Source organism: Haemorhous mexicanus, chromosome 5 (assembly GCF_027477595.1).
Source record: "Haemorhous mexicanus isolate bHaeMex1 chromosome 5, bHaeMex1.pri, whole genome shotgun sequence".
Lineage (NCBI taxonomy): Eukaryota > Metazoa > Chordata > Aves > Passeriformes > Fringillidae > Haemorhous > Haemorhous mexicanus.
The window spans coordinates 71,658,038-71,728,831 of record NC_082345.1 but is presented as its reverse complement, the minus strand read 5'-3'; the positions used below and the strand labels follow the sequence as shown (position 1 = coordinate 71,728,831).

The window sequence follows — 70,794 nt, the reverse complement described above, 5'->3', positions numbered from 1 at the left end:
GACACTGAGCTCCTCGTTCCCTGTTCCTAGGGAGCCAACACATGACAGCCAGCTGGGCATCAGAGCTCTTGTGCCAAACCAGCAGCAGCTTGGGGGTTCCATGGCTGATTTTTGCTTTCACCTCCATCAGAGCAGGAGCTGAGAATCACAGCATCCCAGAGGTTTTCGTCCATGGAGTCAAGCTTGAAGCCTTCCTCCTCCTCTTCCTCAGCAGGCTGCACCAGGAAGGCACCAAGCCAAGGCTCATGGGTGCTTCTAGCATCAGCCCAGTGCAGCTCCTGCAGCCCCCTCTCCTAAAAGTCACCAGAAGGAGGAAACAAGACATGAGACAAGCAGAAGAAAACAAACAAAAGAGGAGCAAATTACTGACTTCTCGGGGAAGATGGTGCTGAAGATACTGTAATTATAATCCTTTCCAACAGCTGAGAGGAGCTGGGGTGTTTCATGGCCTGGCTTCCAAACCGGGACAGGTTTTGCAGCTGTAGGCTTAGGAAGCCTGGCTGAGCAGCTCTCCCCCTGCTGGGGATCTGTCACTGGCCTTGGCAGGTTGGAGCATCCCTGGGGACACCTTTGGGACACCACTGGGGAGCATCGTGGGCAGACCCCATGGCTCCTCCAATGACTCAGAGCCCCCTCTTCACCTCTCAATAACAATTCTGTCTTTTGTAAGAGGGCTGGCAGTGACCCACCTTGCAATTAGCAGGTGGTTTGGGGAGAAGTGCTAATAAGCACCCTGGGCAGGCAAACCTGGGAGGGAGGTGGGTGCTGCCTTGACTCAGCATCCTCCTGGGGTGGGAGGAGAAGGATGCTTGGGATCTGCTCCATGGGATTTTGCGACACAGCCTGGCTCTCCCTCCATTTCCAAAGATTCTTGGTGCATCCCATCCTGGATGAGCTGGTGAAGAGCCTCAGAGGACAGGTCACCACTTATCTCAGACTGGTGCCACCCAGTGCCACCCTCTCCTTGTAAATTTTTGTATTCTCTCTGCCCTCCTGCTTCCTTAAATACCTTATTACCAACATCTTTTTCATTCCCTGCTTTTCTGGTGGGTACCTCCTTGCTGGGATATTGCAAAAGCCATAGCAGGCCACCCTCAGTTCAGAAACAAATGGTTGCCACCCCAAAAAAAACCCCAGGTTTTCACTCCTGTAGCCTTTAACCCCTCCATCCCCCCTCACAGGTCAGTGCCTTGGGTTGGAATTTGTGCTACAGTAGCTCCAATCAGGACCTGGGGTATTATTTATCGCATTTAGTACCTGCCATCAGTCATGAAAACTTAACAAAGACCCTATTTGGTTTATCTATAGGCAGCTAAACAAACGTATCTTGCTCTCCTGTTATCTTCTTGTTAACAAAACACTATCAGGATGTTCTAAACATCAGCATTTACTGTGCAAGAGTCCTTTATCTGGCATGATATATAGAGAGCCCATCAATTAGTGCAGGGGGCTTGGAAATACCTGCCACGCTTCGCTCAAAAGTCCCAGCACCATCCCAGGGCTGCTTCACAAGTGAATATCCTTGTGCAATTCCTGGCCTCAAGCATCCCTGAATGAGATAGGAGAGCTCATTTTGAGCAGAAATCATGATAAATATTTTGGTTTTCACTCCTGTTTTTGATATCAAAGCACATATGCAGGAGACTTCCCATGAAAGGAGTGATGCAGCAGCAACCAAGGTGCTGGATGGGGCAGGGGTTGGGGAAAAGGATCTAACAGGTAACAGGCTTTTATTCAGAATGGCTGGATATGGTTTGGAAATTCAGGATGGGAATAGGATGAAGAGGAGAGCAGAGGGTGAAATGTTTCAAGCTACTGAGAAAACACAGAGTAGATGTATTTGTCCAGCCTGATTCCACCTTCACCCATCTTCACCTCCATTTCAGGCTTTGGCGTTCATTTGCCAAGTGCAGGGCCAGACCTTCCTGCCCAGCATCTTTGGAAGACTTAATTCTTTAGAGTAAAAACAGGAGTGAAAAGTGCCATGAGACAGTGCATCCTTCTGAGAGGAGGTATTTTTAAAAATAATTCAAAACACCTTGTCTGCAGGACCAATCCCACTCGGATCCCCCCACTAGTGGAACAATTCTCACTCTGGCTCCACATCAGCTCACAAAGGTGGAAGTCACAGGCCTTGGACACCAACACCCATGGATCAGGACAGCTGCTTTCTTCAAACTCCTGTGCTAAATCAGCCCCTCAGCTGAGGAGCCACTTCCCACCATAAACCAATCTCCCATGTGCCAGCTGGACCAGCAGTGTTCCATCCCCCCTCTGCAGTGGTAGTACCTCAGTGGGAAAGTGATTCTCCAGATAAATGGCAGATTGAGAGGTTTAACCCCAACTCCTGTTTGTCTCTGACTACTTGAATGTCTTGCAAAACAGACACTTTGTAAGCAAGCATGGGGCTGGTTTGGAAACCACTGTGGCTGCCTCCAAGTGATGGTTACTCACAGAAGGTGTTTGCCTTTAGATGCATCTCCAAGCACAGGACTTATTTCACACACTTGCAGAGGTTGGGCTCTTGCGGACTTCCCATTCATTTAAGCATCTCCATGTATCCAGGAAAGCAAACTGAATGTTTAAAGGTTGTCAATTTATAATTTTTTTTTAAATTTCCAAACTGAAAATAAAGGGAGGAGCAGTGAAATAGCCAGGGCTGGGCTTTGAGGAGGTGGCATGGAGCATTTAAATGAAATAGGTGTAAAAACCAGTGAAGCCAGTGATGGGAGTCAGAGAGGGCAGATGGGATCAGGGCTTTGGGGCAGGTCAGTGCAATTAGGAGTGTGTTTGCACCAAGCTGAGCAGCACTCTGTAGGAGGGAGGCCAGAGAGGTGCAGCAATACAGAGAGATAAGAGCCCAGAGCAGAGCTGGAGCTGTCTGGACAGGGAAGAGTAGGAGGCACCATAGAAATTTCCTGGGAGCTTATCACCGTGGGCCATCTTCTCCTCCTCTTTCACATCCGCAGCAGCCCTGGTGCCGCGGGACCGTCCGAGCAGCCGCCCAGCCCAGGCTGGAGACCCACCAGAGCAGGGGGTGGGGCTGGGGAAACACACACTCCAGGCATCTGTAACGTGACTGAGGTTGTCTCCAATGCTAAATCCATGAATCCACCACGAGGCATTTGTGCCTCCATCCGTGGCTCTCCCGGTGGGAAAGGGCTGCTGGCTAAAAGCCGGCCCCAAGCGTCGCATCGCGTTCGGTCTCCAGGGGAGAGGGATGGGGCTGAAATAAAATCCAGCAGCCTGGCCCCATATGGGCAAAGCCTCACTGGTGAGGAGGGACACCTCAGGTTAGCAGGGGGCCTTTACAGCAGCACTTTTACTCTGCTCTCATAGAGCCAGAGCTGGCTTTTAATACCCTGGGACCAGCTCCACAAGACAGACCCCCTTCAACTCATGCTCCTGGTAAGGAGCCAGGCAAAAATTAAATTAAAAGAGGTGGTCATTGCTGATGGTTATTCGGCTTTGGGAGGTGCTTGGTTGTGCAGGGCAAAGCTCTGTGTGGGTTTTACATTCAAATATTCACCTCACACCACTCTCATATCATTGCTGTCGGCTGTTTTTCCTCCAACTGCTATTAAAGTTGCTATTTGATAGGAGAATAAAAGACAAATAGGAATCATTGGTTCAAAACCTCACCATCTAAGCATGATCTTTCTAGACCAGGAACTCTAAGCCCCTGATCTGTGTGATATAGACTTTGGGTACAATAATATCTGCTGCAGTTATTATTACCTATATTACAAAGATCTCAAAAAAAAAAAAAAAAAGTGAGAGATATTGTACATATGCTGGCTAGTTTCTGTGTTAGGGGGAGGGAAAAAAAAAAGAATAAAAGTTTAATAAACGTGTGCTGTGTTGTGGATGACTTTGTGGCGACCTTTGTTGCAAATGGCCTATGCATGCGGAATAATGGTCTCCGTGCAGAGAGGGAAATGGCTTAGTGCTATCATCGTTGCCTCGGTAACCATCAGAGTCTCCATCTAGCAGAGAGAAATGAGTTATGAAAAGGCTTGAGTGAAGAAGGGATTAACACATGATCCCAGGGACAGCATGTCAATCAAAATCAGCGGAGAAATTACACTGCTCTATTTGAGAATGTCTCCGGAAACGCAGCCTCGGTGGGTGGATGTGTGTGGATGGATGCAGGCGTGGTGGAGGCACCCATGGCCCTCAGCCTCCTATGGAATACATATATAAATGTATATATAAGCCACAATATATCTGAGATCATTGGTGTGCACGTGCACACCCCCCCCTGCACACACATTCCCTGTACATTTGTCTCCAAACACACACATGAGGCACCTCTCTGTTGGGACACACTTTTGTGATGACCACCCTTGCTGGGTTCCACACTGCCCCAAGCAGCCAAGTCAATGAAACCCACAACAATTTTTTTTCTTTTTCTTTTGATAATCCAAAAACTATATTTGATCCTGACATTTTCTCATCCTCTCTCCTGTCCTTGCCAGGCTTCATTGAAATGTCCACCATAGCATCCCTTGTTCTTGTAGGGGACTGAACCCCCTGAAGTCTTTCTTGTACCTCCAAAAGGGAGAGCTGAAGGAAAAGAGTTTCCCCTATAATGGATAGAAAATGCAACATCCAGGGCAATATAAAGACTCCAGCTTTATCCTGAGAGCCCCAGTGGCTTCACCTGAATTTCTTCCTCCAGTGCCACACTCCTGAGCTCTCCAACATGTCTGTGAAGGTCACGAGAATGAAACCCTCTTGGTTTTAGCTAAACTCTGTGCTGGTTCCAAGGGCTGGTGCTGCTCAGCCCTGTGTGGCTGTGCACACATTTCCGTGGTGATTGTTTGCCTTGGTTCAGCTGATGAGCTTTACATTACCTGGGACCAGAGTGAGTTTTTTGCTAATGTCAGGGGCAAAATGTGATTGCTGGGAAGGGAGGACTTGTGTGGCCTCCAAGCTGAGGAGTGTGGCTGGCAAAGGCCTTGAGTATTTGTTCTGTTCATTGGCCACTTCAGTAATAGAAAAGTTTTTCTTCCAGGAAATTCTTCCTCTGTTGTTGTTTTTTTTTGGATTTTGTTTTGTTTTGTTTTGGTTTGGTTTGTTTTGGTTTGGTTTGGTTTGGTTTTTTGGGGGTTTTTTGAGTAGATTATTATTGCAGGCGAAGTAGAATTTCGCTTTGGTTTCTTCACTGCTTGCTGGGCCCTTGTGCTGGGCAGTGCAAGAGAACACAGGTGAGGGATTTGCCCCCTGAATACATTGCTGGGCCACCCAGCTCTTGAGAGCTCCAGGTTTTCCCTGTGCTTATCACCCAGCACGTCCCTCTCACACCTGGCCCCACACATTGGTCCTGCATCCCTGCACAGCTCATCCCACAGCCACAGCTCATCCCACACTCCACAGCTACAGCCTTGGTCACTTTATCACTTTATCACATCCCTCTGTGTTCCATCCATGCATGGATTCTTCTCCTGCCTCATCCTGCCACTCCATCACCACAGGAAAATACTCCTGTGGTCTCTCTTTTTCCTAGCTCCCTGATGGTGTTGTCCTACTTGGGCATTGTCCTACCATGCCCAGCATCACCCCCAGGACCACAAACCCCACCCAGGCTCACCCTTTGCCCCCCTGGCACATCTTCTCAGCTGCACCTGTGGGGTTTTCCCCCAGCACAAACTCAGTGTGACCCCCCCAACAACACACTACAGAACCCCCCCATGTTTCCCACCCCCTGTGGCTGCACCCACTCCTCTGGGGTGCACCCACCCACACCCTGCAACTTCCCACAGAAATCACCCAGGAAAGCAAAGCCCAAACGTGGATGCCATCAACACTCATCCATCACCCAAATGCTCCCAAATATTCCCAAATGATGGACAGGGACACCCCACAGCAGCCAGGGCCACCACTAAACCCTCCACCCAGGCTTTCCACAGCCCTCCACCACGCTGGAACCCCTGACCCTGCCTTTTTGGGGGGCTCTCTAAGCCGCCACCCTCTTCCTTCCCCCTCCTTGCTTTCACTTCTCTCGGGTTTATTTCCCCTCCGCTCCCGCTCCTTCCCCCCCTCCCTTCCCTCCCCCCTGCCACGTCCCCAGCCTCCCACACAAGTTTAAAGCCATCAGCCCAGCCAACGGTTAACCAAATCGCCTTGACCTCTCTGCTATTTGATATTCGCCTCCTTGACACTCATTTAGGAGCGCGCAGCGGTAAAGCAGACATTGGACAAGTCCAGCCTGAAACCAAAGCCCTATGAAAGGAGGAGAGAGATCAGAAGAACCTGATAGCTAGGAACTTGTTCTCTCCAAAGGCTTTCTGGACATTTTAGCCTGGATCAGGGGTCCGTGGAGCGCCAGTTCGTCGCCAAGCAGGGTGTAAACGTTAAATGTTAGCTATTTGTTCCAGAGATTGGCATGAAGATCGAGCCTTTCTGCCTCCTCTCCCCCCGACCCCCCTCCCGCAGTCTCTCCAGCCCGTCCAGAGTCTCACAGACACTCATTCATTAGCGGTTTAATAACCCTCCCGACGTGATAACATCCTTTACTCCCGGCTCTGCCAGCGGAGGTGACCCTGAGGGTGGGCTGCTCACTCAAGGTGCTCCTGGGGGCGAGGGTCGGGGGGTGCCGGCTACTCCCGACCCAGGCGTTGGGTGAGGAAAAGCATCTTCCCCATACATCCCCCCCGCCACGCCAAAAAAAAAAAAAAAAAAAAAAAAAAGCTCAACTTTGGTGCTCGCGTCCCCAAAAGTCGGCAGGGCGCCACCCCCGGGTCCCCGAGCCTGGAGGGGGACTCGCACACGCTGCCACCCCCAGCCCGACACCCCGTGTCCCCAGCCCGGCTCCGCCGCCGGAGCCCCCGGCGCCCTTCTCGGGTGATGCGGAGATGCTGGAGATGCTGGCGGTACCTCACCTGATGGAGCCCTGTGTTATTTGAAATGGCTCTAATTTCACCATTTATCTCATTTGGCCCGTAACTGCGGATTCAGGCATCTGAAACAACCTTTGGAAACTCTGATTAGTTCAGCTTCGTTCAGTGCCTTTTCCTCCCTCTCCTTTCTCCCCATTTTTTCCCCCTTCTCACTCCCTTTCTGCGCGACTTTCATGCGCTGCAGATAAGATATAAAATGCTCTATCGGGATCCTGTAATATTAAAGATCAAAAGTGGCATCAATTGAAGACCAAACGCGCGGAAAACAAAGGGGAAGGCTGGGAGATGTTCATCAGCTAATTACAACTGCAAATATTATGCAAATTTATCTTGGCACAGAAATGGAGAAAGCGAGTTTAAGTGCGGAGATAATGCTGGAATATTGAATGTTCAGCTAAGGGTGGGACGCGGTCCAATAAATTCATCTGAGGGAGAACCGGTATTATATATATGTGTATTCCTATCAAATCATCTACACTCTAGATTAGGGGGGGGAATATCAAAAATTGCGGTTATAATTGATACTTGAAATTCCTTGACAAATATTGCACAGAATATACGGAGGAGGAAGAGGAAGGAAGCCGAGATTAGCGTTTGGATGGGATTTGTGAAACACCGCGTGTGACACGATGAATTCTACAGCGGGGAGGGGGCGGCGTGGGGTCCCCCCCACTCCAGACCCCAGGTGGGAACCTTTCCCTTTAGGCAAAGGGGGAAAACAAGTTATTTTTCAACCTCCTTTTAGAAGCGGCTCTCACTTCCTGGAAAAAAGGACCGTGCTAGACCTGGTTAATGATTAAACACCGTCCCTGTGCCATGAGAGCCAGGAAGGGATGAGAAGGAGCAAGGGAAACTTAAACCAAGGCAGAACAGAGCTGCCAGCACCTGTGCCCAGAAATTTTTGCATCAGGGGTGGCTGCACACAAAGGGGAAAAAAAAAAAAAAAAAGAAAAAAACCCACCTAAAGCAAAAAACAATCGAGACGCAGCAAAGTGACCACGAAGAGGATTTTAGGCACCATTTTCTCAGAGGCGGGGATGCTCTAGCACGGGTGGGGAGCATCCCCCAGCCCCTCGCAGGGTTTTGAGGGGGTTATCCCAAACCCCCTCATCGGGTTTGACCCTGGCGGTGATTTTTGCTGAGATCAAGTTTTGGGCTGAGTTGTTAGTGTTGTGGGAATCCCTCCCTCCTCCCCTCATCCTTCGGAATGGAGCAAAGGGGGTTTATTCGCCACAGAAAATGTTTGAAATGCAGCTTTTCCCTGCGCAGGTGAGGAGGCAGAGCCCGGCTGCTGCTTCCCTTCAAGGATTCAAACGAATACATTCAAATCCAGCAAAATATCAGCAGATCTTCCCCTCCTCAGGCACACGAATATCAATAATTTCAGGTGACTGTTTCCCCCCACCCCGCCCTCCATCCCCTGTTTCATTTCTGCAGCCAGAAACACAGCGCAGCGTTCATTTGCATACAAAGCAACGCGCGGAGTTTCTCCAGTTTATGAGAAATGTCTTAAAAAAAAAAAAAAAAATAGGAAAAGGAGGCAGAGACACAAGAAGAGAGAGGGGAGAGACTCCTCGCAGAAATCTTATCGATTTTTTGCTATGCGTGTATTTATTTGGCAACGGGGCGGGGAGGAAAAAAAAGAACATTATTGGCAGCACTCCCTTTCAAAATAAAAAAAAAAAGGTGGGGGGGAAGAGAGATGCAAATTGTATTTTTTCTTCACCCGGCTCTGTGCTTTATTCAATGTTTATGATGCATTATCTCCCCCTTAAATAAAAAACAAATCATGTAAAATTAGGATCTCGGAACCACCGAGAGGAGAAGCTCTGGTCGATTTTCTTAATTTCAGTCTGAAAGTGACACACTAATTAAAGCTCCTCATCATCCTCTTCCAACTTCTTTTTATTATCATTATCAGATTTACCTTATATTTTCCCAATTAAAAAAGAAAAAAAAATCATTTTCGCTGCCCCCAGGATGAAACTAAAGTAAAATAAGGACCCACGAATTTTTTTCCCCCAACGTTGCCCATCGCTTTCCGCCATCAGATTCATTGTGATGTATTAGATGCAATAAATTATCCCATGTAACAAAACATTGGGAGCTGAAAGGGTGATAATCTGGAAAGCAGAGATAAGGATTCATTATTCCGAATCATTATGAATCCAACGTTGCCTCTGACTTCTTTCTTAATCAGCTCCTCTGATCCTGGATATGTGAGCAGCACAGATAAGGAAAGAGTCATTTATAATTCTGTACCTCGTCTAATATTTAAAAAAAAAAAAGTCAGAGGCAAGAAAACGCTATAAAACACAAGCAAGAGGCGGGCTCCGAATGAAATATCACTTCGATGTTGTTAGAGCCGCAGTAAGATTTAATTAAAATTCTCCTCTTCCACGTGCTTCATATATTTTTATAAATATATTTTGCACCTTGGTTGTAACGGATAGGAATTTACAATCGCGGCTGTTTGTTGGGTCTGGCTTTGACTTTATTCCCTACTCCCTGATCTGGGTGAATGGAAGATGTGGACGAAGGGGGAAAGAGGGTGGGGAGCGGGCGATTATTTTAATTTCCGAGGGTCCCCCCCGTCCCCTCTGTCCCTCCCCAGCGCTCCCACAAAGTCATCGGGTCGATGGCACCGATGTAGGCGGCCGCGTTTAATGGAAATCGTTTTAAAGCGAATATACTCGGCGCACACAAAGCGCAGGATCAATGCCAAAGCGCCTGATTTGGGGAGATCAAGACCGAGGGGACTTTCTTCCCCTCCCTGGAAACGCAGATTGCAACAGTGATATTAAAAAATAACCTCCCCGAGACTCTGTTTTCGCAGCCGGAGAAGGGGCAATTATTGATTATTGGCAACTTTTCCGCGGGGTGGGGGCAGAGCGGGTGGGTTTTCTTTCCAGAACACGAGAGGCAGTTTAATTATAGCAAATAAAACATCCCCAACCTCCTCTCTGCAGCCGGCAGAGCGGTTATCCCTAACAATAACGTATGGATTTTATTTAGGGAGGGTTCCACTGCAAATCTTGGCTCAGGCGGAGCCAAAATCGATTTTGTGTGTGTGTGTGTGTATAGGTATTTATTTCGGTATATACCCGTCTAAATGTGTGCCAGGAGGAGAGCAAGAGGTGGGGTCAAGCACATGCAGAGGGAGAATCACAGGCTCCCCTAGCAAGTTGAAAAACAAAAGGAAAAAAATTATTCCATGTATTTATAGAAGGAATATATATATATATTTAGATATATATATATATAAACATATATATATGCACACGCACACGATATCAATATTCCACATAGATATATTGCATATATACATACATACACATGGAAAAATGTCTGTGCATTTTTTTCCCCGTGTATTTATTTATTTAAATGACCTCCGGGTGTCTGACTATTGCTTTGAATGTACATTCGGACCTCAACTGCAGGCATCGAGGCGGGTCTGTGATATTTATGATAAACCCCGGGTGCCATTTAAAGCCTCATTAGTTATGTTTAACCTCTGAATCACCGGCCATCGTGGCTGGAAATGAACTTGGCGGTGCGGGGTGGGTGCGGGAGGGGGGGATGAGTGTGGATGCGCCTGCGCCTGTGCCCAAATTCCCTCTGTCCCCTCCCGTCCCCCAGCAAGCCCCAGCCGGAGGAACAGAGACAATAGTGCGGGGTCTCCATCTCCGCGGTCCTCCCAGGCGGTTTTTGCAGGAGAATCCTTGATTTTTCGTTTCCCCACCTCGCCCCCCCACCCAGTTCCACGGTGTGCTCAGACAGCCCGGATCCAGCTCCCTCCCCCCGCTTTTTGATTTTTTTATTTTTCTGGGCAGTTTTGGAGGGATCCGGCATCATCTTCCCGGCTGATCTCGTCTCCCTCCCGCAGCGCTGTTTTGGGGAGCAGAAGATTCCGCAGGGATTTTCCCAGCCCTCCGATGAGGAAAACACCCCCTGAGTGATTTCAGCTGTATTTTCCTTTATTTTTTTCTTATCCCACACCCCGCAAGGATTTATGCCCGGCTCGTCCACACGGCTCAGTCCAAACCACACAAGCCTCGTGGCTTAAAAATCCTCTTTTTCGAAGCCTTTCCTTAGGAAAAGGCACATTTCTTGTCGATGGTAGATGAGCTCAGCCCTCCTCCCCCCGCCGTTGGGGTACCCGAGCTGTTTCCATCGGTGTTTGGCGCTGGGAAGGTTCCCTTCGTGCCTCTAATGAGCTTTAAGTTATTACCTTAATTGAATGTGTTTTCTAAAGATAGAATTGGGAGGCGATCGCGTTACCTTTCACCTCGCAGAGAGTCACTCTAGAAGCAGCGATAGCGAACTCCCAACGTCAGCAGAAAAACCCAACAATATCCCTCCAGGACCAGGAGGGTGTGTAGATATATATATATTTATTTTTTTCCCCCTAGGTGACCAGTTCTCGCCCCACTTTCCGCAGCGCCGGGATGTGCCCGGGGGTCTCCGCCGGGTACCGGGGAGCGGGGCCGGGCAGGGAGGCTCTGCATCCCCCCAGCGCCGCCGGGACCCCCACTCCTGGGGCCTGGGACTTGCCGCACGCACCTGGTTTAGCCCTGGAAATAAAGCTTTACCCCAGGTTTATTCCCCAGGAAGCATCTTCACCCCCAGGGTGGATGTGCAGCTGGGGTTGTTCTTCCCCCTCCCCACTTCTCTCGCTCGGAGGTGCTGTCCATCCCAGTGGGTGAGAGGGGCCATTCTCGGTCTTGTTTTCCTTGGATAAGCCCCCTCCCGCCTTCCCCAGGCTGGTTCTGCGTGTCTTGTCTGGTTTTGGTGGTAGGACACCCACCCACCCACTCCGAAATGAGCACCAAGCCCTAGCGAATAAAAATATCATCACCGACATCTGGGGAAGTTTTCTTGTAAGCGAATCGAGGATCGAGGCCAACGGGGGGAACACTGAGGCTGCAGCAGTAACTTTGGGGCAGTCACATGAGTGGGGGGTTAAATGTGGAAAGTCGGAGCCCCCCGTCGGTTCCTGCATCGCTGAAAGATCTGGGGCATCCCCCGGAGCCTGCGGCGTGGCCACAGCCCGGCTCCCCGGCTTCTGCTGCCCCTACAGCACTTTGGGGGGGGGGAGGATTCATCTTCCCTCCACCCCCAGCCCTCCAAAACCCCCAGATGTTCCCGGGGAAAGGAGGCTGAGGAGCTGGCAGGGGGCTGCAGATCCCCCCGGGCCGTCCCTCTGGCTCCGCATCGGCCCCGGGTTCAGCCCGTGCTGAGGGGACAGAGAGGGGGCACCCAGGACCCCCAGGGCTGGGGCTGACCCCTAGGAGCTCCCTGTAAAGGTGCTGCGCTCCTGCCCTCGGCCGGGAGCCTTCCTCATCCCGAGGAGGATGAGAGAGGGGGAACAGCCCTCGTCCTACCCCATTCTCGAAGCGCCAGGGGATGCGTGTCCATTATTTTTTTTTTTTTTTTCTGTCTGTATGGTGGAGCCTTACACAGATACATATTCAAAATAAAATTAAAAAAAAAAAAAAGACAGGAGAATGGGGTAATTAAAATCCCCCCTGGAGGAGAAGGGGGTACGGAGGAGAAGAACCAGCCCCTTGTCGCTAATGTCACCACTTTTCCTCGAAAGCTTTCGATGCAGCGGAGCGAGCCCCGGCGTTATTTGTATGATCATACGCTTAATTACATTTTCCCCCTCTGTTCCCGGCGTTCCCGGCTCCCGGCGCTGACAGCAGCTCCCGGGACGGGTTACATCACGCTCACACCGCTGTACCTGGCTCGTCCCCCTGGCCCTGCCCCTGTCCCCCCCACCCCCGCCTCCCCGCCCCATGGATGGGTGTGTAAAGGAATGGCCCATCATATTCCTCTCACTCCTGCTCTGCCCTTTCCCAACCCGGAAGAGCTCTGATCTTCAGCCCAGCCCGGAGGAGGAGGAGGAGGGCAAGGGTGGGCGTTCGGAGGATGCGGCTCCCCCAGGTTTTCCCCCTCGGTGAGAGCTTGCGACATGCCAGCAGCGGCTCCGCTCCTCCCGCACTCCTGCTCTGAGCGCTCCAGCGGAACCGGACAAAACCAAAAGCATCTGCCCAGGTCAGTGAACACCGATTCGTGTGCCCCTCCGTTCCACCCTCCTCCTTTCCCCCCCCCTTTTTAATTATTTTTCTTTTTTATTTTCTTTTTTTCTTTTTTATTTTTTAAATTCATCCTCCTTTTGCTCCTTCTCCACGTGGAGGGCATTAGGACGGGGAGCTCTGCTCCGAGGATTTAAAACTCAGCCCCGACCCCCCTTTATTGGTAGGGGTGGATGGAGGGGAGAGCCGAGTTTTCTCGGTGACCTTGGGGAGAGCCCCCCTGCCCCGTGAGGGAGGGAATTTTGGGAAGCTGGGGAGAAGAAGAGGTTTTTTTACCTGTGGGTCTTGGGGGCGAAGGAGTGAGGTTGGGCTGGCAGGGGCTGGGAGATGGGACACGGCATTGGCATAGCTGGAATGAGAAATAATAATCTCAGGACGGGAATGGATTTATATTTGAGGCATATGCGGGGCCTTCCTGTGCCTGGCTTTGTACCTATGTGTATATAAATTATATATATATATTTGTGTATATTTATATTGTATATCCGGACCCACATGCTCTGTGTATCACTCTGTGCACAGCGATTTTCATGCAGGCAGGCGTGTGTCGATGGCTGCGGTTTTGTGCTCTTCTCACAAATAATTCCCATCCGATTTGATTCTGTTAGGTTGATATGTGCTGTATAATATAAAATATACCCTGCATATGTAGTACTCCGTCTTCAGGCTAAAAATATCTGTATATCATGCATAACAAGAATGCTTCTAACAGAACCTAGTTAGGGCGATTTTAAGCAGGTATTTCTCATTTTTTACCTTAGAAACGCAAAGCAGAGCTAACCTAGAGGTGCGTGGCTGAAGCAGGCTGGGGTGAGGAGGGAGATGGCTCCGCTCCGGGGCCGGACGCGCTCCTTCCCCGCGGCTCCTGGTCCCGGGCCGGGCCGGGCTGGGCCGTCGTTGGCTCCGGCAGGACTGGGGGCCGAAGGGCGAGAGGAGAGTTTCCTCTCTCTCCCGGTATCCCTGCATTAAGTCTCTCTCCTCCTTCCCCGCCTTGTAGGAGAATTTTTCACCCTCCAAACCGCGCGGAGGATGTTTCTGGAGGGAGCAGAGGGAATGGCTTGTGCTGTCAAAAAATCCCCATTGTCTGTCATCGGGCGTTTTGAAAGCAAAAAGGGGAGAAAATTTATATCTATCTATCTATCTATCTATCTATCTATCTATCTATCTATCTATCTATCTATCTATCTATCTATCTATCTATCTATCCATCCATCCATCCATCCATCCATCCATCCATCCATCCATCCATCCATCCATCCACCCCAGCTCCTCTTACCTTCACGTGTCCGTACACAGGCAGCGGGCTCCGGGTGACGGATTTTAATGAAAGCGGATAATTAATAACCACCGGCCCTGCTTGTTTTCTCCATTATTTATGGGCCGCAGGTGCGGAGCGGGGGAGCCGGGACCTGTCGGTGCCGCGGGCGGGGGCTGCTCAGGCGGACACCGGTCCCACCTCCCCGTCTGCACCGGGATGCGGGACAGACACCCCCGGACAGACAGGAGGGACAGAGAGGGTCCCGGCAACCCGAGAGCCCCGGGAAAGGAGAAACAGGCTCTCGGAAAGGAAGGAAGGGAGAGGGAAGGTTTACCCCCACCCCGCCGCGGCATTTTGCTCCCGGCTGGGGCGAAGCGCTTCCTTCTCCCGGGGACGTGAATTTCTTTTTACAGAGCCGAGGGAAGCGTTTTCATTTCGCTGGGGAAAATAAGACGAGGAGGTTTTTCCCGGCGGGGGCATGTAGGGAGCGGGATGGGGAGGAGGGGGAGCACCCGAGGGGGGGCTGCTCTCGCCCCCCGGGATGCGGAGGGCATCGCCTTGCGCTCGGACGGGGGCGGGACAGCATCTCGGCGTGCCTGCCTGTGCTCCTCAGGGGGGTTTGGGGTGCCGTAGCCCTGTGTTTAAGGCCAAAAGAAACCGTGTGCGTTCTGGCACCCTCGGTGCTATTTGAATTTTGGAGGTTCTGACGGGAAACGCGAGCCCCACATTGACGGAGTGGGCTGTCACCGTGCGGGGTCACAGCGCTGGGGTCTGTGGGCACGAGGGGTTTATTTTGGGGGTGCAGGGGGTGCAAGGACTGCTCTAAACTGACAGCAGCCGGGTGCCCGCCGGAGTAAATCGCTCCTGGTTTAATCCGAGGATTTGCCCCTGCGTCTCACCGAGGAACTGGTGTTAATTCTGCCGCCTCCTCTCACGCCTGCCGCCGGGAGATTTGTGGGGTTTTTTTTCTTTATCTAAGTCCCGGGGTAATTTGTGCTTTCGAGTAAAAAAAAAAAAAAAAATAGGGAAGAAAAAAAATAGACAAGAGGAATCCTTAAAAACGTCGGCAGCTTCACTTTCTCCGTGGGCTGCGAGGAAAACTGCTCTTGTCGGGTTTAAAGCCTGGAAGATGCTTCAATCTATCGCTCAAAACGATCCTGGGAGATTAAGTAAAATCGAGAAACCCGGCTCCTCTACTCCCTCATTTTTCTTTATTTTAAAATTTTTTTTCCTCTATTGAGCGCTTCTTTAACCTCGCCGTAATTTGGAGTGGCCATTCAGGCAATTTGCTGGCTTTTTATTCTCTTATTTTTTGATTTGTGGGCTCGAAGCCTTCCGGGAGCGCTGCCCAGCTTCCTGCAGCGATAGCAGGGGACCCGCTCCAGGGTGGGGAGAGGGGTAAAAGGGGAGAATGGGGTAAAATGGGGAGGTGCAATAAAAGGGAGAAGGAGACCCCCTTGCCAAAGCGCTCTTTTGCTGTCTGAGAGAGGAAAAGCTGGGGGGGAAGGGAGGAAAGGGACTTACCGGGCTGAGCTCGAAGCGGGGCTGTCTCTGGTAGGGGAGGAAGGAGGGGAGGCAGCAGGGTCCTGCCGGCCGGAGCAGGACGCGGCACGGGCAGCGGGGGTGACACGAGTCCCCCTCCCCTTGTCCCCTTTGCCCGGCTCCTCTCCGCGCACTTTGGGGAATGTGCCAGGGGGAGAGGTCGCCCCTGGGACTTGCGGAGCCGGTTTTTGATCTTTCTCAGACCTTTTTTTTTTTCCTTTATTTTTTTTTTTTTTTTTACTCCTGCAGTGTCCCGGGGCAGTCGCCCTTCTCTCAGCTTCAAAGAAGGGGGGGAGGAGGGAAAGAAAAGTCCCAGTTTCTCTCCTCCCAATTTTAATTCTTCGAATTTCTTTTCTACGGCAGAGCAGGGTTTTCCCCCGTCTCTTCCCAGCCCTCCATCAAATAGCATCATTTACCCTGATAAAAAAAAAAAAAAAAAAGTGTGTGCGTCTGTGGTGGGTGGTGGTGCACGAAGGGAGAAAAAATTGGACCCGGTGTAATCAGCCGATGATTTGTTCTCTCCTTGAATTTGCATGGCTCGGCACTTCTTTGTGTGCGTGTTTATGTTTCCTCCCGATCTTCACGAAGGGTAGATAACTGAATTATTAGAAAAGAACGGAAATACGTATGTATATTAAAAAAAAAAAAAAGATAGAAAGAGCGAGAGAGATAAAAAAAAAAAAAAAAAGTAAAACCACCCATGTGGCTGGTTTCGAAGTGGAAGCGAAGACTCCTGTGGGATGGGAAAGGGGAGAGGCAGAAATGCCAGTCTCTCTTTCTCTTTGGCTACTATTATTATTTTTATTATCACTATTGACAATAATTTGCTGCTCCTAGCTGGACGGACGCTGCTTACCGTTTAAATGATAAAGAGGAGATGGCCCTGGGGAAGTGGATCGTAATTCCTGCCTAATTCAAGAAGGGAGGGGAAAAAAAAAAAAAAAAAAGGCGGAAAACAAAATATTCCCTCTTCTCTGCGCCTTTGTTTAACCCGAGATTATCTCAGCAGCCTGACCAGGGCCCGGTAGCCCGGTACCCTCCCGGCGGGGCCGTCCCGGGGACTGGCAGGCTCCGTGCCCCGGGAGGGGCTGCCCCAGCCGGGGAGGTGGCAGCGAGCTCACAACCCCGGGTCTCTCTCCCCCGGCAACTTGCTGTACACAGGCAAAAAGAAAAAAAAAAAAGAAAAAAAAAAATTAATAATAATCTTCGGAGCTCTGCCCTGGGCCGTGTCCTCTCCATAACCCCCCGATTCCTCGCTCCCGGCTGTTTGTACAGCTTTACCTGTACTATTCTGGTACCCTGGAAAGAAAAAAAAAGAAGAAAAAAAAAAGCCCAGCCCGACAAACGTAACTTAATCCCCTTTCAGTCAATTGTCGTTTAGAGGGGGCTAAAGGAGAGGGGGGAGCAGGGGACGCTGCCTGCCCCGCCCCGAGGTGCCAGGGGCGGCCCTGGGCACCGGCGAGGCCGGAGCAGCGGCTGGCCCCGGGTCCGGCTCCAGAACAGCCTCGCCTGTGCCTACTTCAGCAAGAGGACCCGAGGGAGATTTATAAAAAACAAAACAAACAAACAAACAAAAACCCCAAAAGGGTGGCAGCTTTAGTGCCCTTTCATCGGTCATTTTTAGGGGAGCGGGCTAGGCTGGGGGGCCCGCCCCAACCCAACAAGTTTGGGGTTTTGTTGTTGTTGATTTTATCTGGCCTTTTTTGTTTTTTGCGTTTTGTTTTGTTTTGGTTTTTTTTTTTTTTTCTGAATTTCCCTCTTTTTGGGTGTCTAGGTGACAAATAGTGTCCAAAGCGTTTCCTCGTGACCTTTTAGAGGCAGAGTTATCCCCATTCCTCCCACCCCTCCCCTAGCACGGAGGGATGCCGGAGCCCCGCTCCCCCCAGCCCCCTCCCCCCCGGCAGAATTAACCCCCGAGCCCCCGACCCTTATCTGGCGGCTGGTGGCGAGCTTGGGGCTAATTGCTCCAACAATGGGCTCCTATTAACGCCGAGCTGTCACTGCAAACCCTGCTGGGGGCTGCCGGGGGGGGCGAGGTGATGGATCTGCAGCCACAGCCTGGGAAAAGGACGGTCAAGGCCAGCGCTCCTCTCAACCCCCCCCCGGGATCACAGGATAATCCGAGGAGACGGGGAAAGATGATGGGTTTGCTCTTTTTATTTTTTTGAATATTCTCTTTTTTATTATTTTTACTTTTTCTGGTAGGGGGTGTTTTTCGCACTCCCCACCACAACTTCCTCCCTCCTGGGAGGGGGAAAGGAAGCTCGAGTCTATGGAGGACGGGTGAAAATAAAGGGGCAGCCCAAGCAAACTGGATTGAAATTGGGTGTCCTCCTCCCGCAGCCGGGCTGGGGGACAGGGTCCCGCCGTGCCACCCCTGTCGTGGCAGGACAGAGCCCTCAGGGCTGTCCCCGCTTCTTTTCCCTCCTGCCACTGATGGGACTTGGCTTAGCTGTTGATTTATTATTTTATTTTATTTTTTTTACTTTATTAATTTCATTTTGCATTAATAATTCCCTGCCCTCCAAACAGCTGAAGGAAAGCGGTTTCCTCACTACCTCCGGACAGGGCTAAAGGCACGTTTTAAAGTGGTTTAGCAATTTTGTGACCTTTGGATGGAAATTCCCCTCCTGCGATCCCACCGCTGTAGGTCTCAGGGCAGTAAGTGCCGGAGGGAGCGGGGGTGGGAGTCTCAGCTCACCTGCCCGAAGATCTCAGCTCGCATTAGGTCCCCCCCAATATAAAAGACAAAAAGTGACTTTTCCAAAGCGTCGGAAAGCCCTCTGGCCCTCAGGATGTGCTTGGGGTGCGAGGAAATTTGGGGAGCGGGGATGAAGAGGCAATTCCCGGGAGACACTTCCCGCTAAAATGCTCAGAGTTGGGGAGGGGGTGGCGGGAAGAGGAAAATTTGTTCTCCTGAACGCTGCTCCCCTCTTCACCGTCCTCCTCCTCTCCAAGGAATCCCCCACTCCCGGAGGAGGAGGGGTGGGCAGGAGACCACCCTGGTGCTGGGGGGCCCCGGCCCGCACACTCCGGAATCCCGGAAAGTGCGTCAGGACAGACAGACAGACAGACAGACAGACAGACAGACCGACCGCGCCGTTCTCCCCTCCGCTTCCTCCTTCTAGTGCTCCCCAATTCCTGGAGTACGGAAAGGAGGGGAAATAAAATCCCTGCAGGCAAAGCGACTCCTGTGATGGGACAGAGGAAACACGAGCTTTCCCGAGCGGGTTAAATCCCCCGGCTCGGGGAGGGCCATGAGCATCCCCCGCTCTCCCCCTTCCCCCTGGTGGGCTGCAGGGAGCGCTTCCCACTGCCCCGGGCTCCGCGCTCGGCCCGGGCGGCGTCGGCGGGGCTGGAGAGCCCGGGGGAGCACCGAGCCTGTCCCCAGGCACTTCGGGGTGGGGGCGACCTGCCACCCCTTCCCGGCTCGTCCATGCTAACGCGCGGCTGGTTCGCGGCTCTTATACCAGCCCTGGCCGGTTTCTTTAAAAAAAAAAAAAAAAAAAAAAATTTATATATATATGTATATATATATATATATATATGTGCATGCCACATCTTTCACGTGTGAAACCTCTGTCCCCACGCCCAACGGCGATGGGCTGCACCGGGGGCTGAAACTCGGGCTTAAAACGGGCGTCTTCGAGGATCCGATCCATCCATCCATCCATCCATCCATCCATCCATCCATCCATCCATCCATCCATCCATCCGTCCATCCCTCCGACGAGCGGCTTGGCTCCGCTGGCCGTCGAGGAGCGGAACCGGCTCCCGGCCGCAGGTTGAGTCCAGCCCGGCCCCGCTGACCGGAGGCGGCCCCGGAGCTGCGGAGCCTCGGGATTTAACGGGACCACCGGTGTAAAAACTCCGGGGAGCCGCTTTCTCCCGCACCGGGGCTGACGCGCTCTGCCCGGCGTGCGGAGCACGCAGTGAGTGACTCGTTCTAGTGCTTTTAAAAAAATTTAATATTATCCTTTTTTTTTCCCTCTCCCATCATTCTATCCTATCCTCTTTCTTTCTTTCTTTCTTTCTTTCTTTCTTTCTTTCTTTCTTTCTTTCTTTCTTTCTTTCTTTCTTTCTTTCTTTCTTTCTTTCTTTCTTTCTTTCTTTCTTTCTTTCTTTCTTTCGTTCTTTCGTTCTTTCGTTCTTTCTTTCGTTCTCTCTTTCTCTCTTTCCTCTCATTCTCTTATTCTCTTTCTCTTCCCTTCCTCCCTTTTTCCCCCCTCTTTCCTTTCTCTCCACACCTTTTGTCTCTCTCTCTCTCCCCACCCTCTGTCCCTGGTTCTCCCTTTCCCCCTGCGCTGTCCCTGTCCCCGCTGTCCCGCTGTCCCCCCGTCCCTCGGTCTGTCCCGGTCCCGGTCCGTTCCCGCCGGGATGACCCCGGGGTGCCGCTAGGGGATGCCCTGGCTCAACGCAGCGCCCGCCACTGCCGCCGGCCCGCGGACCCGCAGCCAATCAGAGCAGCCGGGGGCCGGCGGGGCGCGGGCTCGCAGCCAATCAGCGCAGCCAGAGGCCGGCGCCCCAGTTCCTGCTGGCCGCCCATTGGTCGAGCCGCTGGGGGGGCGGGGCCGGGCGCGGCGCCCGGGGGTCCCGTCGGTGCCGGCCCCTCCTGCCCGCCCGGGTCCCCAGAGGGGCAAGAAGGGGGGAAAAACCCCCTAAAACCCCCTAAACCCCCCGAGATCAAGTGTAAAAACTTGGCCGCTGCCGTGCGCTTGTATCCTTCAATACAACAATAATTAAATCCCTTCTGAGCCGCGCCCCTGGAGGAGGAAGCTTTATTCCAGCGGGAAGCCCACCGGTCCCGCACCTGCCCGCACATCCCTGCTCCCGGGGGGCTCCCAGCCCTCTGGCATCCCCCGGGATGTCCGCCCGAGAAGCCAACCCGTCCCCTCCACGCATCATTTCTCCGGGCTGGCCGCTCTCAGAGTTCCTAGGACAGCGGGAAAACTTAATTTCCCCCTTAAAAAAAAAAAAAAAAAAGTAGAAAAATTTCAAAAATAAATTAAAAGAAAAAAGGGTGTGTGGAGGGGACGTGGAGAGAAGTTTGTTGCCGGGGGGTTCCCGCGGGGGCAGCGCGGGGGCGGCCGGAGCGCCCGGCCGGTCCCCTCCTCAGGCTCCGCCTCCCCCGGGCTTATGACACTGGAACCTCCTTAAGTTGCGTCTCGCCACAGCTGTCTGTAAGCACTGAGCCGGCTGGCGCCATCCTGCTCCTTTCAGAAAGAATGCCTTCCCTGTAAAAAAAAAAAAAAAAAAAAAAAGAAAAAGATAAAAAAAAAAAGGGAGAGGGAGAGAGAGAGGAGGAAAAAAGTAGGGAAAAACATAGTGCGAGGGAGCACAATCTGATCTGATCAAGCACTTTCAGCTTCATCCCTCCTGGGTCACATACTGCTTCTCCACCAAGGTTTGTGCGGAATTTCTTGAGCAACTTGTCGCTTTTTGAATTTTTCTTTTTACTCCCTCTCCCCACCCTCCTTTTCTCCGCGCTCCTTCCTTTTTCCCCCACTCTCTTCTCCCATGGCTTTACCCCTTCCCTCCCTTCTCTTTTCCCCCCGTTCCCCCCTTTCTCGGTGGCATAATAATTAATGAGCAATCAAAGTGACTCTGGGCTGCGCAGCAGCGAATGGCACAAGTTCTCACCGGCTTAAGCCACTGGAGCTTCTCATGTGCAAATGGAACAAATAAAAAAATAAACAAACAACCGCGACGACAAAAAAAAAAAAAAAAAAAAAACCAAAGAAAAAAGAAAAGCCAAAAAAAAAAAAACCCCAAACCCAAGGAAAAGTAAGAGCTGGGCGGTAGGAACGCGGTGGGAGCTGCTGGGCTCCGCTCCGAGCCGGGAGAGAGCGAAAGAGAAAGAGGCGCTGGGAGAGGTGGGTCCAGGGCAGAGCAGGCGCTTCCCAGGGATGGCTGCCGAGGGATGGGATGGGTTTGCTCCTGCCTAAAAAGTCAGGTGCTAAAGTTCAGAACTTCTCAAGTACGTTTCTCTCCCTGCCTCTCCCTCTCGCTCTCTCTCTCTCTGCTCCTTCCCTTTCCTCTTTCTCGTTACAGGTGATCAAAGAAGAGAAACATCTGCAACAGAGCGGAAGAAACGAGGGGATCTCGCTTCGTAGAGAAATTTTTCCCCCGAGATTTTTTTTTTGTTTTCCTTTTTTTCTCCCTTTTATTTTATTATTCCCCCTTTTTTTTTTTTTTTTTTTTGGAATCGATCGTTTATCACCATACCCCCAACTCTCCCTCCGCTTTAAACCAAACCTAACCAGAAACATCCCCAAACCCGCCGAGCACTTTTTCCCCGCCCTGCACAACTCCGGCAGCGTCTCCCGCTCCGATCTCAAGAAGCCCTCCGCGCCTTGCTGAGGAGGAGGAGGAGGAGGAGGAAGAGCAGCGGCAGAAGATGGAGGTCTCCACGGACCAGCCGCGGTGGGTGAGCCACCACCACCCGGCCGTGCTCAATGGGCAGCACCCGGACTCGCATCACCCCTCGCTTGGCCATACCTACATGGACCCCACGCAGTATCCTCTCGCCGAGGAAGTGGATGTACTTTTTAATATCGACGGACAAGGCAACCCCGTCCCGCCGTATTACGGCAACTCCGTGAGAGCCACGGTGCAGCGGTACCCCACGGCCCACCACGGTGAGTGTCCGTCTGTCCCCCGCTCCCACGGCCGCCCCCGGTCGGTCCTGCCCCGGGGCCGGGGGCTCCCGCTGCCCCGAGCCCCCCGCTGGTGTCGGGCAGACCCTGTCCTGCCGGCGGGGAAGCTACGTCACGGGTGGATTTTGGGGTTGGCTTATTGGAAATAAATAAAAATTCAGGCTTCCTTCCTTTCTTTCTTTCTTTCACTTTCTTTTTTTTTTTTAATTTATTTTCTTTCTTTCTTTCTTTCTTTCTTTCTTTCTTTCTTTCTTTCTTTCTTTCTTTCTTTCCTTCTTTCCTTCTTTCCTTCTTTCTTTCCTTCTTTCCTTCTTTCTTTCCTTCTTTCTTTCCTTCTTTCCTTCTTTCTTTCTTTCTTTCTTTTTCTTTCTTTCATTCTTTCCTCCCTTCTTTCCTTCTTTCTCTCTCTCTCTCTTTCTTTCTCTGTTTTATCCTCTCTTTTTATCTCACGTCCCTCTTCCCTCTCTCTCTCCTTTCCCTCTTGCTCGCCTTCCTTCTATTTCTTTCTTTTTCATCTTCCTCTTGATTTCTTCCTCTTGCCCCCTTCTCTTCCGCTTTGGTTTGTCCCCCCTCTCTTTAATTAGACTAACAGTTAGTGTTTTCATACTGTGTTTAGTTTTTGCACGATTAAGCTGCTCTGGGGAAGCAAAGCAAGCTGGAGAGCAGGGGTGTGAAAATGACCCCGCTGTCCTCACGCTTGGGCTGTTTAATTCGCACTTGGTGAGCTTGTTAGGCTTGGGACAAAAGTTTTGCTCACATACCCGGGGCAGCACCATGGAGTGGGTTTAAAATAAGAAAGAAACTAAAAAATAAAAGATATAGCCCGTGGTGTAATTAGGTATCAGACCTGGTGTGTTGTCCTGAGGGTCCTGCAGGAAGGTAATGATCTGCAATGTGAATCTTGTTCCTGGGTCACAGCTCTCAGAAAGGAGGTGAAATACCTGGGGCCGGTGGGGCCCAGGTCCACGGAGGGATGAGTACTTTGGAGCCATCTTTTATGAAGAAGTGGAGAGGTTCAGTATTTATAGCTGGAGTTTACCTGGATGGCTTAAAAAATAAGGAAAGAAATACTAAAAGGAAAAAAAGGAGGGAATGGAACAGAGGGTGGTTTGTGAAGCCGGACAGTGATGTCTGTCATGGCAAAATCTGAATCCCCGAGGTTTGCAGTGGAAATAACCCCAAAATCATGGAGAAAATGGGATGAGCGGAGTGGAGATGGAGCCGAGCGGGTTCAGGAGGCTGCTCCCAGCCCTCAGCAACTTGTTGAGTGTGAGCCTGCATTAGGCTCCGCTCAGTAACTGCATTGTTCTGCTATTAGTCCCTTTAAAACAATTAGTTTTAAGGATCAGCAGCCTTTGTCCTTTCTTTTCTTCCCTTTTCATTTCTTTTTTTTTCCCAATATATCAGCAGAAAGTGGAAATGCGGTCTCTCTGATCTAGCCTGAATATTATTTACTATGCTACTTCCTGGAGAAGATAATGAATCTTGACCCTTTCTATTCGTATAACCCACCTTCCCTTCCTTTTGAGCAGCGACTTTCAGTATTGTTCACGAGTGCCTGGTATGGTGAAAACCAGTTTGGAGCTTTTCTAGACACACGGGAGCTCCCCATGCAAACACATGTGTCCACCCTGTAACTATCTGTGGCTCTGTACATCCGTGTTTGCATCTCTCCTTCTGTATGTTCAGCAGCCTCTATACACATATCGCAATGCCTACAGAGGTTGAGGATCTCTGGGTGTCAGAGACTTCCCAGGGCTTTATCATCAGACACAAACTTGCTCCCTTCCAATTGAATAACTGTGTTTTCCATCTTACAGCCATTCGCTCAAGTTGCTGTGGATTTGGATAGATTCAATTCTTAGGATGGATTTTTCTATTTGTTTAGCAAGGGCCGAAAGTAATTTAAAATATTAGGTACAAGCCCTTAGGAACACTTAAAACCAAAGGGGAAAAGATTTGACTGCAGAAATCTAGTGGATTTTTTTTTTTTCCACACAAAGTCCAGGTCTGTATTTTAAAAGACAAGTGTAATGTTCCTTGTCACAAAAAGGGTATGGAGCGTTTCTTTTGAGGCAGCTGGTACCCTCTGCATGTGCCATATCATCACGAAAAAGCCCTCTAACATTTCTGTGCTGTCTCGTGGAAGAAGAAAAGACAAACGGAGTGGTTTGCAAAGTTTATCAGCCCTGTTGCAAAGGTCGTTATCATGTCTGTGGGCATTTTCTGGTCTTCTTCGTTTGACCAGAGAATTCACAGGATTTATATTTCACTGCTCTGATCGGAAAATCATTTTCCAGCTAAGGAAAAAAAAATATTTCTGCAGTCGGGACTTGGCAATTTCAAGCAGGATCTTTGCTTCAAAGTCTTCGTGGGATTGCCTGGAAAACGGAGAGAGTGAAGCAGAGCTCTCCAAATCCCGTGTCACAGGGCTAGCGCCCTGCTTGGAGGGTCCCGACCCCAAAACCCGTTCCTCAATAGGACCGGAGCTGCTACTCCGTGCTCTTGTAGCTTTTAAAATTTAATTTTTAATGAGGAACCGGGTTTCTCGTCAGATGTAATTTTCCTTGCTCCCCTCGCATGCTGAGCTCTTTGGGAAGGACGAGGGGTGGTGGTGGGGGAAGCACGTCCCGGGACCCCCACGGGGAGCTTTGCCAGGGTGGCAGAGGGATGTGACCGACGTGTCTCCGTGTTTTCTCCGAGCAGGGAGCCAGGTGTGCCGCCCCCCGCTGCTGCACGGCTCGCTGCCCTGGCTGGACGGGAGCAAGGCGCTGAGCAGCCACCACAGCGCTTCCCCCTGGAACCTCAGCCCCTTCTCCAAGACTTCCATCCATCACAGCTCACCGGGACCCCTTTCCGTCTACCCACCCGCCTCCTCTTCCACTTTATCCGCCGGCCACTCCAGCCCGCACCTTTTCACCTTCCCGCCGACCCCTCCTAAAGATGTGTCCCCGGATCCGTCCATCTCCACCCCTGGCTCCACCGGCTCCACCCGGCAGGACGAGAAGGAATGCATCAAATACCAGGTGTCCCTGGCCGATACCATGAAGCTGGAGTCCTCTCACTCTCGGAGCAGCATGGCCTCTTTAGGAGGAGCCACCTCCTCCGCTCATCATCCCATCACTACCTACCCACCGTATGTCCCAGAATATGGCTCTGGACTTTTTCCCCCCAGTAGCCTCTTAGGAGGATCGCCAACCGGCTTTGGGTGTAAATCGCGACCAAAAGCACGGTCAAGCACAGGTAGGGCTTTTGGCTTCTTCATCCCCGTTGCTCGGGAGAGGAAGCTGAGGGGGGGGAAAGTGGGGGGCGAAGGGCTGGGGCTGATCCCTCGCTCCCTCCCGCACGCAGGGACATGTGCTCAAGCATCCGTGTAATGAGCAGCAGGGGCTGAAGCCCTCGTGGGGGACGCACACACGACGCTTCACCTTCGCCACAGGTTGCTCTGCTTGGTTTATAACCAAATTCCCCCTCGTCCAACCCTGGCTGGGGATAGAACCAGGCCCAGGAACCCAAACCACCCACCCGGTGCCGCGGGGCTCCAGTCCCGGGGGCGACCTGGCCCCCCCAGCGCCCACGGTGCGCTCAGCTGCGGCGCCCGGGGAGGAAGCGAAACCGAGGGAACCGCAGCATTAGTGATCTCTCTGTATTTTAATAATGGTGCTAAATCCCGGCCAACTTCCCCCGCCCGCCCTCCGCCTCGCTCTTCCCAGGGCCTCTTCCCATGCGGCGCCCGGGGATGCGGGGAGGGTTTTCCCCGGGGCGGTGCGGAGAGTTCGCCCACGCAGCCCCCATCCCCAGCCAGCTCCGTGCCAGGGGGTTTGGATCACCCACAAGGACAGTCCCCAGAAGTGTCCCCCTGGCCGCCTTTCCCGGGGCAGCTGGAGGGCCCCAGCTCTGAGCGCTCCCCGCGGGATGGGCTGCGAGGGAGCTCCGGCTCCCGACGGCCGAACGAGCCGGGCTTGGACGTCTGTGTGCACGGAGGGGTGGGAGTGAGCCCAGGGGAGTGTGTTTGTGTGCAGAGGAAAGGGCGATTAGTCAAAACTCTTTTTCCCCCTTTTATTTTTTTTTTCTTCTCTATTTTGTTTTTCCGAGGAGGCTGCTGCGGGGTTGCCTGGCATGAATGAGATCAGTTTTCAGGGTTTTTCCAGGGTGACATTTACTCTGTCTGTCTGAGCAGGGACTGTCTCTATTTAGCTGATATGTTTGAGCTAATCCAATTATTTTCAGACTGCTGCACGCGACAGTTGCATTGTTTATCCAGCGCCAGGAACTTTAATAGAGTCCGGATGCGGTTAGAGTGACAAAAAAACCCAGACCTGTATGTTTTGTACATGAAAGCAGGAGAGAGAGAGAGAGATGGGGTGAAACAAAAGAGAGGGACAGAGACTCAAACAGCCCGGGATCGGCTGCCCCGTTTAACCGGAGGGGAACAAAACGACCTGGGTATTAACGGGACCGGCTCCCTGCCTGGCCCCAGTACGGACCGGGTGCTATGTCCGGGGTAGGGACCGGTTTATTGTCGCCCCGGGAGGTGCTGAGCATCCCCCGGCCTCCCCGGCGCCCGCCGAGCCGCAGCTCCCGCCGGGGCACCCACCGGCTGCGCGGTATTTTCAAACCGTCTCAGCCCCCCCCTCCACCCTCCCCTCTTGTTTTCCTTTTGCCACTTTCTGTTACTTTACCTTCTAGAAAGACATCTGCGGTTCGTGATAAACCAACCCCAGCAGCAACACCTATTTTTTTTTTTTCTTTCTCTCTCTTTATTTTTTTTTTCCCCTTTAGAAGTTGATCTTAGCAAGCTAGGACCTCTCAGACAAAGAGGGTTAGAGCTGGAGGAAAAGGAGGAAGGGGGTGATTTTGCAGGATAAAAGAGGGAGAAGCGGCTGCAAATGTATTTTTTTTGTTGTTGTAGTTGCTGGGGAGGTGTGAGAGAAGAGGGGTTCAGTGCGAAGGCTCTGGAAAAACGGTTGCCGTTTGTGGTTAGGGCACGGATGCCTCTTGCTCGAAGGCAGCACGGGCTGGGGCAGCGGGGAGCCGGCGCTGTGCTGAGCTGGCTCTGCTCTGCTCTGCCCGGCTGAGGTCTGCCACTGCTCTCAGGTGGGCCACCACTGACGTTAGGTACAAAAAAACTTCCCCCACTAAAACAAAGTCGCAACAACAAACCCCTCAACCCTCTGAAAGTAGCTGAGAGGCAGGGGCTGCACCCTCCCAGTTCCCTCCTCCAAGCTGGGGACTGGTGAGCTGGGCGAGATATCCCGCTGCAATAGCCAGGGAGAGGATAAAGAGGTGCCCAAAAAGAAGGAGAAGAAGGAGGGAAAGAACTGACGAGGGAGGCTTGGGGCTGTTTGCTATCCCAGATAGCCAGGATGGACCATCAGGCTCCAGATGTGGTGGGGAAACCAGAAGGGCTTCTGAAAGTTTTGGATGGTGGAAGCTTAATTTCCAATTAATCAATAGCAGATATTGTCAGAGTTGTTATGCATTGGAGCTGGGGAGATGTTTTGGAGGTTATCTGTGATTATTTTGAGGGTCCTCGATGTGGTTTGACCTGAGGCCAGAGGAAGAGCCCTCCAGGCTCATGGATGCCCCTGGGAGCTGGAAGAGTGCTCAAGGAGTGACACTGGGGTCCTCATACGCAACAGAAAGGGGGTCATGGACTTAAATTCTGTATCCATCACTTTGGGTGTAGAGGACTGGAGGCTTCTTACAAAACCTGCCAAGGTTTTTCTGGTGCCTATGGAAATGTGGGGTCTCCAGAGTTGTAGAAGCCCTTAATCCAGAGGTGAGGGGAAATTGTCAGCCTCCCCCACTCCCCCAAAGAGACCATGAGCCACCACGGTGTTCAGGTTGTCATTGTCACCATCCCTCTTCCCCGCTGCCTGGACACAGGCCTGATGCTGCCTGTGGAGTAGTGCTGGGGAGGGGAACAGGGTCAGAGCCCACCAGACTGTGCCAGGGACATAGTTCAGTCATGGACCATTTTTTGGAAATCCTGAGCTTTGGGGGCACTGGCAGGGTCTGGCATGGCTGGCTGTCTGGGGAGGTTGTGGGTATTTTTTTGGGGAGGGGGAGCTTTTCCCAGGCCCTTTTATCTCTGCTTTCCCTAAGTGAACCATGTGCTCTCTTGTTTCCAGAAGGCAGGGAGTGTGTAAATTGCGGGGCTACCTCAACCCCTCTGTGGAGAAGGGACGGCACTGGGCACTATTTGTGTAACGCCTGTGGACTCTACCACAAAATGAACGGGCAGAACCGGCCCCTGATCAAACCCAAGAGAAGACTGGTGAGTCTCCTTCTATTTTCTTCTTTTTTTTTTTTTTTGCAGCTTTTGCTTCCTATCTGCAGCTCAGGATGGACAGGGAACCTCAGCCAGCTCCCACTGGTCCCACTGTGTCTGAGGGCTGGGAGGGAGGGATGCTTGGAGAGGTGGTCCCAGCTGCTGTGGGCCTCAGTTGTCTGATCCTCTTGCAAACTGCAAAACAGGTTTAAAAATCAAGATTCAGGACTTCTTGCAAACCAGAACGGAGTTTTCAACTCCACACGATGCTTCTGGATGGTGACCCAAGGACAGTGACATTTTCCAGGGCCTAAGGGCAGGATAATAATTTCCTAGTGACCAAAGAGATTATCAGGAATACAGGATTCCTCCTGGGCTCTCCAAACTTCTGCCCTCCACTTAATGTGTCTCTATCCCCCTGGCTGCTGGTGTTATGGAAAAGGGACCCAAACTGGATCCCTGGTGTCACTGGGGTGTCACTGGTCCTGCAAAGAGCTGGAACCATCCTGGTGCCACTGGTGTGGTCATTTATGTCTCTGCCATCTGGGTCTCAAATGGTGTCACAAGGACACAAGGCAGAGAGGATGGTGAGTGTGCAAAGCCAAGCGAGTGCCCAGGCTACAGAAGTTGGAGGAAGATGAAATGAGTGGGTAAATGTTTGAAATAATAGTTACAGGACTGGTGACTGTTCTAAGCCCAGGCAATACGTTACAGCATCCCCAGCGATCTGCTCATGCATTTCCCTGGAAGCCACAAAAAGGTCTGGAAGCTGTGGGCATGGCTAATAAATGTGTTAAAGTGTATTTGCAAATAATCAGGCAGACCACAAGGGGAAAAAATATATCAAGTGGGAGAAAAATTATGGTCCCTGCTTGGGAAGTTATTGAATGTTTCAAATCGAGGCACGTTTGGTTTTGTCAGGATTAAATATGTGGAAGGGCTCCTGGGGGCTGCTCAAAATGTGGAGGAAAGGTGGCTCTTGCCTCTCTGTGGAATTTCTGAGCTGATGGATGGATCTGGCCAGTTTGGTGAGGCTTGTGCCTGGCATGGCCAGACCCTACAGGCAGGACAGGGCTGGTTCATTCGTGTTCCCCTTGAAGGTGCTCACAGCTCTTAGGTCGGGATCAGCTTCCTCACCTGTGAGACACCCATAAAATTGTATCATCTTTGCTCCCTCTGGCTCTGGGAAGCATTTGCAGGGTACATTCCCAGGAAGGGCTATGCTCTGAGGGGCACCAGCAATAACTCTGTCTGGCCGTGTGAGTTTTGGGGAAGATGTGGGTTTGCTCCTCTACCCCGCCAAACTTCCTGAGTGTGAAACCTCTCCGTGCCCTCCTGTACGGGCTTTTCCCGTATAGGAAAAGGTTTGTCTCTCTCATCTTTCATAGCCTTGTTAGAAAAGAGGAAAAGCTTTCTAGGGAGGGAAGTACAGGCTGGAATTTTGATTTTTTTGGGCAGCTCTCTTGTTCTCTTCTCCTCCACACCCCCAGCCCTTCTGTCTTAAACACACAGCCCTCGTTTTTTTTTTTTTTTTTTTTTTCCTCGTTCTCTCTCTATGTGTAAAGTTAACTTCCTAGGAAAAAGCTGCCGGATATCTGAGCCCTGGAGATAACTCCTAAACAACAGCTCCGTTTCCCCAGTCCAAACACACAGGAGCTTGAGCATATCCAAACAAGCCGAGGGGGAGGCAGAATAGGAAAGAGGCTGGAAAGAGGGGGAGAGCTTTCAAAAAGTGTCTGATGGAACCACGAAAGAATGTCCCGAGTCACCCTGAGCCCGGCACATGTAAAATGAACTATATAAATAAATACATAGTAAAAGGTCATTCTTGGGGGAAAAAAAAAAGAAAAAAAGGGAGGAAGAAAGAAAAGAAGTAAAGAGAGACCTTGTCTTGCATTATCGCTCCAATCTTTGGGCATTTTAGTTAAAGTTACAAAAAGTTCCCCTTCTTTAAATGCGGCCTTTGCTAAATGTGAAATTTGATTTTCCTACTTCCCCTCTCCCCCATCCCCCACCTCCAGCACTACCTGGGAAAAAGAAAAAAAAAAGAGAAACATCCCTAATGCTGTTTGCACCTATATTTATTTCCCTTGCTAAGCTTTGAAAAAAAAAAATTAGTCAGAAGGCATCAGAGCTGGGCTTGCATTTGCACCTTCTGTGCCTGGATGTGGACGTGCATGTAGCTGTGGATCTCTCCTTCTGTGAAGACAGGCGGGCTGAGCAAGGCTGTGAAGGGAGGCTCAGGGTGGGGATCCAGCTCCTTCCCTCTGCCACAAGGTTCCTGAGTGACCTCGGGCGGGTTTCATCGGCTCTGATCACAGCTGCACTGAAACTAATGATAGGATTTGATGGGTGGGAGAGAGGAGGCACAGAAATTCTTAGATGCTGAGAACCCAGCCCAAGCCTTGTTAAATTCAATGGGCGTCTTTGTGAGGTTGTCCTTTAGGTGACAGGGACGAAGTCTTGCTGCCTGAGGGGGCCCAGACAGCTCTGCTTCATCATGAGAGGGAAGGTGGAAGACCTGGAGATGGTCTCAGGGGATCAAGAACAGGCAGGTGGTACCACACCATCACTGCCTAAAAAGTGTTCAGCCCTCCTGGAGGCCATTCCTGTCCCTGTCACAGGCAGTGGCAGCCCTATTGCTGCTGAGATAAACTCTTCCTTTGGTTTTTCTCCCATTCCCTGCCCATGCAGATGCAGAGCTCTCCGTTTCCATGTCAAGCCAAGCTGGTTTTGGAAGGATTACAGCCAATTTCTCAGCAGGCCCATGCACATGAAATCTTATTTTAGGAAAATGATGCTTGGAGCTTTGTGGGTAAATGCAGACACTGAAAATGCCCCTTAATTAAGCATCTTTATTAGTACTTGGTTCCACCAGCCTCCTCAATTTCACCTTTTCATCACTGCTAGCGCTTCTGAAGTTGTGCCTTTGCTCACCAGCAGCTGTGCCATGGGCTGTGGTCCTGTAGATGATATGGGGCAGCTAATTAGTCATCCCATTACTGCCATGGCCAGGGCCCTAGTCGTTGATGAGCGTCAGTGGATGCCATTGCTGGGAGCTTTACAATAACGTTATTATTCATTGTTTCCTGCCCGCTGCCTGTGTCTCCGGTAGAAGTTGGTACAGCATAAAAGGTGCAGCCTGGGACCGAAAGAGCTCAAAATACTCAGCTAATGATGCTGAATTTTTTGCAAGTGAAACACAGTAGTTAGAAATAGTTTAAGAGAAGACAGTAGATGTTGTGATTTATTTGCTTATTTAATGTCAGAATTTGTTTGAAGGCGGTGAGGTGGTGACCAGGCGCGTCTTTTGAACGCACTTGCTGTAAGAGAAATTACGGCGAACGCTGTGTAGAAACCCCAGATATCTTCAAAGGGGATGTTTCCCCTGTGTGGGCTGAGCCAAATATCACTGGTTTTTAGAAATTTCCTTAGGCTTGATTTTTGGGTCTGATATAGGCAAAGCTGCCACCAAGAGACTCAATCCAGCCTCGTGCCCCTCCAAGCCACACGCGCCGAGTGTCAGGAGTCGGGGGACAGAGAGCTGCGGACTCTTCTCCAGCTCTTTAGTGAGAACCTGGCTTTGCAAGCTGTTGTCTCCTTGCAGCTTTTGGAACACATTCATTATTTCATTATTCTGGTGATTTTGAAGGCAGCCCAGTTGGGTCCATGGCGTGGTCAGGAGGTGTGCGTGCAACACACACCTCTGCTTTTCATGGTGGGATGTTTCATCTTCTCTGCTGGCCCTGGGATTTTCCAAGTCCCATGTGCTGTCCCCAACTCCTGCTTGTCACCAGCACAGAGAAGTCAGCTAAAGGCCTCCTTGGGACTGGCTTGGTTCAGAGTGGTTTATGGTCAGGCAAAATGGAACGATCCCTATGGGCAGCCTGAGAGAGCCACTTGCTGTCGGATCAGCCACTTTGTGATGCTTCCTAGTGCTCATGGGCATTGTCTTATTTATTTTTTAGGCAGTCCTTTTTGTCTAATTAAAAGAATAAAAAAATCCTCCCCTATCTAAAGCAAAACCAACCCGTCCTCTCTCCACCTACGCCGCATTCAATTATGATTAAAATTGCAACATGACCTAACAAGAGTTGGTATTAACGCTAAGGCTGTGCCAGTGTCCATGTTTGCATTTTGGGTTTGTTGTACAGTATCCAAAGATGTGGTATTTTCTTTTTTTTTTTTTTTTTTTTGAATGTTGGATGTGCTACAGTGTGCGGCTGTGTGGGGTGAGGGGTAAATTTGAAACAGTAAGAGCACAAAAGAGAGCATTAAAGGCTCAGTTCTGCAAGGTGCCAAGCATTGCTATGATCTGGCAAATCGCTTAAGCACATGTTTTAACTTTAAGCACATGAGCAGTTCCATTGAAAGCAACGCATCGGGATGAAATCAGAGCTCTGGGACCATGTCATATTGATGAAGAATAGATAGGATGGGGATCTAAAGGTCTTTTTTTTTTAGGAGCTGTAGGCATTTGCACACAGGCAAGCGCACATACGCGCTCACACAGCAGTCTGAAAGCTCCTGTTCCTCCTTCAGAGGCAGAAGCACATTTTGCTTGCTAAAGTTGCAGTTTTTAAATGATAAGTACGAATCCATGCATGTGAAAGAAGAGCGACTTTACTAAATTTGACTTTGCTATTATCACAGCTGACAAAAAAAGCTTCTGTATACACTTTGCCACGTAGATATTTTCTCTTGTTCCTACCCCTTTATGAAATGGTAAATTCTTCTTTCAGGCTTGTTACCAATCCTTAAATAAACATGAAGGTTCGGGCTGAGAAAAGGGTGTAATTAAAAAGTTGGGATTCTCGCTCCTTGCCACGGTGTTATTTCCGATCTGGAGCCTCTCTCCTTTGAAGCTGAGCTGAGTTTACGGGACTGGGCTGTGCTTGCGGTCGGGCCCGGCGAGCAGCTGCCCACCCTGGTCTCACCTGGCGCTCGCTGGAGCCGGAGTGACTCACGCCCTTGACTCCAGCAATTGTCAGTTCAGGCCCTGACTGCAGAATTAGACCCCTGGGGGGTCTGGGAGAATTAAGATGGAAAGACAGGTTGGCATTTAAATAACATTTTCCCCTCTGGAATGGGCTGCGCCAGCGCTGCTAATTTTGATGAGTTCTATCAGAGGTTTAGCACTCACTTTTAGGATGCCCTTTGGCACCTGATTCAGTTCACATATAATTTGGGATTAAAGTACCTTGGGGATTTTTTTTCACAATTATTATTTGTTCTCACAAGTCAGTTTCTGGAGGCCTCTGCTGATGTGCGTCAGTCTTGCAGGGTTGATGTTTTCTTTCTCAGAAATTTTGCTGATTGCATTTTTTTTTTTTTTAACACGGGTGTTTTTCTCTTCCTCTCCTTCTCTTTCCCTCCTTCCCTCAGTCTGCAGCCAGGAGGGCGGGCACGTCCTGTGCAAACTGTCAGACCACCACTACCACCCTGTGGAGGAGAAATGCCAACGGCGATCCCGTCTGTAATGCCTGTGGGCTCTACTACAAGCTGCACAATGTAAGTGTGACTGTAATACTCAAAAATGGGGCCTCAGCTTTGGTGCTCAATGATCCAAACTCTTCCTTAACTTGAGGATTTCCAGTCTCGGGTGTTGCCGAGACCTCTGTTATCCCTTTGGGGACCTTGGGGTTTGGAGCGATGAGTCGTCAGCCTCTCAAACGTAGCCTATCCTACTTGGGGAGGTATAAAACAAGGCTGTCCATGGGTAATGTTAGAGCTTTTCCTTGCCTGAGCCAAGAAAGGAGGGGTAGGTCAACACAGAGAGACGTTATCTGCTGCTGATTGGGCTCAGAGAGTTGGAAAAGACAACGCACTGTCCTGCAAGCCGACAGCCCTCCTATGTGTATCTTGGTTCCTCCAGCAAATACAAACTCTGGAAAAAAAGAAATACGTGCCAGAAACCATTTTGATCATTCTTGGGTTTGTGGCTGCCTTTGTCCTGTCCCCAAAGATGATTTATTTAGGCACTATGTTTGTGCTGGTTGATGTAAACGAGTCCCAAACCAAAAAAGGACTTGATTTAGCTAGCGGGTTGCAGAGTCTGCTCAACCTGTGATGTGAATTTCAAAGCATCTGTCATGGAAGGGAAGGAGAAATGAAATGAAATGAAATGTAATGGCTGGCAGATTTAATCTAATATCTCCATGCAAAGCCAGCTTGCAGGAACCAGTGATATGTGCCCCAGGGAAAGAGCTAAAGGGACCTGAAAAGTCTTCTACTGAATAATACTGCTAATAAAGGAGACTTAAGGCTACTCCTGCTTCTCTCATTCCACTTGTGGCATTAGAATAATTATTATGTCAAAAGAAGGAAAAGACTTCAAATTTCTCTGCTTTGATACATATATTTTTTCCACTAGTGGTTGATTGCTTTGTGTTTGGTTTGGAAATCTGGGGCTATGTTTTGCCCTTATGTCCACCCATGGAAACACATCAAAGTCATATTGGGTTTCATGGGGCCTCCAACCCTTGTGGTATCTCAGTCCCTTCCATTTGTTACTTCAAACTGTTTGGTTTCTTAGGATGAGTAAACAAGTTTGGATTAAGTAGGGAAAAAAAACCCTAGCAAACAACCAGGCTAATTTTTTACCTGTTTCATGGGAGGCATCTCTCGGAAAAATGGAAAATGTGTTTACCTTTAGTGGGCAGGTGTCTCAGCATGCTTTGAGTCTGATGTAGCAAGAAAAGCTTGTCATCAAACTCTCAGTGTGATCACTGCAAACACACTGGGTTGGACACAGAGTGAAAACTCTCAGAATATCACGAGAAAATATTCTGTTTGCTGTTTCCTTGGCAAGAAGGGATCAAGGTCAGCCAGCTTCACTGAGTAGGGGATCTATGCTTGTGCTCTGTTTCCATTTTGGCCTTGTAGCCACCAGTGGTAGGACTTAAATCAGGTAGTTTGGGAAACCTCTAAGGAGCTGCTCCTCCTGTAGCCAGCAAAGCCCTTTGAAGAAAATAGGCTCTTCTCAGTTAATGCTGGTGGATGCTTGTGTTTTAATGGGGTGACTTCTACCCTTGAAGACTGTGTAGTTCCTCCCCATGTCTGCAAAAGATGGCAAGATGATGAGTTACAAAGTGCCTGATTCCATTGTAGACAACTGACTGGAGAAATCTCCTCCTGAAGTGTTTAGAATGGTGTCTGAGTGCTGAGGTTCTCCAGAAATGTGCCTGCAAGAGCTTATCCTTTTCTTTTTTGCACAAACACTGCAAACCTAGTTGGCCTGAATTGACCTCTAGATCCAGTGTTTAGGGAAACGCCGATCCAGCTGTGAAATTTGTGACATGGGGCAGGCCTTGAGCACATTGGAACCATTTTCATATTCATTAAAAACACCAACAGCTGCTTAAAAGCTCAGCACAGCTACTTACCAAAGTCAAGTAGTATCTTGCCTTATGAGCAACACCATTAATGGATCCTGCTTAAATGAAACCCCCAGAGGACTGAGCTCCTGTGTGCAGCAAAATAACCAGGCAATGATACTAAAAAACAGCTATGAGTGGGTAGATCCTTTAAAAAAAATTTTCCTAAAGTACTTACCAAAGTATTTAGTAAATTATTTAGTATTAACTGAAGTATTTACCAAAGTATTTAGTTATGACTGTGGTGAGAAGTGTGGTCCTGCTCCCTGTGTGTATATTATCTTGTGATTTCCATCAGGAGAGGGGTCAGAAATAGAGAGGCTGATTGTAGCACGTCCCTCCCAAGCAGCTGTCAGCATGGATGTTGTGCCAGTGCCAGTGGAAGGTCTTTGGATGCTTGGAAGTCGACTTAACCCTGTTTTAGGCTAGACTTTAGCAAATTCCTCTCTGCTATTTTATCCACCCCCACTCCCCATTTTTTCTTTTCTTTAGGTTTAATGAAATTTTCTGGGACCTTAACATCATTAGGCTATTTTAATGGATTGATCTGCAGTTGAAACTTGCCCAGATTTTATGTCCACACTGGGAATGATTGCAGTGAAAAGGCAAATTTTTTTCCATGGTGTTAATTTTTTCATGGAGCTATAACAGTTTGTTTTACTGTTGATTCCCACAGCTTAAGCAAACCCATTTGTCAGTAGGATATAAGCAATAATCATAATAGTCTTGGGGTGCATTTAGTGAAGCTGTTGGCATTCCTCCCACTGACTTTAACAAGAGCTGGCTCCATTAACACCAGTATTAACAATGACTAATATTTCACATTGATACGCTGCCTTTCATCCCGTGGCATCCCAGAGTGCTTTCTAAGATACAGCCAGCCTGGAAGATTAACCCAACGTTGTAATGACTGTGTCTGAAGGATAAATCCACTTCAGTGACAGGACCTTATTGAGGTCAATGGCAAAATCCCATTGTCTTCAGTCAGAGCAAGATCAGGCCTAGAATGGTTAAGACTATGCCCTGGATTTGATCTGTTGAATATGAGGTTCTCATCCTTGTTATTTTAGTCCTTAGAAGTGGGATGAGCCTTCACACACTTCAGGGATGGGTGGGAGTGTACCTTTGCTGGAGGTGCACAGCAGGCTGGCCTGAGCCTGTAGAAGTCAGTGGTTTGCCATTATTCTTGGTAAAATTCATCAGAAAAGGCCCCTTTCACAATAACCTAGAGCAGGCCTATGTGTCCCGAGAGCAGAGCAGTCAGTATTTTGCATATGATAAAACAAAGAGCATAATTCCTGCCCATAATTAATTGGCTCCATCTGAAATTAATGAATTTCATATACATGCGTTGGGCTGGTTTAATTTTAATTTAGCATGTGTTTGTCATTTTTATCAGAATGAATTTTCACGGAGAAGGTCTTCCCTCCGGGTCTTTCATTTCTCTACCCCAGAAACAGAGATGGGTCCTTAGCTTTGATGTTTTGGGGACCACTTTTACCCTGCTGTGACTGGTCTTTGAAGTCACTGGAAAAAATTTCCACCTTGCTGCTTTGATTGTGCTGGTTCCTGACATTTATCTGAGACTTTACCTGTTTGGTTCTCAGGTTAGTTACCTGCTCAGAGTGTGAGACCATTTACACTGGGATGAGGTGGCCAGACAACAGCTTGCATGGCAGCTCTGACCCCAGCTCCAGGGCTGGCCATGGCTCTGTCACCCTCCTTGAGTTTCACATCAAATCATGGCCTGGGCCATCCTGTTCTTAGAGATTGAGTGCAATGGGAGAGATGTTGCTTTGGGGAAGTGTTCACTGTCCTGTGGGACATGACACCAGGCAAGGGTCAGGACCCTGTGCTTGTTCCAAGACCCAGAAGAGCCCCAGTCCCACCACCAGGCTTATGTCACTTTGTCACAACCAGCTGCCAAGCTTGAGACTTGGCTGCTTCAACTGGAAATTGGTTCTGGCTGCCCCTGAGCCTTTGTATCGTGATACAGATCCTGATTTGAAGCTGGTGGGGCAGGGGTTGTGTGTGCCTCTCCAAATCTGAGCTGGATTTGTCAGGGATTGGCACTTCCTGGCCTCCTCTGATGTTGCTGCCTGGTGGGGCTCACCTGGGACTTCTCCCTGGCTTTGAACCTGGGCAACATATCCCTGTTAAAAACAAAACAGGCCAGGCAAAGCTTTCCAATCCCAGTCTGGAGCAAAGGGCCATCCCTGTGTGTGCATCCCCATTCCCTCAGTGAGGACAGAAAGCCAGGGAAGAGGGTTATGTTGTGTTTGGAACCCACAATATTTTAAATTTTGCTTGTTGCTGATGCAGGGCTGTTGTTGGGCTGCTCATGGGCAGATTCTTCCTCCCTACCTTTAGCTGTTGGCAAGCAGGGCTGCTCTCTCCAGCTCCCTCTCCAGAGGCAGAGGAATCAGCCTTTTATTCACTCATTTTTAGGTGAGGTGAAGGCTCTTGTCACTGCTGGTGAAAAGAGGCTGGGGTCACAAGTTCAGACTGGAATGACAAACTCTGGGATGCTTAAACCAGAGATGAGACTGGCCCTTCCTCTCCCATAATTCCATCTTTGCATGTAACAGGGAGCTATTTTATCCTGGCCTGAAAAGGGACCAGCTATTTTATCCCCATGCTGTGAAAAGGGACCAGAAAGGGGCTGAGGAGCAACAAGTGAAACTTTGCTGTGATGTGGAAGGAGGGATTTCTTTGTTCCTTGTGCTGATTTAAGGTCTTATGGACAAAGAGTTGCTCAGGAAGTTTGCAGGGACATCTTTTAATGTCCTCTACAGTAGATCCTGGTGGACAGTGGATCCATTTTTTCTCCCTTTTGCAGAATGTGCTCACATTTATTATGAAAAATGGTTCAGCCTCAGGGTGATTTGCTGCCTTCTGCTACAGGTAAAATCCTGCAGAGGAGCCAGAGCAAGAGCCATTTACATTCTCAAACCCAGATTTTTAGTTTGTTTAGGGACACTGGAGGCATAAATCCCTTCCCAAGAGTGGTTTGTGGGAGTTTGATGTCACCTGTGCTAGTGCATGTTGTGATGCTGGCTCTCTATGCAGTATAGAATGACAAAATCATGGAATATTCTGAGTTGGAAGAGACCCACTAGAATCATCAAAGTCCAACCCCTGGCCATGCACAGGACAGCTTCAAGTAATAAGAATAATAAGAATTTCTTACAGGGTGTCCAAAAGATCTTTTGCTACCATTTCCTAACTCTGATGGAGGCATGGATGATAATTTCTGCTGTGTAGTTTCAGGAGGAGATTTTAATGTTTATTTTACCTACAGATACATTTGCATGAATGTAGAAAATGCTTTGCTGGTCAGTACAGATACCTGTTTTAGCCACCCTAAAAACCCCCTGCCTTTAGAAATAAAACCAGATTAGCTAAAGAAAACCAGAAAGCATGATCAGAGGAAAATCTTTGGAAAGAAGGAAAATAAGACAAAATCCTGTGCCTTTTGTGGAGAGTTGCCCAGCTTCCTAATGGAGCTGTGAAAGCCTGAGACCCCTCACAGCACTGAAATCCCAGCAGTTCTTGCTGCTAATGGTTTTAGATCAGACAGGAAGCCTCAGGGTGAGACGGTGTCTGTGGGGAATATTTCCAGGAGGTAATGATTGGTTTCATACCTAAACACAATGCAATTACCTAATGTGCAGATAGCTGAAATTTTTCAGCTGCTGTGAATTATTCGGGTATGTTTTGCTCCTGTGTGGCTCTGCCAGCAATTTTCTGTCGTCTTGTCTTCAGAAATTTCAACAGAGCTTGGGATTTCCTGGAGGAATCTGAATTTTGGGATGGAAATGGAGAGGTGGGGTAGCACATGGTGTGTACAGGGGAGGAGGGGAGCTGTCACCAGCTGGTCCTGCTGGGCTGGGGCATGGGGTACATGGATCCCATGGTGATTTGGGGAGAAGGGATGGAAGCACAAAAAAATAATTGATTTTTGTTTAGATTAACAGACCCCTGACTATGAAGAAAGAAGGAATTCAGACCAGAAACCGAAAGATGTCTAGCAAATCCAAAAAGTGCAAAAAGGTCCATGACAACCTCGAAGACTTTCCCAAGAGCAGCTCTTTTAACCCCGCAGCCCTCTCCAGACACATGTCCTCCATCAGCCACATTTCACCTTTCAGTCACTCCAGCCACATGCTGACCACACCGACACCGATGCATCCTCCATCCAGCCTCTCCTTTGGACCTCACCACCCCTCCAGTATGGTCACTGCCATGGGTTAGCAAGAGACTCCCCTGCTGAATGCTTACAGTCTCAAAATGAGATTTACTTTATATACTACTTGCATTTTTGCAGGCGTGTGGTTATGGGTCTGACGTCCCGAATCAAATGGGAGAGGGGAAAAAAAAAATAATTTAAAAAAAATTAAAACAAAAAAAAAAGGTTATTTGAAGGCATAAGAGAGAGAGAGAAAAAAATTAAAAATGCAGAAAAAAACTACAAAAAGCACAAAAAAGGAAAAAAAAAGAAAAAAAAGAAAAAAGTAAAAAAAAAAAGTTTTAAAAAAGTGATGTTTGCCACTTTTTAAAGGAACTCACTATGGCGTCTATGTATTCTTACCCACTGAATCTGGATACCATTTGTGAATAAGCCATTCAGAACTTGCATTCCCTATTGGACAGGATCTCTAGTGCTGTGAAAAAATAAAATAAAATAAAATAAAAAATGCTGAACATTGCATATAACTTATATTGTAAGAAATACTGTACATTTGAGGAAGACTTTATTGCATCTGAGGAGCTGTAAAGAAAAAGGCATGAAGGACTCCGAGAGAATTTTTTTAAAGGAAAAGAAAAAAAAAAAAGAAGATGGGAGGACAATTTAAAAAACAGAAGAACAAACAATGCAGACCAAGAGGAAACGCGGTCTTAAGAACAAATGGACCAACTGCCAGTCATGTCTTCTCCTTTTATTTTATTTTTATTTTGGTTTTTTTTTTCGGTTGGTTTTTATTTTGGTTTCCTTTTATTTCCTTTCCGGGGAGGGGGAGGGGGCTGGCTAGAACGGTTTTGATGATGCATTAACTAACTAACTAACTAAATACCTAAATAAATAAAACCTGTAGGGAGATCATTCATTTTGGGCCACGGGCCCTTTGCATAGGAAGTACCAATGGTGTCAGGCAATCAGTGTTAACATGCGGACATTGCCAACAAGGGGGTTTCAGATAGCCATTCTCCAGGTCTATATGCATTGTGAACAAGTTCCTGTAATTGTTGTTTGTATGTATAATTCAATGCACCAAAATAAGAAAGATGTAGATTTATTTCATCCTATTATACAGACTGAATGGTTGTACAAATTTATTTACTGCTAGTGATAAGACCTGCTCTTTTTTTTTTGTTTTGTTTTGTTTTCATATTTTTTCCTCTCTTTTTTTTTTTTTTGGAGAATAAACTAGATTAAATTCTGTTGACTTAACAGTGTTTTGTGCTTGGGGGTGGGGAAAGGAATATTTTTCTTTCTTAATTAATTTTTCTTAGCATTTGTTTGGATGGTATTTATGACATAGTGACCACGGGTACGGGAATGTCTGTCTCTGCGCTCATGCTGACAGCCAAAGCAATGTTTGCAGTGGCTTGATAAAAAAAAAAGATAAATCACAGAACAAAGGAAAAAAACCCTCAAAAATAAATGGACTGCATGTTAGTGTAACCCCACTGTCCAGTGTGTGCTCCCTGTCCCTTGACTCGCAGCCCAGCCGCTGCCCCTGCGTGATTTCGGGCTCCCAGGGGGGATGGGTCCCTTTGGGTCTCAGGCAGCAATGACCAAACTGGTGTTGAGGACAATTTGGGGCTGGGATAAGTGCAAAGGTACAGCAGGGTCCTTATGATCCCTGCTGATTTTGAAAAAAGTGAAGGTTTTGGACAGGAGCTGGAAAAGCACATTCTGCTCTGTCTCATTGGGTACTCAGTGATAGATCAAACAAGCAGCAGTTGAGATCTTGATGTGAAATCAGGATGGAGCAGATCTGCCCTTCTCTTGGAGGGATGGGCAGGATCCATTATGAAAAGCTGGATTTGATGAGAGAGGAAAATTCACTAAAATTCAAACGCCATTAGCCAGTCCTGTCCTGCAAGAACTCTCTTTGAAACAGTGCAATTTTAATTATTATTGCAATTGATAACAGCAGAGTTTGGTTCTTATTGTTTCATTTTTGGTGGTTTAATCCTTAGGAATCCATCCTTCTTTTAGTTCTCAGAGTTTACTCATCCAGCTTTTTATACTATCATAAGGACTGGGAATTCACCTTCCAAATGAAGGGTTAAACTTCTTATCAAACCACTCCATTTGCTGGAGATTTAAGCTCAGTGTGATAAGACAGAGGTTACCAAGGCTGTGAGAAAATGCTTGAAAAATCTCAAACAAAAATACAACCCCCAAATGTAGAAAACCTCAACAGACGTGACCTGCAAATTATTTTTATATTTTTAATGCTGAGTGAAATATTTCACCCAGAAATATGTGTACCCCTGCCTTTCAGTGCCAGGTGGATGGAAAAATACCATCATCTGTCACAGCTGCTTGAACCCACTTTCTCTTGGGTGATCTCTGGAGGGGGGGTGACAGTGGCATGGTCAAATCTGCTGCTGCAGGATGGTTCACACCAGTGAGGATTTTTCATGTAAGGAATAAAACACTTCAAAACTTTCAGAATGATTATACAGAAGTCAGATAGTTGGTGATTTGGGAGTGGGGGAGGAGGGGCAGAGGACTGACCTTTGTTTGGGCTCTTTCTCCCCTGTTTCAAAATGAACCTGGTTAAAGTATGGCTACCATAAAGGAGGATTTGGCAGATGGAAGCAGAACAGCCAGTAATCGTTTTGTGTTATTGTATATTCTTTCTTTTCTTCTCTGTTGACAAAAATATGTAAAAAAAAAAGTCAGAACAAATGATACACATTTAAAATCTTATGTTAATCACCTTTCTGCTTTCTCAATGAATATTTCAAGCATAAAGACTAAATGTTGAAATAAAACAGAGTGAAGAATTACCAAGATGCAAATGGAGATCTTGTTGGCTCCTAATTAATCATCTGTGAACTATAAAGCCATTTTCAATTAGCCTGACAAATCAAAGGAAATAATCATCTTTGCTGATATAAGCTTGAGAGATTATTATTTTTTAATTCACAATGCTACAACCTTTCTTTCCTTTCGCTCATCAACAGATTGCAGTTGGACTAAAATATTGATTCCAAGACCTCAGCAATGGCAAAAATTAGAGGAGGATTTGCATGGCAGAATTTTGCAGTCAGCAATTATTGTGGGTTTTTTTTTTTCCTTTTGCTTTAGATGAAACTGGCTCCTGAGTTTCTCCCTCTAACTCCTTTTTCCTCAAAAGTTCTTGAAATACCTTCTTGCAGTTTCCTTCTGATGTTGTTTCACAGGTCTTAGGGGCATTGAGTGAAATGAAGCAGGATTGGGGCCAGCCCAGAAAATGAGCATCCTGTAAAGGACACAAATGGAGACACTCTGTCTGCATATACTCTAGGAAATATATACATTTTGTCTAGAGACTTCTTACATCAATTATCTTATATTTCAATGTCAGGAGGAGGATGAACAGAATCCCTAAGATCACATCCCCCCAACTACCACATAAGATGCTAAAGTAACAATAATGTTCTATCAATTTCTCAATTAATTTTTATTTTTTTAAATTGTATAAATTGTATTCTCTTTGAGCACATTTTAATGTCTTGAAGAGTTTTGTTTGTGTGTTTGTTCTCATGCTTTACGTTTGCTTTGTTTTGTTTGCTTGGGTGGGCTTTTATTCCTTCTTTTCTTCTCTCTGATGACTAAAATCTGGTTTACAGAACAGGCTGAGAACTGTTGTTCTTGGGCAAACACCTCGTGAATGGCCACTGCCTTTCTTCATTGCTGGGATTGCAGGGAAGAGCTGATGATGGGCAGGTTGGAGCAGGAAAACCCTCTGAGTCACAGCTCCACTTTGGTAATCTATATTGTGCAGAAAACACCATGGAAGTCATTAGTGGGGTCAAATCTTGTGGTCTTTTTGCAAGCAAAATTCCTTTTGGGAATTTGAGTGAGTAATAGCTGTTGTGCTGCTGTGTCTGTGGCAGCTGCATTTTACTCTGAGCAAAAATCCACTGAAATCAGTGGAAAGATTCCTAATGAGTAATGCAAGGAGACTTGAATCAAGACATCCTATGTATTATTTTCAACATTCTCACCTTGATTTACCCAGCCTACAGTAGAGGAGACTGAGGAGAGGCCTCACAGCAGTGTACAGCTTCCTCACCCACAGGGGATGTGCAGTGGCAGGAACTGATGTCTCCTCTCTGGTGACCAACGACACGACCTGAGGGCATGGCCTCAAGCTGAGTCAGGGCAGGTTTAGGTTGGATATTAGAAAAAGGTTCTTCACTCAGAGGGTTTTTGGGCACTGGAGCAGCTTCCCCAGTGGTCACAGCAGCAACCCTGACAGAGTTCAAGGAGTGTTTGGACATCACCCTCAAGGCACAGGGTGTGACTCCTGGGGCTGGGAGTTGGACTCAATGATTCTTGTGGGTCCCCTCCAACTCAGGGTATTCTAGGATTACCAGGATCTCAGTTAAAATTTTAGCTCTACTCTTCCCTTAGTGGTACACACAGTGCACACAGCTGTTGTGACATTGAAGGGATATTTTTAAGATCACCAGCCTCAGTGCTTTGACGTTGAAGAAAATAGAAATGTTGCAATTAGCGCAATCTGCAAACTTTTAATTTTTATCCCGTGCTTTTGAATCACAAGTTGACTTAGGGTGCATCTAGATTTGCATTTAGGTTCAGATTAGCAATGTGTTTTTGAAATTATTTCCTCTAGAGTGGTAGTTTACCTTGGCTCATGAAGAATGAATGACCTTGGACCTCCCCTACTACACTCATGGCAACTCAGACCTCAGGGCCAGAATAAAACTCCACTGAAGTTACCCCCAAAATATGGATTTTGAGTCCTCAGCATGAGTTGTTTTCCCCTCCAGAATCACTTGTGTTTCTAAAGTCCACAGACTCCTAGACCCCAAGTTCTCATACTCCTTTTTGGTCACTGAGACTCTTGGCTCACTCAAGACTGGTTTTAATTTAGGGAAGAATCAGGGTGGGTGATGAAGGGACAAGAGGGAACCTGTTTTGTTTTTTGTAAAGCTTAGGTTTGGTGTTTTGGAACCAAAAGAAGTTCTTATTGAAAAAACCCTGTAGAGTAAGCCTTTAAAATGTCCTATTTACTCCTTCTATAGAGGTTCTGTATGGCACTGGAAAACTCAGCCCACTCTGGTCGCATGGAAACAGGTACTAAATATCTGATCATCTTTAAGATGCCAAATTTCACACCCTGAACTCTGCTTTGTGGGTGCAGAACTCTCAGTGACATCTAAAGCCAGAGAGTCTCATGCATGTATTTATCCTTCAGAATATCCAAAATCAAATTCTCTAAAAATATAATGTTCATCTCAACCTGAACTGCAAATCCAGTGCTTAATTTCTTCCATTTCCTCCCATCTCTAGATCTGGGGAGAAGATACGTTATGAGGATGAATCCATCACTTGTGCAGAGTTTGGATGCAGGTTGATGAGCACCATGGAAAACCCACCAGCTTTGAGATGTCTGCAGGACAGCAGGAGGGAGGAGTGAGAAAAATACAGGTCCATGGCTCAGGAAGGGCAATGTCCTCCCTGTGCCCTGGATGAGGTAAAGGAAAAAGCCAGATGTGACTGTCATATGTAGGAGGAACAATAGAGGAGGAGAGAGCGTGAATAATTCAGTCTGGTGTTTCCTAACATTTGGGTGGCTGATTTTTTAATCTTCACATTGGTTTTTTTTTTTTTTATTTTATTTTTAATTGCAATTTTTGGTTGCATTCTTCTGTAGAAATACACATGTACAGGTGTAGGTGGGTGCTTTTGGGTGGTATGGACTCCATGCCTTGTCACAAAGGAAATGGAGTGTGTGTTGTGCCTGTGCATAGGTGTGTCTATACCCAGAGACCTGGAGGGCCCCTGTGTCACCTGTCTGTCTGTGCTGGTTCTGTGTGTGCCTGTGTGCATATCTAAGCTACAGCCCTACAGAAACCAAGGCACAACACAAAGGTATAGCAAATTTATACCTGTTTCACACAATTCCCTGAGGCTATGCAGACTCCCAAGTGCATGTTGGATCCCTCTATTGTAGAAGTATATTTCCCTTGTTATAAGTTTAAATTAAGGCTTTGACCTGAAGCTCAACTCATTTTTTTCTCTCAAGGTACAAAACACCTGGTTATTTAACCTGTCCTTTTACATTTCCACTCTGGGTTACTGTCGACTGCAGAGGCTGAAATAATTAATGAAAACCTGTCCTATGGGAAAACAGAAGTGACTGAAATGCTCAGGGAAATTTTGCTTGCAAGCCTCACATGCTGGTGTTCATGCTAACGTGGATAATTAGTGAACCACCTGCATGCATATTTAGACTTAGCCCATGACCATTTTAATTCCCAATTATTATTGCATTGTAATATTACAGTGCAACCATTTTTTTCAATTTGTGTTAGAATCACATTAACCTTCTTACACTTCTTGAGTGGATAACTCTTTTCCTGCTAAATCACAAATCACCCAGTGCATAACTCGGGGTGGTCCCATGGCTGCAGGCAGCACTGCTGCCTGCAGACCTGCATTTCTTTATTCCAAATCAGAATACAATCCTTCAGCTCCAGCTCTGCTTTTAATTACACTCTTCCCTGTTATTCACCAGCCATAGAGGAGCTCCTTCTCCCTGCTGCAACCGTTGTGAAAAATTAAGAAGTCAGAAGGAATGGAGAAGTCACAGCATGGGCTGCTGTGAATGCAGGGGGGTGATGATGACTTATTTTTGACACTGGTGGTTCATTCCCCCACATGCCAAGACTGCTCACAGCTAGGGCAGGCAGAGGATCCCTCTCTGCAAGAGGTGAAGTTGCCTCCCTTGCAAAACCTCCAGCCAGTTACAGAAGGTCATCCCTCTTCTCCACGCATGCAGAAATGATGGCTGATGAATTTACTTCCTGCAGCGTCGCACTGGAGCAGATTTATAGATTCTGTGATAAATTTTAAACTATATTTAGGGACTCTGAGGAAACAGTAATGAATAGTCACAGGTCCTGAACTGTTATTCTTGATTGCAGCTGCTTCATAATAGACTTTTTTTAAAAGTATCAGTATGGGACAGGAAGTGGAGTGGAATATAAAATTATGCTGAGCCCAGAGAAAGGAGGATCCTCAAGTAGGAATTGAACAAGACCCATGGGAAAGCCAAAAATGAGGAAGGAGGGACTGAACATATGATGGATTTCTGAGCAGTCACCCAGGGTCTTTCCATTAATAGCAGGCAGGATGTTTTCCTTTATGAAAACCCGATTAAGTTTGTCAGACACTGATAACCTTTCTATAAGGATTTTCATTCTGTGTACTGGATGCATGGACGTAAAAGGGATATTCTTGTCTATTAATTTCCTAGGGTGACTTTTCTATAAAATCCTGGACATCCAAAAAGAGTTATGCTTCCATCTGCTCTTGCCAACCTTATTTTTATTTAGGAGACCTTTTCCAAAGGGGTCATGGGAGAGGAAGGTGAAAGCCTATGGATTTGATAATGCATATTTGTCCCTGTCATCTCTGTGTAGGTAATTCACAGATGTCATATAGGAATGGTAGTTTTTTGTTTTACAGAGTTGTCCTTTTGCATCAAGAAATGTAAAGCCAGGCTCTGGTGGGGACATCTCCCCTTATCACTTCATTGGAAAATTGACTGGAAGTTTTATCACACAAACCTTGAGCAGCAAATTCTGAATCTCTGCTCTGAGTAGCTGCTTCAGTGTCCTGTCTCTCAGCTCTTGCCCTTGGAGTGGACAACAGCCAGGTCTTCCTTGGCTTCTGGCTTTAGCAGCAGGTCTCAGATTTCACTTGCCTGTGGTGCAGAGAATATCTGCCCAAACTGCTCCTGACCTGTCTGAGTGGAAGGAGTTGGTCTCTGGAAGATTTTTTTTTTTTAAAGAATTGAGACAGAAGAGAGATAGGAGGCAACAATCTTTTCAAGCCTCCTGCATTCTCAAAGATCTCAGGATAGCCAAGCATTTAAGTGCTTGCTTTACTGGAGTATGATAGGTCAGCACAGAGTGACTAAGTAGCTCAGACATGATTTATGATGTTTGGGGAGATGAGGAAATCCCGTGTTTTCATGGAATTTTCTTTCCATTCCCACTGGTCTCCTTGATCCACCTCTCTGACATGATGTCATGCATCTTCACTGTGCATGTAGAGCCAATAGCTCTCCAAATCAAATGTGTCTTCAGACTTTGATGACCAGGTCTTCATGTCAGTGTGGCTAAAATCAGTTGCCAGGTCTCATTCTCTGCTCACTCTCAGGAACTACTGAATTCTCTCTTGAGGCTATTGGATAACCAAATTTCTCTCTTCTCCACCATAAATCTCATGGCTTAGAAATTAGCTATTTTTCCTTCAAGGCAGTGGAAGTCTGTAGTCACTGACAACCCAGGCACATGGAAAGGAAAACATCTCTGATGCCTATAGAAGTTTATTGATTTTGATAAGTGCTCTGGCTGAGATTGATCCATATAAACATATTCCTCCTGTAACAGGATAATCAGAAAGATTTCCAGGTGCTTTTAGATAGCTCTGTAATATAATTTAAACGTAATCTTTGACAATTTTTCAGTTTGGTGGCTGACAATGACTTAGGAGCATGGGTAGTTTTGGTAACCTAGGTGGCTGATGTGCCCTCTCCACAGTTTATGGATATGGAGATATTTATGTTCCCATTACCTGCAGTTTGGGTTTAGGAGCAGTGTGAGAGATTCATATGTGAGTCTAAAGGGGCTATAACACATTGAAACATATCAGATGATGGGGTGAGCACCCATAAACATGATCAGATTGACTTTAAAAATAATTTATTCTGCATCCCCTCTGCTAAACCAAAGTGAAACCTTTCCTGTGTATAAAAACACACGATCTCACTTCAAAAGACCCTGCACTCAAGTGTCTGCTTCTTAATTTCTGAGTCTATTCCCATCTCATATAATCCATCTTTAAGCCCTCTAGTCTTGGCTAGAATTGCTACTTGTGTTCAGCAATGCACCTTGAAGCATTAAGTGCAGAAGGATAGATTCTGATGATGAATTCAGAAATATGAATCAATCCAAATCCTGATCTTATGGAAGAGGTGGCTTCTGAAAAACCCCCCCTCCTATCCCTTGAGGTGTTGATGGAAATCCTCCTGCCTCATTTGTTGGCTTTGGCAGAGCCCTGAGTGAAGGCTGGATTTCCAGGGCTGTCTTGGTCCTCAAAGGAGCAGACAACCTGCTACAGGTGATCAATAGATGCCATTGCCTGCTCTGGTGTGTGAGGCTTTTCAAAAAGAAGCTCCCTGGAGGAGATTCAATCCTGGGATGTAATCTTGACCACACTTGGTTGACATTCAGTGAGAGGCAGTTTTGAAGGTGGAGTCCTCCTTCCAAATGTTCACAGCACATGTGCTTCAGACAATGAAAAAACAGATGAAAAAGAGTGGTCCAATCCTTCTCTGCCACTATTGTTTTCTTTTTTTTTGTGTGGTTTTTTTTTTTTTTTTTGTTTGTTTTGTTTTGGTTTGGTTTGGTTTTTGTACCACTATCCCGGTATTTTTTTCCCTTCCTTTATACCTAGGAAAAGTGGAATTACCCCTGGACTGGAGCCATCATTTGGTCTGGTCTTTTAAAATTTAAGGAAGTCAGGAGAACTCTATCTCTGCCTTCAGTTGTACCAGTGTAATTGGTTTTGGTGGTGTCAGAGCTGTGACACCAAGGCTGGAATTAATCCAGAAAGTTATGCCTGAATTATACCTATTAGTTGAGCTGCATGAAATAGGAGCAACATTTGTGTTCAAACTATATTTGCAGTGAGAATCCAGTTGTTCCTGGTTTTGAGAAAAGACTCTTATTTAGAATCCTCCGATTCCCAAAACCTGTATCAGTGCTCGTGGGAGCTGGCCAGTGACTCACTGGGACACTGAAAAAACCAAAGGTTTCCTCCTGAGGTCTCTTGCAACAAATTTCTGACTGTTCATTACCAGGACCATTTTGCGTGTTACTCCACCATCTAGGCTTGGTATTAGGTCCTTAGACCAGGCTTAATGTCCAGCTGAAGATATGACCTTTTCAGGTATATCTAATAAAATTAGATATGTATAAAATGTGATTAGATAGATAAAATGTGTGTCCTCAGGCTTAGGGCTTTCCCAGGATGCAAATACAAGATTTACTCACCTGTAGTTGTCTGGAGCTCCTCGACAGCAAGTAGAGAGAAAAAGGCACTTGCAAAGTTTTAATCTTATACATATTTTAGACAGCCTTTTTGGGATGCCATCCACATCCTGGAAAGAACCATTTCCTTCATGGAGCAGCCCTACTGAAGATGTGGGTTTACCAATATCTGGAAATGGGAGAGATGAGTCCCAGCCAGAACTGACTGCATGAAAAGCAAGGATGACTTTGCTGGGTTTTGACCTTCCCACAGAAGATTTTCTGGTTAGTTTGGAAGTGGCCATGCACTGTTTAACTGCAAGGATTTTCCAAGGAATACAGGTTAGGAGAGAGACTCCTACTGCTCCTCTTCTAAAAACTTCCACCCAAAATGGCATCCCAGTAAAGCCTCTGAGGGCCAAACCTTTTCAGATCTGTGCAGCTTTGTTTTTGTGTCAAAACTGTGCTCAGTGCTGCAGTGATTCTTCTTTATGTTTATTATGATCAACTAATTTGCATTAATCCGGTTTTTTTTTGGTATCAAAAGGGCTCCTGGCAGCATCAGCAATAATTATAGACACAAACAATTTTAATATTTATCTTATCTAACATCTGAGCATGTATTTGGAGGGCACCCAGACACAGCAATGATGTTAAAGAAGCTTGAAATGCCATTATATAGGTAAATAAACAAACACATAAATACTTTGATTCTCAGCTACATAAAATTAATGCTTCACACATCTTAAGGGGATTTCATTTCATGGTAAAGCATCGTTAAAACTCTAAAATCAAATCAAGACTACTGAGGCCTATTTTAACTTGTTATTTTAACCTATTGCAATATTATGGTCTGGTAGACACAACCTATGAGGTGGCTCTTAAAAATTATATTTATTTTTCCTTGCTTACATTAGCTTTGACTTTATTTGAGATGGTGTCAGAGAGCTTTAGGCTCCAATGTCTAATTCTGTAAATTATTAGGTTCTCATCTTTTTACACATCTGAAAAATGGAGCTAATTAGCCTCATGTCATCAAACATTGTGAAAGCATTTGAGATGCAAAGTATTGTATCTCCTTCATTATGCAAGAATAACAATGCACTTCTGAAGGTGAGGCTAAAAGCTTCAAAGCTAAAAGAAAAGAGTAAAGTCACTGCCAAAATAGTACCAACCCCATCCAACTCCAATGAGTGACCTCAGAAATGCCAAAAGCTTCTTTACAATAAACCTACTATTGCAGTACTTTGCCATGGCAGGAACAAGGTCATGCTCTGTCTGAGAAATTTTGTTTTCTGAGATTAAAATCCTGATAGATCTTCTAAATCTGCAACCATGCCAACACACAAAGCATGGCTGTGCAAAGAAATCACTGGTTGTTTCAGTTGTCAAACTTAAAAAGTTTTATATTAATAACATGAAAAATAATTTTGGCTATTAAAGACTGTTAGATTGTGGCACTGCATTGGGTTCTTCTCACAGGAGCTAAGTTCCTGGTGAGTCAAATAAGTTTATAGCCTCCCTGAAGCTGGGTTTTGTTTCAAGTCAGTTTTACTTAAAAAAATAACATGTGAAAGGGATGGAGACTCATTTCAAAACTGAGTTGAAGGTGACAGAAAAAAGCTGTGGGGAAATTAATCCCCAAATATACAATTTCTACATTTTCAAAATATTTCTCTTTTGGAAATGTATTTACTTTCATGCTTAAAAAGCAAAAACTTTTGATATTTCATTTTGTAAAAGCACTCTGCATAAAAAAGGGATTCACTTAAAAAAAACCAACAAACCAACCAAAAAACATATTAATAAGGGAAATTAATGTGAAAATTTTAGGGTCAAGTTGAACAAAATATTTTGCCTTAACTTATAATGCATTTAAAAATAATTCAGCACAAAATGAAAAATGAATGTTAACCATCCTAAATTTTTTGTATTCCATTTCTAAATGGAATCTGAAGGGACATTTCTAGCAAAAGGTAATTTTTTACACACCCAGATTATTCTTGGACTTAATCTGCTCTCTTTGTGATCAATAATTGAGCTAGGCCAACACAGCCTGGCTTCAGAAATCCCATCATTAACAGGGATCATGACATTTTACTGCTCTTTTTAGGCACACTGTGGAGATATCCAGTGTAAGAGAAGGTTGATTTTATCTATGACTGACATATTGAATGTACCCATGTTTGAGATCACACATTTCTGTCCAGGCAGAACCATGAATAACGATGGAGCCACGTAAAAAGAGTGTGTGCACACATGTGCAGAGTGAGAAGCTGGACTTCTGGGTTGGGCATAAAAATTCAAAGGCTTTAAATTATGAAGTTACCAATTCAGCTGTCAAATAATTATACCTCTTCACATTGGGTCTTTAGCATGAAGATTTCTAAGGCAATCTTGCCAGAAGAGCACTAAGATGTAGAGAACTAGAGAGTTTGTCTCTTCTCTTCTCTTCTCTTCTCTTCTCTTCTCTTCTCTTCTCTTCTCTTCTCTTCTCTTCTCTTCTCTTCTCTTCTCTTCTCTTCTCTTCTCTTCTCTTCTCTTCTCTTCTCTTCTCTTCTCTTCTCTTCTCTTCTCTTCTCTTCTCTTCTCTTCTCTTCTCTTCTCTTCTCTTCTCTTCTCTTCTCTTCTCTTCTCTTCTCTTCTCTTCTCTTCTCTTCTCTTCTCTTCTCTTCTCTTCTCTTCTCTTCTCTTCTCTTCTCTTCTCTTCTCTTCTCTTCTCTTCTCTTCTCTCTCTCCTCTCCTCTCCTCTCCTCTCCTCTCCTCTCCTCTCCTCTCCTCTCCTCTCCTCTCCTCTCCTCTCCTCTCCTCTCCTCTCCTCTCCTCTCCTCTCCTCTCCTCTCCTCTCCTCTCCTCTCCTCTCCTCTCCTCTCCTCTCCTCTCCTCTCCTCTCCTCTCCTCTCCTCTCCTCTCCTCTCCTCTCCTCTCCTCTCCTCTCCTCTCCTCTCCTCTCCTCTCCTCTCCTCTCCTCTCCTCTCCTCTCCTCTCCTCTCCTCTCCTCTCCTCTCCTCTCCTCTCCTCTCCTCTCCTCTCCTCTCCTCTCCTCTCCTCTCCTCTCCTCTCCTCTCCTCTCCTCTCCTCTCCTCTCCTCTCCTCTCCTCTCCTCTCCTCTCCTCTCCTCTCCTCTCCTCTCCTCTCCTCTCCTCTCCTCTCCTCTCCTCTCCTCTCCTCTCCTCTCCTCTCCTCTCCTCTCCTCTCCTCTCCTCTCCTCTCCACCACGATCTTTCCAAGCCATGTCCCAACACAGAGGTTCCAAGGACAGAAGTAGGTTCTTTTCAAGGCAAGGAATCAGTCTCAGATGGTTTCAGAAACCTCATCCTGAAGGGTAGGTATCTTGCCTGGTTCATGGAACGTGCATTGTTTTACTTCTTTAGGACAGACTTTTGGAAGGTTGCTAAGATATTGTGATACAACAGATTCCTCCAAGACATCAGGTACTGGTGAGGAAAGAGAAGTCAGCCTACATGAGCCAAAGCTGTGTATTTTCACAAGTCCTTCAGCTGCTCCCCCATAATCCAGGAACGCAGGGGTGTAAATCCCAATCTAATATCTTGGTTATGTTTGTTCTACTGCTAATAATAGCTCCACCTACTCGACATGGGGCATAACTCACTGACATTTGTAAGGCTATCTGGGTCTTACAAGTGAGACACAGTGTGAATCAAATGTTCTGTAATAAAAGCAGTGCTGAAATTTCTAATTTTTGCTAACAGGGGTCTTGCCAGTCTGGAAATGGGGGGTTCCTGACGAGATAACCCCAGAAGAGAGCTCACAAAGTTTTTCACACCTTGCCTTTTATCTCCCACTATTAAAAAGATTAGTAAAAAAATAATAAATCTCTTGGGAACATAGGCAGGCTGTGCCCAAAGTTTGATTTAAGAGAGGAACAACCCATCAGGTCAAGAGAAATGGTTAAGTGCAGCAGTGTTCAGTTACCTTTGCGTGACCTTCCTAGCAAACATGGACGGGAGCCTTTCAGCAGTACTGCAGATGTTGGATGACTCTGCTTGTGCTGTTGAAAGACAGGGGTGATAAATAGCATTTGAGCCACGTTTCTCCCCTCCTTCAGGCAGAATTTGAGAATCTCAGGTATACAGCCCTGGGAGAGTGATTCACGAGGTACCACTCACAGCGGCTTCCTCCAAGGGAGAAAGCTGACACTTCCAGGACACTGACCTCAAGCCTGTGTGCATTTTATGTGTTTCAGCAGCCTCAGGAAAACCACAATTAGATGTTGCCTCCCTGTATTTAACACTCAGAGATGAGCAAACAACAAGGCTGGGGAGCAAATGCTTGAAAAACAAATATCAGAGAGAAAAAACCCCCAACCAACTCTGACACCACTTGGGTAAATTTGAGCTTGTTTGGAAGTGAACTGAATGCCTTTTTGCATCTCCCCACATGATCACTGTGCAGAAAAACAACACCTCAGCCAAAAGAAAAAGAAAAAAAAAAAAAAGGGCAAACCCACACAGATTTTGCACTTTGTAGAGACACATCTGCCTTTGTTATACAACTATGTCTGGCCAGGCTGAGCCTTGCACCCCTCCTCGTGCCTTCCCCTCCCGTGCAGCACACGAGCTCGAGACATTGGCAGCTGAGTGTAGGCAGGATCTCAGATATCATGGCAGTATAAATAAATAGAGAATGATGAGATAAAATACATGGGCAGATGGAGGTGCTGATAGTGAGATAGGCTGATAGGGTGGTCAGGGTTACTGTGCTTTAGCACATGCATAAATACGTGGGTTGTACCCCTTACCCTGGGGGCAAATATCCAGCATCCAACATGACACACATGTGGCCATTCAGCCAAAATGCCTTTACTCCAAAATACTCCAAAGCCTCTAGGAAGAATAAACCTTACCTTGTATGGAACACTCAGAGTAAGAGCATTTGGTATTTTTTTTTTAAAGTATTTTTTTTAATGACATATATTCAGAAGTGGAATAGGCATGATTTGACCCCAAGGTTTCAAGAAAAACCAAGATAAAACTCTCAAACCTCCAATATTTCCCATACCAATCACCATTTTTATTGGTAGGAAAATACCCAGTTTCTAAGCTGAGAGATGCTTCTATTATGAGAAATGTCCAAATGGCCATCGGACAAGAGATTTTTTTGTTACATTTCCAAACATTCTTAAATTAGTTTGGGCTGGAAAAGTCCTTAAAGATCATCCAGTTCCAGTGTCCCTGCCATGGGCAGGGACACTTTCCACTAAACCAAGCTGTTCCAAGCCCTGTCCAACCTGGCTTTGGACACTTCCAGGTATAGGGCTGCTGCGTCTTTGGGCAGCCCCTGCCAGAGATGCCTTAAAGTAAAGAATTTCTTCCTCCTAATATCTAAACCTGTCCTCTGTCAGTTTAAAGCCATTCTCCCTTGTCCTATCACTCCATGTCCTTGCAAACATCTCCTCTTCAGCTCTTGGTCACCCTGGAACCTCCTCTTCTCCACTCTGAACAAACTTAATCGTCTAAATCTATCCTTATAGGAGAGGAGTTTGATCCATGTAATCACCTTTTTGACCTCTTACTGCTATGAGAACCACCAGAGAAAAGGTGAGGGGCATGGGCTGCAGCCTTCTCTTGACACTTGAACAGCTTTCCAGTGTGCAGATGTTATTGTGGACCTGCACAAGCTCAGTGGTGAACCTGAACTCCAGCCTGAATTCCTTCATCATGCCCTCTGTGATCCCCTTCCCAAGGATAATGGCCACAAAATGCACTCTGGCTCTGGTCTGGTTTGATACAGAGCCTGTCACTTGCTGGGTATTTTTGCCAGAGCACTGGTGATGATTGGGAACACTGTCTTGTTTCATGCTCACCTACTGAATTCAGCTTTTGGTGACAAGCAATTAGCACTTTGTAATCTATGGTGTAGTGGGCAATATATATGTTTTAATAAACAGAAGATTTTTACCAGGGACTAAACACTGCCTGAATTTGCTGAATTTGTCACTAAAATAAATAAGGGAAACATTTAAAAATCATGGCACATGGGTATTTTTAGGGTAAAATACTTCCTCTATGAAAAATAACTATTTGAAGCTTTTTGCATTTTTCGTTTCCAAATGGCATTTTCTTTGAAGGATTGACCTAATTTATATTAAAAGAAAGAGATAAGAAAGAAAACTTTTAAATGACTTCCAAATGGCACTCAACATTTCATTTTCAGATGAAGAAAATGTTTTGAGCTGACTCAAACGATTTTTGTTGTTGTTGTTTGTTTCATTAAAACCAAATGAAAACCTTCAAACTTCCCGTTTTGCTTTGCTTTGACTCTAATTTTTTTCCCTCTGCATTTATTATGCTTGGCCCTGCTGCTGGAAAATGCAGTAACTCTCTAAAGTGAATCACCACTGGTGACCTCTTTGAAAACAGTTTTGGTGATACACCTCAAATATCTCCAATCTTTCACATCTTTCCTCAGGTCTGAGCATTTGTTAATTAAGCATTGCCACACAGTGCCAAGAGAAGAAAGCTATTGCCATAAAATGAATGCAGGATTTTTTTGTGACCCCGTTGGAGATATCAGGGTTGTCATTTTTTCCAAGCAAGGAGTAAAACTGAAATTCTTGGAACGTTTCTTCCTCAAACCACAATAGGTGATTCTGCACCACTGTTGGGGTTGTCTGTCCATGTAAAGTGGTCAAGAATGCAGCCACAAGTAACTGTGGCTTAGAAATTATGATTTTTTTTTATATGGATAAATGACATACTCCAAACCACAATGTTGCCTTGTCTGGGACATTTCACAGAGGCTAATCAGGCACTGGTGCAAAAATAAAGAAAAAAAACAACAACTGAACTTTCTGTGGATGTGCAATGCAAACAAAACCACAGCTTTGCCTTCCCCACCCTTGCACCAAAACTATGTTGAGGTTTTGGAAAGTATATTCATATTTTCATTTTCACCCCTCCAAGGTAGGACAAGAAGCAGGATGTGCTGAAATACCACAAAGGGCTGCCTGGTCTGGGGAGGTTTCCAACACGTTTTTGCAGGGCTCAGGATGGCTCTTGCTCGTGAGCAGGTTTGGAGGTGGGGCCTTTCCCCTGAGTGCAAATCTTCCCCCAGCCTCGCTGTCCTAAGTGTAAAGATTGAATCTTTGTTGTGGGCGACTGAGAATGGGTCTGGCTTATGGATGCAAAGAGGGAAAAATAAAATCTGCATTCCTAAACTAGAGTGGCAAAAATTCATAGAATATCCTGAATTGGAAGGGATACACAGGATCATCAAATCCGACTCCTGGCCTTGCCCAGGACAGCCTCAAGAACATCACCATGTGCCTGAGATCATTTTCCAAACACTCCTTGGGCTCTGGCAGCCTTGGGGCCATGACCACTTCCTTGGAGAGACTGCTCCAGTGCCCAACCACCCTCTGGGTGAAGAGCTAATGTTAGTTCAGCCCTGGCCAACTTTTTACTGAGGATGCAAAAATTTCTGTTCTCATTGAAATCAAGGTAAATTTTAAACCAATCTTAAAGCAGAGGTGAGCCAGCAGATAGGGACCAGCAGCAGTCAGGGGGAATAAACCAAGATTATTTAATAAGAGAATTGCAGTCTTTTATTTGCATTGTTTCTTTTCCCCAGCTCCAAGCTTTGCATAAAGCTGTTTTTGTTAAAACATTGTGTTCAGCTTCAGTCTCGGATTGGCAAAAAGACCTTCATGCTGGGGTTTAATGTAGAGCAAAAACAAGGTATAGCTGCTTTAAATGAAAATCAGGGGTAGCCTCCTGAGAGCCTCAAAGTTTAAACAAATTACAAGAAGTATTTCTCAGGTGAAATTGGAAAAGGTGCTCTGTGATGCAGAAGAGTGGCCATGAGTCCTCTGTGTTCACACCATCCTGGATATTGTAAGAAGCTTTCTTGTGAAATTGTTTGCCAAACCAGAAGTCCTAAATTGAAATGTGTTGACAGAAGGAATCTTGCTACTTATTTATAATTTGAATACATCTTGAGGCAGGTTATGAGATGATGTGGGTAAGCCATGATCCACCCTCCTTCCTTCCTCCCTGTGTCCTGGTGCTCATCCCAGCACTGGCCAGGGCTCTCAGGGTGTTTGGCATTTTGGGTGCTGATCATCCTTTCATTTCAGAGGGGAGAGAGGGTGCTGGGAACTTGGCAGGATCAGGCCCTTCACCTCATGCAATCCTCTGACCCCGAGGGAGCCCACACACGGATTTGTTCCGTAACACATAACAAACAACCTCGTTTTACTCAGAGGGAGGGAGATGAGCACTTTGAGCAAATGATGCATTAAATCAGGGCTGCCAACTGCACCTTGATGTGAGTGCTTTATGCCAAGATCTGTCTATCTATCTATATAATCTTTTATATTCCCAGTTCTTCCTGCTCATCTATCTATCCATCTCTCTCACTCCCTCCCTCTATGTATTTTCCTTATTTCAATCTTCTTCTGTCTATCTGTCAGTTAATCTATCTACTTATTTTGATGTCTGTCATCAGAGTAACATCTGTTAGGGTGTTTTAACTGTGCTGGCAAAGGACACATTACAATTCCCTTGACACAATTACAGTTTTATGGAAGTCAGGCCCCAGTTTACCTTGACTGAAATCAACTGAAAACAGCAGTTGGGCAGCAGGTTTTATTGTCCAGTGGTCAGAATCTGGAGATGGACTATAGGGCTAGGATCAAGCCCATGGTCTGCTGTGGGGTTGTCTCCTTGTAATCTCTCTTTTGCCCTCATAAAGTTTTCCTTCACTTATTTTTTCTCATCTCTACACTATCCAGGCCTTCTGTCAGCACCATAAACAGGTTTCTGGTTTTTGGCTGGAAAATTGACCCACGGGCTCTTTGGCACATGTAGGTGTTACACTTAGGGAGGGACAAGGTTTTGTGGGAGTGGCAGTCATTGGACTTGATGATTCTAAAGGTGTTTTCCAACCTATATGATTCTATGATCCCTAGGTGCTACTGAAAGGAAATTAGATGTTGTTTTCCCCCTACTCTGCTCTCACATGTGAAGGGTACCCTCCATTTCTCTTTAAGGGCATCAAATGTGGAGCTGCCATTTTGCATTTGCATTTGAGCGTGGGTAATTGGTTGTACCTCTCATTTCCAGCTATCACATTTTTTATTCTTTATTTACGTTTTGCTTTCTGTCCTCTGAAAGCAAATGAATCTGACCCTTTCTTTTCTCCCCCCATCTCCTGTCTCTTTGTTGTCCCCATGTTTTACTCTCTGCATGTGGTAAAACACTTGCTTAGCTTACTTGGATTGTGTTCCCATGTATTAATTTCTACAGCCTGCAGCGAGCCATGAAAACCCATCTGAGCAGGGAAATAACAGTAGCTGTGCATTGGCTGGTAAAGGCAGAGGAAGAGGTTCAATGTACACAAGGAAATCGAACCTCTGATTTGCATAAGACTAGACTGTGCTAATTTGTTGAGTGAATAGATAGATGAGGAACAAAAACATGCCTTAAAGCGTGCGTGGATAGTTACTGCAGAAACCAGTACCCAAAATGGGTCAGATCCAAAAGGGAAGCTGTCAGAACCCACAGCCTGCTGCTGCTGCTGGAGCTGGTCTTTATCAAAGGGTGAATAAAAAGTAAATATTCATTTGCTCCATGAAACCACAGTCCTTGGATTTGAAAGGCACCAGAGAGCCACCTGGCACAAAAGGATGCTCCAGAAGTGATGGTGTACCTAGGGATGTGTGTGAGATTATTCTAAGTTCCTGCAAAACCTAAGTTCATTGTTTTTTGTCAGAGTTTGCAATCCATATAAATCTCCCCAGTTTGTCAGAGAAGTTTTGCTAGAGAAGCACAGAGCGAGGCAGATGGGAACATGATCTCATTTCCTTTCCTTTCCCAGTGAAGTGCTTGCCACTCTTGCAGACAAAACTTAAATTTCTCAAGGGAAATGAAATCAATGGAAGTCTCTGGGACTTTCCCTCTTTGTTACCTATGAAAGAGACAGACTTTAGGTCTGTACTCAAGAAACATGATCATGTTCAGCAGTGGACAGAGAGAGACTTGATATTAGCCATCACATGAATGTATACACACTTGTGAGATATATATGAGTACATTTATATGTGTGTGTATAATATATATTTATAAATCTAGCTAAGTTTTCCATGTCGAATGAATACCTGGGATTCTCAGGATCAGACAGTTTGATGAAACACACTTTTGCTAATCATTTGCTATTTTCTCCATCGATTTTATTTATTTAACTAACAATAAAGAGTGATCTCGGAGCAAGAAAGAAAATAATCATTTCTCAATGCGAAAAAGCTCTAAAATAATAAATGCCAAGAGCTCGCTGAGATGAAAGTCCTGAGGTGGTTATTCTGGAGGAAGGGAAGCTGCTTTGTGGAAGTGCAATAATATTTTCCTTGCCTTAAGACTATGAAGGCTTTTCTGTTCAAGCTTTCCCCTGGAGCTTTTGCAGGATACGGCCGTGTTATTACACCTTTGATAGCGCACAGCCGGGCGATAGCTGCACTAGCAGGTGTGTTAGGGGTTGTAACAAAACTTTACAGTCAGGGCTTGTTTTCAGGAATCCGTTTGATTATGTCTTTAATTATGTTTGATTTATGTACGGCGAGGTGGCAAGAGACCGCAGAGAACCTGCAGCAAACCCGTCTCTGTAGACGAGGTCCTGGGTGGCTCAGAAGCATTGCAGTGTTTCCAGCTGGAGGTTATGTGAGCCCCCCAGGTTGCTGAGCTGGGTATCTATGGAGGCAGTCACCTTTTCTGCCTTCATTTGGCTTGCTGCTGGCTGAAAACACTGGTCATGGTCCTCCCAGTGTTACTGAAAGCTGTCTGAACACCTTCAGATGGAGATGGTACAGGCACCACCTGACCTCTCTCTGAGAATGGAAGGAAGTATAATATTTTCCTGAAAAAAAATAAAAAATGCAGGAAATAACATGAGAAGGACCTCCATGGGTGAGGGAAGTGAATCCTTCACTCCTTGAGGTATCTGAAGACAGGTTCAGCTCTTTATAGATTGATATTTGTCAGCGCTTCTTAAAATCTCCTCTTTCAGTGATTAATAGACTCACCATTAGAAATAATTTCTCTTGTCTGATGGCTCCCAGGAAAAACAGAATACTCAATAGTATCCCTAAACCACCAATTACTTATTAGTTACATGGCAATCCCAGGAGATCACAAGTTGCCCCTCGGGCAAGCCATTACCCATTATGGAAAATAGTGATCTGAATTTTGGATAACTGAAAAGGGGAGGTTTATAAGCAAGGAGCTTGATTTATCAGGGAACTGCCAACCATTCCATAGTTGGGAATCACAGAGAAGAGATCTTCTTTGCTGGCAAACCACAAGGGAAAAATATGCAGCTATCCAAGGGGTTCATGACCCTGGGTACATTGCAGAGGTTGATGCTTTTTCACTGGGCATTGGCAGCCATCTGACCTGTGAAATATCCAATGAGACCAGTGAGATATGAGCACTGAATGTGAGTGTGGAGATCCAAGTGAGGACTTGGATCTTCAATGGGAAGAACTATAAAACTTTGCTACGTCACCAGGTCTATGAGTACTGCTTTTGACTCTGCATAATAATTTTCCAAATTCATTAGCTATGCACAAAAAGCTAACAGGCATCTTTGCCCTTTCAGGCCCATTAAATCCATGGGACACAGGTGTCTGTTTTATAAGTGACTTTCTACAGAGTCATGTTCTGTATATCCTCTCTGCCCAGGAGTTTCCAAGGAGAGGAGATCTGTCTGTTTGTTTTTCTCCTGGATGTGGTGGTGTGTATTGCCCTCCTTCCCATGATGTGAATATGTGCAGTGGGAAAATGTAAATTGACTGATTTTGGTATATTTATATCCTGTTGAAAGTCTTTGGGATTGTTCAAAATAATTCCTTAATTAACTACTGCACTAATAAACACAATAGGGCTCGGTAGATTTGTAACCTCTCTTTTGTAGTATGTTCTCCAAGATTCCCTTCCAGTCCCTAGGAAAATCCTAGATTTTTTTGGATGGGAACCTGTGTCTCTGCATGGTCTGTTCCTAATTGAAGTGGGTCCCCCTCAGGGAGCCTGAATCTGATTAAATGTTTCCTTCACTGGATTTTCTGTAGAAAAGAGAATAGTTTATTCTTGTTTGTGTGGTCCTGCTCCTCTTTTCTCAGTCTTCCATTCCTTAGGAAGATTCCAGCAGGAAAGCTACTGCTGAACTTACTGTGCAATCTAAGTGGCTGTATGTTTAGGTGAGTGTTTGGAGCAGGAATATCGGTGGGTTAATTAGCTTCACCACTGAATACCTGTCTCAGGATTTTGTTGCAAAGCTGTATCTGTGGTAGATGAATGTGCAGGTGGCAATGAGTTCATACGGCTCTGGCATCCACCTACTCCATGCCATACACCCTAGGAACATGCCTAGGAACATGCCTACTCCATGCCATACACCCTGGGCAGCCTCAGTGTGTGAAATGCCCAAATATCTGAGATCCTACTGCACCTTTTCTCCAAAAACATTCTGCTGACTCCAGCCTTCCCCAAGCTCTTGCTGCAGCTCCCAGTTTGGCAGAGTCCTGCAAGCCATTTCTTAGGTCCTAATGACTGCACAGCCCTCATTTTGAAGGCTCCTCAGTGTTTGCTTCAGGTATGCCAAAAAGTGAGGGCGCGGTGCAGGCTTTGGTGAGTTGGCACCCTCTGACTTGAGTCAGTATTTTCAAGCTCTCATTTTTGCAGATGGTGGAACCTGGAGCACTGGTCTTTTTTTCTCCTTCTTCTCATCCTTCAGGAGGCTGTCATAAAGGCGGAGGAGGCTGATGGGAGCCTTTGGGATGGTGACACGCATGAAGAAAAGGAAACAACACCCACGTGGCAAGAACAAAATGTTCCCCACAGCATTGGGATGGCCACTGGGCCATGCAAGGCCCTTATCTCTGAGAGGACATTGTGGGTTTGAATTGTTCCCCTCGGCTGGGAGCTGTCCCCACTTTGCAAGTATGCCATGATTACTGTCCACACGTGTGTGGGGTTATCTTTGGAAATTCAAAATGTGAAACCGGCAGCACTGAGAGGATGCAGTGTCACAGCTCTATATTATAATAACTAAGGATGGAACCTTCTTTGCTGTGAGGCCTTAGGGACAGCAGAGCACTTATTATGAAAAAGTGGGGGCTATCACACAGAGTATTTAAGGCCAAGGATGTATTAATTCCACCTTGTTGGAATGCTTCACCCAACCTGCTTTTCCTTCTTTGTAACATTTCCTCACCCGAGATCACCCAGCTCCTGGTGACAATAGATGGGAGGCCATGCAGCCTGGCCTCTGACCAAGGTGGGATCCTTCCACCTGCCCTGCCTCTGCCACACACCACAAAGAGACTGCTGTTAGTTCACAGCCATTTCCCCCACTCCTGATTTTTAAATACTGAAGTAAACATGCTGCAGCTACAGGACGGGTGGTATGCAGACACTGGGCCAGGGCTGGCTTCCACCATGGTGGTAGAACGGGAATTCCACTGCAGGCTAAGGGGAAGGGAGAGCCCTCCAAGCTAATGTGATGTGGGAGGTCTAATTCCTACCATCACAGGCCTGATTTGTAGGCAACAGATTATTTCACTGGCTTTCACGATGGTTTTTATATCTTGGGATTTTTTTTTTTAGCTTTTTTTTTTACATGAAAGCAGGAGTGTGTGGATTTTGCAGGTAAATTATAATGAAAGCTGATGGGTGCTTGTGTAGGCTTGTAGAGGGTTTGTGCACAGAAAGCAAGCAGGGGCTGGAGGGAATAGCTGAGTGCCCAGGGAAGGTTTAATTAGCATATAGTGAAAAATCTAAAGGCTGTACCGAGCCTCAGTTTGGTGAAAGACAAAAACTCACTGTTCTCAGAACATACCTCAGCAGCAAGCTCTGTCACACCTGATGCAATGCTTCCCTCTTGGGCCACCCACCTCCAAGACCTGATTATGCAGTGAGAAAGGAGCAGCACTTTGCACTTTCTGTTATCATGGTCCTTCTTAATTATACATGCGTAAGTGTTCAGACATGGCCACAATGAGCATGGTACACATCCAGGGGAAGTGAGATTCATCTGAAATCTCCTACTGCTTGGCAAGCACTTATTAACTCAGCCTCCCAACACTCCCGTGAGGAAAAATGTGTCGAAACCCATTTTCAGTACTAATTTAAAAAAACAACAAACTTAAGCAAGAAAAGTGATTTGCTCAAAGCCAAAGAGCAGGTTGGTGTGAAAGCACTTGCCTTAAAAATCCAGAATAAGGGATTTTGGCCTTTGTCTCTTCAAATGAGGCCGTGTTCCCACGTTGCTTTGTGTTTTTACAGAAACTACAACAGGGGGGTCCCAGTTCGTGACTCAGGGGCTTGGTTCCAATCCAGAGAGCCATGTTTCCATGATTACTCCTGCTTTATGTAAAATGGCCCTTGTACAGGCTCATCTTGCTGAGCTTTTTGGCGCTGTTCCTGGGCCTGACTGCTACCATAGAGTAGGACTGCGGGATCACATTTCCATTTTGTAAGGAGACACGCTTTCTCAGGATGCGTGGAAGCCTGCTTAATTTCAATAAGAATTTTGTTTGAAACAGAGATGCAAGCCTAGATCTAGTGAATTATTATTATTATTATTATTATTATTATTATTATTATTATTATTATTTGCAGTAGATTGTCAAATTCCTAACCAGCAATCAGACCTCTTGTTCTAGGAAACAACAAATGTCCTTCATAGATCCACCAGTGCTTAACTTCTAATTATGTGCTAACACACGTGACTTTTATTGGGAAGTCATAAAATGGGAGCAAAACTGGCTTTGCAGACCTTGGCTGACATCTTTGCAGTGCAACACTCTTCCTTGGCATCCCGGTGAAAAGCTGTTCTCCACACAAGGAGAAACTCCCCGTGTGAGAGCCGGCCATCCCGTGCGTGCTTCATATTGCAGGATCAAGGCTTCTATTAATGACAAGGCTTGACAGTGGGGTGAGACCTACAAAGAGAGGGGGAAGGAGGTGCCGAGGGTGCCTTGTGATTATGTGGTTGGTGTGTGCTTCTCCACCATGCAAGGAAAAGGGAAAGAAAACCAGCTAGACTACAACAGACATTGTTGTGCAGCATCCAGACTGCAGCCTCAGTCATGGCCTCACTTGGAAACCCCTGCAAAGTTTTATTAACATCTGGTCCTCCATGAACAGGGATATTTTATGCGCAGAAACTCAGTCTCATCTCTGTCTTCCACTCTATATTTTTTTGTGTGTATGCTGATTCTGTCCTTTTTCTTCCTCTTTTTTTGGTGGTTGCCTAGTAGCTCACAGTTGCATTCTGCCTTATCAGATTGTGCCTAGTTACAATCTCTCTCTATGTGCCGAGGGCAACCCACCATAAGAGCATATGGAATATTTTAGTGTGCATTGTTGTTTTTTTTTTTCTCCTCCTGTTTTTTTTTTAATTTTTAAATAGACTTCAGTTTTGTTCCCAGCATAGTTTTGTTGCCATTATGATTATCTTCTGTCTCTGATAAAAGCTGAAATGCACAGTCTGGGAGCTATCAAAAGAATCAGGTGAACTGAGCAAGGGTGGGAGGGTTTGATGACTTTGGGGCTCTCTTCAGCTCAAAAAACCCCAACCCCCAAACCCTTGCATTCTGAGCAGAATTCAACTATTCTTCCTTCTGACATCTGACAGAAAAATCTGTGTTTAGTTCAAGCAACACACAGATTGCCTTTCCAAGGTGCCGAGAGTAGAGAAAGCCTCCAAAACACGGCCTCTGAAATTCAGGCTGTGCCATAGGTACAACAAAAAACCACACATGTAGCGTGCTCTTCCAGTTTTGTTTTGTCATGCTGGCTTTTTTGGATGGGACAAAAAGGGAAAGTCAATGACACCTCCAGACTCTTCCTTAAGCAGTGACAAAGGAAAACATGCTGCTTTTGGCACAGCGTGACGCACAGATAAATGAGGGCTGCTGGGCCGACTGTCGCTGGGCTCTTGGCAAAGTCTGGCCTTCCATGTGGGTGCAGAGCAGTGTTTCACACCTGGGGTGTGATCAAGGGGGAGTTGGTCATGTTGCTTTCCATAAGCTTCCTTTCTGATGGAAATTTGGCTCATGAGATTATGCTGTGTGGCGGGATGTGTGTTCATGTCTGTGTGTCCGTCTGCCTGGTAACTTCGGAAGCCATTAACCAAATTCAATCACATTTGACAGCAGGACTGTAGATTTGAAGATATGCAGCTCCTGTAAGCTGCTGGAAAATAGTAGAGTGTTAGGGCTGGAGATTTTGTAGAAAGAAAGACAACAATGTTAGGTCCACCCTTGTTAGACATTAAAGAATCCATACAGGAAGGATATTTTGAATGCCCTACGTGTAGGAAACAGCTTTAATTGGTTTATGCCCTATCAGATATCACAGAAATCACTGCCTGCTTCTATTTTCTCTGTGGCACCTAATAAGGCACAAACACATGCATAAGCTTTCTCTTCTCTTCTCTTCTCTTCTCTTCTCTTCTCTTCTCTTCTCTTCTCTTCTCTTCTCTTCTCTTCTCTTCTCTTCTCTTCTCTTCTCTTCTCTTCTCTTCTCTTCTCTTCTCTTCTCTTCTCTTCTCTTCTCTTCTCTTCTCTTCTCTCTTCTTTCTCTTCTCTTCTCCTTGCTTTCTCGCTTTCTCTCTCTTTTTCTCTTTCTTTCTTTCTTTCTTTCTTTCTTTCTTTCTTTCTTTCTTTCTTCCTTTCTTCCTTTCTTCCTTTCTTCCTTTCTTCCTTTCTTCCTTTCTTCCTTTCTTCCTTTCTTCCTTTCTTTCTTCCTTTCTTCCTTTCTTCCTTCCTTTCTTTCTTTCTCTGCCTCTCTCTCTCTTAATATCTCTCTTTCTCTCTTTTTTACACCAATAAGGGACCTTCTGCTGCAACCTTAGTGCTACCCTGTTAGAAGTCAGCCAACCAGCAGATAAAAATCAATTGGACACGAGCTCCATGAGACCTGCTGTCCACCTACTATTTTTTCCCTCTTCTAATGCTTGGAAAGGGAGTTCCAGAAGGTGTAAGAAACACTTATTAGCTTATTATTTGAGGTAAATCTAATCAGCAGATGATCTGTCATAATGACATTTCTCCGAATATAAGAGGAGAAAAAGCCTGGGGACATGGCAGTGATAAGTTTCCCACCCAAGACAAACCAAGGTGAGCCCTATTGGGTCAGAGTGTGACTGACCACCGTGGTTGTACCCTGTCACATATCTTGCAAGGAAGCTCACATCTTCTTGTGGGTAGGTTAGTACTGTTTCTCATTATTAATATGGCTCTGTAGGTGTGCCAGGCCCTTTCCAGACTAATTAAATAAAAGGTCTCTGCCCCAAGGAACTAACCCAGCAAGGGATGACAATAAACAACAAGAGGAAGAGGGTTACGCAAGTGAAAGATCATGAGATACATCTCATGTTGTACCAGTATGTTGGGCCAAATCCTCAAGTAATTACATAAAGCCCAATTTTGCCAAGTTGTTCATTGTTAAGTTGCTCCACCCTCGTGTAAGAAATCCCATTGAATTCACTTAATGAGAAAAAAACACAGAGCTGTACAGAGAGGGGAATGATCACACCTGCAGCCCGAGAAAGTGGATTTGGTATTGGAGAAAGGTTTATCAGGAGATAAAGAATACAACTGAGCTTTAAGGTGTTATCTGGGTGATACATGGATATTTAGTTTCATTAAACACTGCAACAAGGTGGAACGATACACTCGCACTCCCTTGAAATTATTTTCAGATTCAGTCATCATGATTGGGTGTTATAAGGCACTTAGGAATCAATGGGAGACAAGTGTCTCTGAGAATCCAGCTTCGTATCTTTAAAACTGGATCTTCTACATCAGCTATCAATTCCCATCTCTCCCTCAGAAAGACCTTGTCTGAGAGGTTCCCTCCTTCCTGAAGCCACAATGACTCACACTTACAGTTGACATTCAAGGAACAAAGAAGTCTTCAGCATCTATCTTGATGTTCATTTGGGCCAAGATGGCAAGTCCCAATCTGCTTTGCTTTGAGCTTGGAGAAAGAGGGGCTGATGCTATAAAGATCAAAGCAGGTCCAGACTCCCCTGACGTTATTCTTCTTAAATGTAGGGTTTGGGGATAATTCCCAGCTCTAGTTACAGGAAAATCTCCTACCTTTCAGCTGAGAGTCTTGGTCTTTCAAGGAAGCAAATGCTTCTGTACCAAAGGAATCTAGGTCTGTGGCAAATAACAGCTCTGGTGTTGGGAGACCTTTTTTTTTTTTCCACTGGATCCAGGCCATAGACAGCTGAAATACAATTCCGAGAAGTGGGCAAACAACTGCAGGGAGGGAATAGTTGGGAGTGGGACTGTGTTCAGGTACGTAGGTTGAAGGCAAAGGAAACTTTGTGTATGTTGGCTCTGAAACCATGTGAGGTAGAGGGTGGTACAGAGAAAAACTCAGACGGTAGCTCACCTCCCTCTTCCCCAGGGGCAAATGCCTTATTTTCAGTTAGGAATGGATACATAATAAAGGAGCCAGCTCTGTTGCCGTCATGATGCAGAACCTGGCAGTGCCTGTTTCAGAATGCTGGCTTAAGCATAAACAATACCACATGAGAACAGGGAGAATGATGATGGACCCAAAATTTGTTAAACTACTTGCAGAGCACACATTTTGCCTGTGCTCTGACAATCAGGCCTCTCAGAGAGCTTCCTGAGGCCCATGTGCTGCTCCCAGGGGACTTTCTGCCCTCAATGAGCAGGATGCTGAGACTGTTGCTCCCTTTTGGACAAGGTCAGCTCATAGAGAAGAAGGGGCAGGATATCAAGGATCCTATGAAGAATCTCCAGCTGATGTGGTACTCTGTGAACACTAGGGCTTTGCATTTGTCAGTCCTCAGTCACCACTTGTCCCAGCTCCTGACCAACGCTGCCCAGCCAATCCAGCCCTGACAGGGTATAGATATGCATCCCAGAAAGCACAGATGGATGTCTGCTCGGCACCATCAGGGACTTGAGTTACCCCAGGCTCCTGTTTGTGCTGCCTGCCAGAAATGAAATAACCCGGCGGCTCAGGCAGGGGACTCGAGAGGGAAACTGATACAGAACAGTTAATACAACACCAGTCCTTTACACTGAGGATGAGCCACTCACTTCTGAGCAACATAAGAAATCCACTCCAGCTGAAAAGCATATGTTTCTTTTCTCTTTACAGCTAAGCTCCCATTTCAGGCACAGGTATTATTTGTTTCTCGAAATCCCCTCTCCTTGTGTCTGCCTCGCTGACCTGATCATCTGAGAGCCCTGAGAGTGGTAGTTATCCCTTTCTACTATTGTTTGCTCCTAAGACCAGTTTGGAAGTGCTGGGTGCATGTGTGTTTGCTTTGTTTCTCTTGCTAGTTGTTGTTGGGGTTTTTTTTCCTTTTCTTTTCTCTGGGCTTAGATGTATACAAATACAACAAAGAAATCAGAAGCAGGAGGACTGTGGCATGCAAATCTGTCAGTGTGCTATTCAATTAGTGTATTGTTACAAGTGAAACACCAGCAGCCTGGCTAGAAAAAGGAAGTGCCAGGTGCTAAAAGGACAACCAGGCAGTTTTTGGTGTAGCACACCAGACAGGTTTTTCTGTCTTCAAGAAGTTTACTTGGTCTTTCTCACATACAGATGAGTAAAACTGGAGGGCATCTCTTGATTCTACAAATTGGATCTCCTCTCTCTTTTAAACTCTTCCATGAGCTGGAAATGGTTCATGTGGAAGGAAGTTTCTTGGGGTGTTTTTGTTCTCATTGCACTAACTGGAATATGTTTAGGTCTTTTACCCTAGTCTTTCTTCAACCAGTGCGTATTTATTTAGTTTCAGTTTATGCCATTTGTTGTGTTCATGCTGTCTTTTAGTTTAAATAGATCATTTTTTCTCCCTGTATGCTCTCCTGATGTATTTATATATAAATCAGCACTGTTGACCCAGTCCTTGCTTTGTTAAAGCTAAACAAGCCAAGGTGTATCTGCCTTTTCTATGTCATGGGTTCACAATTTCCTGACACATCTCAGCACTGGAGCTTTATACTGTGAGATCATCTCTCCTAAATACAGGTAAATAGGATCTGGTTTGCTGCTTTGGAGGTTGTCCTCTGTGTGTTTTGTGCAGATCAAGACAGAAATTCCCCTCTCCTTATATACTTATGTACTTAGTGAGGAACATTTTTGGTATCCGTGTCACTTGCTCTCTTTTAATGCTTGGTCCAATTCTGTTTAACGCTGAGGGGATGAGTGCATCCTCAGTAAGTTCACAGATGACACTAAGTTGGGTGGGAGTGATGAACAGCTGGAGGGTGGGAAGGCTCTGCAGAGGGATCTGGACAGGCTGGACCCATGGGCTGAGGACAACTGGATGAGGTTCAACAAGACAAAGTGGGGGGTCCTGCCCTTGGGTCACAACAGCTCCTT

At 46.6% G+C, this 70,794-nt stretch overlaps 1 protein-coding gene across 4 annotated transcripts; it reads left to right on the top strand.

Annotated features, from left to right (window-relative positions):
• The first annotated feature begins 12,768 nt into the window (after window positions 1-12,768).
• On the top strand, window positions 12,769-41,553 carry GATA3 (GATA binding protein 3). Of its 4 annotated transcripts, none has more exons than XM_059847531.1 (6): window positions 12,769-12,959; window positions 21,852-22,438; window positions 25,163-25,699; window positions 28,591-28,736; window positions 34,116-34,241; window positions 40,076-41,553. In XM_059847531.1, exons 2-6 carry the CDS (start codon window positions 22,198-22,200, stop codon window positions 40,358-40,360), a joined length of 1,335 nt encoding a protein of 444 aa, XP_059703514.1. In that variant the 5' UTR covers window positions 12,769-12,959; window positions 21,852-22,197; the 3' UTR covers window positions 40,361-41,553. The 4 variants fall into 4 exon arrangements, with proteins under 4 accessions (XP_059703514.1, XP_059703516.1, XP_059703513.1 ...); XM_059847533.1 differs by lacking the exon at window positions 12,769-12,959 and adding an exon at window positions 20,829-21,204 and having other exon boundaries at window positions 28,594-28,736; XM_059847530.1 differs by lacking the exon at window positions 12,769-12,959 and adding an exon at window positions 20,831-21,204.
• Window positions 41,554-70,794: the final 29,241 nt, after the last annotated feature.

Coding starts and splice junctions, on each gene's coding strand:
- GATA3 (XM_059847531.1), top strand. CDS start 22,198: ATGGAGGTCTCCACGGACCAGCCGCGGTGGGTGAGCCACCACCACCCG. Junction 22,439..25,162: donor GTACCCCACGGCCCACCACG/GTGAGTGTCCGT, acceptor TTCTCCGAGCAG/GGAGCCAGGTGTGCCGCCCC. Junction 25,700..28,590: donor AAAAGCACGGTCAAGCACAG/GTAGGGCTTTTG, acceptor TCTTGTTTCCAG/AAGGCAGGGAGTGTGTAAAT.